Source organism: Oncorhynchus gorbuscha, unplaced genomic scaffold (assembly GCF_021184085.1).
Source record: "Oncorhynchus gorbuscha isolate QuinsamMale2020 ecotype Even-year unplaced genomic scaffold, OgorEven_v1.0 Un_scaffold_744, whole genome shotgun sequence".
Taxonomy (NCBI): domain Eukaryota; kingdom Metazoa; phylum Chordata; class Actinopteri; order Salmoniformes; family Salmonidae; genus Oncorhynchus; species Oncorhynchus gorbuscha.
Window position 1 is genome coordinate 84235 of NW_025745789.1, and position 72089 is coordinate 156323.

General features: G+C 44.0%; 3 protein-coding genes across 3 annotated transcripts in view; all 3 read left to right on the plus strand.

Annotated features, from left to right (window-relative positions):
• LOC124019994 (metalloproteinase inhibitor 2-like) overlaps nt 1-5419 on the plus strand; it is a 27932-nt gene extending 22513 nt beyond the window's left edge. The window contains exons 2-5 of the mRNA XM_046335408.1: nt 996-1096; nt 1203-1311; nt 2823-2947; nt 3128-5419. Of these exons, the coding sequence (XP_046191364.1) occupies nt 996-1096; nt 1203-1311; nt 2823-2947; nt 3128-3325 (533 nt within the window). The 3' untranslated portion in view covers nt 3326-5419. The remainder of the gene's footprint in view (nt 1-995; nt 1097-1202; nt 1312-2822; nt 2948-3127) is intronic.
• Nucleotides 5420-11011: 5592 nt separating this feature from the next.
• Nucleotides 11012-44538, plus strand: usp36 (ubiquitin specific peptidase 36). The gene is given in 21 exon segments (XM_046335407.1): nt 11012-11060; nt 15283-15563; nt 15853-16074; nt 17995-18105; nt 26195-26297; nt 26440-26507; nt 26726-26796; nt 27136-27218; nt 27329-27440; nt 27678-27818; nt 28028-28128; nt 28865-29048; nt 29759-30127; nt 30441-30623; nt 30625-30663; nt 35947-36074; nt 36387-37079; nt 38278-38471; nt 39152-39343; nt 39535-39650; nt 40004-44538. Coding segments are annotated over 20 exon segments (3510 nt in total). The 5' UTR covers nt 11012-11060; nt 15283-15295; the 3' UTR covers nt 40136-44538.
• A 19782-nt stretch (nt 44539-64320) lies between these two features.
• cyth1a (cytohesin 1a) overlaps nt 64321-72089 on the plus strand; it is a 110420-nt gene continuing 102651 nt past the window's right edge. The window contains 1 exon segment of the mRNA XM_046335410.1: nt 64321-64844. Within this exon segment, the coding sequence (XP_046191366.1) occupies nt 64766-64844 (79 nt within the window). The 5' untranslated portion in view covers nt 64321-64765.

Genomic DNA, 72089 nt, shown 5'->3' on the forward strand with positions numbered 1-72089 from the left:
ATTCCTCTCTCAGATTACAGCTGATGAAACGCTCATGTGCCTCAGTCTTCCTACCAGCACCTGGTTGGCACCTGAACCATCTGCAGACCAGACATGGCAGCATAGTTAAACCAGGTGTGTTGAATTAAAGACAGGGCAGCATAGTTAAACCAGGTGTGTTGAATTAAAGACAGGGCAGCATAGTTAAACCAGGCGTGTTGAATTAAAGACAGGGCAGCATAGTTAAACCAGGCGTGTTGAATTAAAGACAGGGCAGCATAGTTAAACCAGGTGTGTTGAATTAAAGACAGGGCAGCATAGTTAAACCAGGCGTGTTGAATTAAAGACAGGGCAGCATAGTTAAACCAGGCGTGTTGAATTAAAGACAGGGCAGCATAGTTAAACCAGGTGTGTTGAATTAAAGACAGGGCAGCATAGTTAAACCAGGTGTGTTGAATTAAAGACAGGGCAGCATAGTTAAACCAGGCGTGTTGAATTAAAGACAGGGCAGCATAGTTAAACCAGGTGTGTTGAATTAAAGACAGGGCAGCATAGTTAAACCAGGTGTGTTGAATTAAAGACAGGGCAGCATAGTTAAACCAGGTGTGTTGAATTAAAGACAGGGCAGCATAGTTAAACCAGGCGTGTTGAATTAAAGACAGGGCAGCATAGTTAAACCAGGCGTGTTGAATTAAAGGCAGGGCAGCATAGTTAAACCAGGTGTGTTGAATTAAAGGAGAAGCAAACGATCAGAGCGAGGAATCTAGGACCAGGTGGGGAAACAGACTTTCATCTGTTTGGGAGCAAAACCTCGCCAATATGTTACACCCAAACAGTCTAAACTTATGCACAGTCTGAACGGACGGTAAAGACGTGGGTCTATAAAGCATTTTACTGTTGTTCTCTTCCATCCCATAACACCCTTATTAAACCGTCAGTGTCTGACTGACCAGTAAAACGGAAATAGATGATTTCAGTAGAGTTAAAACATGTCTCCCTCTCTTCCGCTCTTCTAGTGATCAGGGCCAAGGTGGTTGGAAAGAAAGTGGTTGAGGCTGGTAATGACGTCTATGGCAACACCATCAAGAGGATCAAGTACGACATCAAACAGATCAAGGTATGAACAGACTTTTTATTAGCTGCTTTCTGCAGTCAGTGAAGTTCAGACCTGCATATGGACATGTTTGATAGGTCCTTCTCTTCCTCTCCTTGTGATTGGATAGATGTTCAAAGGTCCTGACCGGGATATCGACGCCATCTTCACTGCACCCTCCTCAGCCGTTTGTGGCGTTACTCTGGAAACCAACGGCAACAAGGAGTATCTCTTCACAGGTGCGGTTCTCACTATGTTACCAAGATCTATTGCCAGTACTGGTTCAACTACCAATAAATGCTTACAGCATTATGACCATCCCACTGACCATCCCACTGACCATCCTACTGACCATCCTACTGACCATCCTACTGACCATCCCACTGACCATCCTACTGACCATCCTACTGACTATCCCACTGACCATCCTACTGACCATCCTGACCATCCTACTGACCATCCTACTGACCATCCTACTGACCATCCCACTGACCATCCTACTGACCATCCTACTGACCATCCCACTGACCATCCTACTGACCATCCTACTGACCATCCTACTGACCATCCCACTGACCATCCTACTGACCATCCTACTGACCATCCTACTGACCATCCCACTGACCATCCTACTGACCATCCTACTGACCATCCCACTGACCATCCCACTGACCATCCTACTGACCATCCTACTGACTGCATCCTACTGACCATCCCACTGACCATCCCACTGACCATCCTACTGACCATCCTACTGACCATCCTACTGACCATCATACTGACCATCCTACTGACCATCATACTGACCATCCTACTGACCATTCCACTGACCATCCTACTGACCATCCCACTGACCATCCTACTGACCATCCTACTGACCATCCTACTGACCATCCCACTGACCATCCTACTGACCATCCTACTGACCATCCCACTGACCATCCTACTGACCATCCCACTGACCATCCTACTGACCATCCTACTAACCATCCTACTGACCATCATACTGACCATCCCACTGACCATCCTACTGACTACATCCTACTGACCATCCCACTGACCATCCTACTGACCATCCTACTGACCATCCTACTGACCATCCCACTGACCATCCTACTGACCATCCCACTGACCATTCCACTGACTGTATGCTGTATGAGAAAACAAGTGCTTTAGAACAATACATTTTGGTACAACTTCAGGTTTTAATTTATAATAACTTTTTTTTTAAATGAATGTTTGTTTTTAAATGAATGATGTATACCCATTGATTATTGATGAATATAGCTTGTATATTAGTAATGTCTTCAGTTCAACTGTTGTACCCCATCAGAACCCAAAATACAAGCTTGTTTTCATTTGAATCACATGCATGGTCAGTGTTTGCATCCATAGCTCTCTCTGTCTATGAATTTGAGGGTGGTTCCGTTTCTTCAGCCCTTCCCTCAGCTTGTTACCCAAACCGTGGCGGGGTGTCTGCTTTGTTATTGTTGGAACTGCACATTTCTACATGAATCATGACAAATGTTATACATGCTTATGAATGAACCATTTTATCATTCTTATAAATGTTTATAAATATTGAAATATGAATTGATTTGAAGTATTTATGTACACTAGTTATAAATAGTTTATGAATGCTTATTCAAGTTATTATAAAGTGTTACCCACTCAAAGAGTTCCAGTGTTCCTGTCTGTATCAGTATGTTTTCTCTATGGGACATAGACTCACTGTCTCCTCTGTCTGCAGGCAAGCTGGAGACGGATGGAACCATGCATGTAACACTGTGTGACTTTATTGAGTCTTGGGAGGCCATGAGTGCCACACAAAAGAAGAGTTTGACTCAACGCTATGAGAGTGGCTGCAAGTGCAAGGTGTGTGTGGGTGTGTTTGATGGGAATTATAGGAATATTACAGTACACCAGTTTTGTTCAATATTTACACAGCACATTTTCTTAAAAAGATTACTCTGGTCACATTGGCAAACGCTAGAGAATTGGGGTAATGATCAGTCGGTGATCTGGGTCTTTCTCTCTTTCTGCTCCGATCCACAGATCATCCGCTGCACTTCCATCCCCTGTACGATCAGCGCCCCAGAGGAGTGTCTGTGGACGGACTGGGTGATGGGAAAGAGCCACAGCGGTCCCCAGGCCCAACACTTTGCCTGTATCAATAGGAGCGATGGGTCCTGTGCCTGGTACAGGGGGATAGCACCACCCAAGAAGGAGTTCCTGGATATTGAAGACCCCTAAACTCTTCAGGCCATCCACTCCCTATTCAGAGTGACTAAAGATGTCTGCAATTAATACATGGAAAAAACTAAAGTACGCAAAGCTACGAATCCAAATAATTATGATTAAATGAATCAGTGAAGTAGTTAATAACAATGAATTACAAGACCCATATTGACTTGTCCAGTTGTCCAGTTGTGATGTCACATAGAGAGGTCAGGTGACAGGTTGCAGGAAATAGTCTGTATGCAAGAGAGCAACAATCTGGAGAAAACAGCACTTTCTGACCCCCTCGCCGCTCTAAAAGCGCTTACTGGTCACTTCTTGTACAAGTGCAATAAAAATAAACTACAAATCAAATATAGAGCTTCAAGTATTAATTGATCTTGTGCCGTTCATTTGTCGCTCGCTTTTAAACTGGAACCAAAGGTGTTATTGAAACCCAAAAGGGTGATATCAAAGTGTTGTTGGCCGATGTGGTCGTGTTTCTAAATAGAACATTATTCCTAAAGAATACCATCCTAAAGCCTGGGGCATGTTCAGCTGGGCACAATATTGTAGAACGTTCAGATCGTATGTTATATACATGAAGAACAAACATGTTTCTCTGACATAAAGGAGAGAATCATGTAAGCTCTATTCATGGCATTTCTATCTGCAACATTCGACCTTTGCCTACAACATTAAACACTAGCCTCCTGAATGTAGCCCTGAAGTAGTTTAGGTCGAAACCAGGGCTTCAGTTTTGTAATGTCATTGACCAAATTAAACATGACTCAGATGCAGTGGAGGCTAGTGGGAGGAGCTATAGGAGGATGGGCTCATTATAATAGCTGAAATTTAATAAATTGAACGAGTCAAACATCTGGTTTGATACCATTCCATGTATTCCATACCAGCCATGACAATGAGCCCATCCTCCTATAGCTCCTCCCACCAGCCTCCGCTGCTCAGATTCTTTCTTCCTTGCTTCATAAGTCTGATAATATTATTCTTGGTGTATATTCTTCGGTGGGATAAATATTCTGTTCATTTTAATGTACTAGACAGGAGTGGTCTAAAAAAAATAGGTGCTGTGTCGTATAACTAGAAGTGCTTCATCATTCCTATTATAATATTAACTGGCTTATCTAAGGTCTTACTATGGACCAAAACCCTTTGTTGATTTCTCTGCAACGGAGACTGTAAACCTGGCTGCTATGTTAATATACCTACACTGCACATGCCACACAGTACAGTCTGAAAACAAGGTCATTGAATCTTCCATTATTTTGTTATGTACGTATTTTATATTTGTTTAGTTCTGGTATCATTATAATATTTTGCTTTGGTTGTTTTGTCTCTTGGTGTAATGCCTCTGTGTAAGAACATATTTCAGTAGAGAAATTGGGAGACTCGTTATACCTTTTTGCAAATTACATGTGTTCTTTGTAAAAAAAACACAAACTTTTTTGTGTGTGAATATTCTCGAATTGTGATTGGGGTAAAGGGAATATGTTTGGCACAGTTTTCTGTTCACTTGACAGTACACGTAGTTACTTCACAAAACAGATCAGACCCATATTGTAGCATGCCATAATCTCCACTGAAGACTTGAATTAGCTCCCCAAGCTATTGCCAAGGTTTTAGCTTAGCGGGCTAACATAGTCTTGTGGTGCATTGGACACCTGGGTTTGAACCCAGCCTGTCAGAGTAGCTTGTTGGTTACCGGTGCTCTGCTTCACCATGACCCGTCCTCTACAAGAGGTTCATCTACAATTACAGTTGTATTACTTCAGTAAAAACTGAACACAATGTTGCACTGCTATAATAACTTATCAATCATTTGCCGACAGGACAGGGATACTGTATCATATAACTCCAAACTTGTATATCCACGTAAAAAAATATGAAATTCTCCTGTAATGTACATGGTATCAATTCTGTATTAGTAAGTGTCTCTTTATGTAATACTAGCAGAAAAGTAGAATGAAATTGAACGACTCGTGCTAGATCCACATGAGACTGTGGAGAAGCAACTGAATATTTTGCATGCATATGACTCCTTGTGTCATTGGGACTGTATGGTATCTTCAGACATTGGACAGACGATACAAATAAAAGTTTAGATATACATCTGATGTGTTTATTTACTTGTTCGGCAATTGTGCAGCAGAATTTATATGACACAATATTTCACCCATTATTATAATAATTATTATTATGCCCATATTTGAGTTGTTCGTCTCGCTGAATGTTTACGGTGGTGCAATGGCTCCTCCTGCTGGCAGATCTATGTGCCTGCCCGTGTTGACTGTATTTGATTACAGAGTGCCCTCCTCTGGAATACACTGGAAATGTACCATTAGTACCACATTCCACATGAACAAAGTGGTCAAAATCACGGGATGGAATAAACTTTAGTGTGGGGGTCCATTAATGTTTATGTGACAGTTCAAGGCTATTCAAAAGTGCACCTTCTTAATTCAGGGCATCTCTTATTTGAGATTGCATGTGCACAATAAGTGATTCATATTCTTATATAAAAACAAAACATTTAATTGGGGGGGGGGTATGATACATTTATTGAGAAATTAAAAACAAGAAATACATAATAACATGCCATAATTCATGTTGTTACATAACAGCCAAGCACTGTGTTTTCAATTATATCAATCAATGAAATCCTCTGGATTTCAGGAACGTTGCCACAGATAGAACAATGAGCCATATGTTTCACCGGATGTATGAATCTGAGTCATCCGTTTGGCGTTTCCACTCACCACCAAATATGATGATGAGAGGAAGCCCAGTGGCCGGCAGTGGGACAAGATGGAGCGAGATGGATTTTGGGCGGCTCTGAGCACTTGTTGGCTGCTTTTCCTTCACTTTGCAGTCCAACTCATCCCAAACCATCTCAATTTGGTTGAAGTCGGGTGATTGTTTAGGCCAGATCATCTGATGCAGCACTCCATCACTCTCCTCCTTGGTCAAATAGAGCTTACACAGCCTGGAGGTATGTTGGGTCATTGTTCTGTTGAAAAACAAATGATAGTCCCACTAAGCGCAAACCAGATGGGATGGCGTATCGCTGCAGAATGCTGTGGTAGCCATGCTGGTTAAGGGTGAATTCTAAATAAATCACAGACGGTGTCACCAGCAAAGCACCCCCACACCACCACACCTCCTCCTCCATGCTTCACGGTGGGAACCACACATGCAGAGATCATCATTTCACCTACGCTGCATCTCACAAATACACAGCGGTTGGAAACAAAAATCTCAAATTTGGACACATCAGACCAAAGGACAAATTTCCACCAGTCTAATGTCCATTGCTTGTGTTTCTTGGCCCAATTAAGTCTCTTATTATTGGTGTCCTTTAGTGGTGGTTTCTTTGCAGCAATTTGACCATGAAGGCCTGATTCACGCAGTCTACTCTGAACAGTTGATGTTGAGATGTGTCTGTTATTTGAACTCTGAAGCATTTATTTGGGCTGTAATTTCTGAGGCTGGTAACTCTAAAGAGCGTATCCTCTGCAGCAGAGGTAACTCTGGGTCTTCCTTCCCTGTGGCGGTCCTCAGTTTCATCATAGCTCTTGAAGGTTTTTGCAACTGCACTTGAAGTAACTTTCAAAGTTGTTGTAATTTTCCGGATGACTGATCTTCATGTCTGTTGTTTCTCTTTGCTTATTTGAGCTGTTCTTGCCATAATATAGATTTACCAAATATGGCTATCTTCTGTATACAATCCCTATCTACCATTCCAGTGTTTAATTGCTATATTGTAATTACTTCGCCACCATGGCCTATTTATTTCCTTAACTTACCTAATTTTCACTCACTGTATATAGACTTTTTGTTTTCTTTTGTTCTACTGTATTATTGACTGTATGTTTTGTTTATTCCATGTATAACTCTGTGTTGTTGTATGTGTCGAATTACTACGCTTTATCTTGGCCAGGTCACAGTTGCAAATGAGAACTTGTTCTCAACTAGCCTAGCTGGTTAAATAAAGGTGAAATAAATCAAATTCAAATTAAATCTTGTCACAACACAACTGATTGGCTTAAGAATGAAATCAATTCCACAAATGAACTTTTAAGAAGACATACCTATTAATTTAAATGCATTCCAGGTGACTACATCATGAAGCTGGTTGAGAGAATGCCAAGAGTGTTCAAAGCTGTCATCGAGGCAAAGGGTTGTTACTTTGAATAAAATATATTTTGATTTGTTTAACACTTTTTTGGTTACTACATGATTCCATGTGTGTTATTTCATAGTTTTGATGTCTTCATTATCATTCTACAATGTAGAAAATAGTAAAAATAAAGAAAAAACCTTAAATGAGTAGGTGTGTCCAAACTTTTGACTGGTACGTATATACTAGGTGGTGTCAAAGGAAGGCCCAAAAATGTGTCAAAGACCTCCAGTCACCCAAGTCATAGACTGTTCTCTTTACTACCGCTGCTGTTTATTATCTATGCATAGTCACTACCCCTACCTACATGTACAAATTAACTTGACTAACCTGTGTCCCCACATTGACTCGGTACCGGAACCCCCTGCATAGGGCCTCGTTGTTGTTATTTTATTGGGTTACTTTTTATTGAATGTTTCACTTGAGTTTTTTTAGTAAATATTTTCCTATCTATTTATTAAACTGCATTGTTGGTTATGGGCTTGTAAGTAAGCATTTCACGGTAAGGTCTACACAGGATGTATTCGGCGCATGTGACAAATACAATTTGATTTGATTTGCTAACCTGCATTTTCATTGGCTTCACAAATCTGTCAGTCATGCTTGCCCACGCCCTCTCAGAATGCAGCATGGGGGAGAGAATGTAACACAATTAAGGAACTGTAGCCAGACAGAGTGTCTTTATCGCCAAACAGTCGTCGTTTTCGGATGATTGAACTTAAGGTGAGTGTTACTAATGATATTTAAGAATGATCAGTCTATCGATCTGTTTGTATAAGGACTAAACCTCTGACGGATATTGTGAGGAGGTTGGGGGGTAGCGAGCTAACCACATTGCAGCATCGAGACGCCACGTTAGTCGTTAGCAAAGTTGCTAACCAGAAAGCTAGCAGTAAACAGTTAGCTTGCTGATGTTACGTGGTTATTTTTGTTAGCTAGCTAGCTACCCATTCAGTGTCAGTTTTCAGTTGTTACAAATAGATACATGCAACGAATAACGTTAACTATTATCCTTCGTCTAAAGCCTGTTTGTTTATCGGCCAGCGTAGTAACTAAAGTTACGTGTTTATAACTCGGATGCTAGCTAACGTTTGCCTCTCCGTGACCCACAGCACTCCGCGTGGAGACATTTTGACCAGGTCCGACTAGCGACGATAGACGAGCTAATTACATTGCCGTGGTCACGTTGGCTAGCTAAATAGCAAGTTAGATACACAGATAAGTACCTACTGAGCGAGGCCCCATAACAATTAAATAAAAAATGTCACAGAAATTGCTATGTATTTGGCTCGCTTTGCAGATTAGTTAACGTTTGATGGCTAAGCTAGCTAGAATGTCTATCTAACCTGGCTTTCTAGCTACTGACTTACTATGTAACGTTACTGCAGCCAACATGGCTGGCTAGTTAACTTACTCTGTCTGTAAAATATTTGCTTGCGACTTCGTCGCCGTGTCTTATTTAGCGAACTAACAATGTACAAACACATGTTAACTTTGCAGTAGATGGCCGGAAGCTAGTGAACTATGGTATTGTTGTACTTACGGGGCAGAGCGCGAGCTAGTAAACAGTATATTACTGGAATAGCTTAGGTTAACTTGCTAGCTACACTTCACAATCCCGTGCATACTTTTTTTTGTAAACACTGCTCAAGTCTCAGTCAGGGAAGTTGGCTAGTTTCCCGACATTAGTTCAGTGTTTGAAAATGTCCATGTCCAGCAATGGGACTCGCTGGGTTTATAGCCGATGTTAAGATTTCAGATTCAGCATATTCCATGCTGAACCTCCTAGTTGAAACATATGGACGATTTGGCCTTATCAGAAGCCGGTTTGTAATACAGTTAGCTATTTGTGGCAAGTAGCTAATGCCGGGCATACACGACTAATACAATCGTAACAACTTGGATGTGCTCACATTTACATGTCTCCTTGTCCCAAATCTTTAATTTCATCAATCTTCAACCCCAGGACTGTGGTGCTCACATTACACAATGGTTCCTTAGTTGATCCCCCTGCGTTTCTATTGTGGTAGGGAAAATGCCGAAACGCTAACGTTGAGCTGCTTTGTTAGTGTTGAGATAATGTGCACATTATTATGTGCAGAAACATCCCAAAAGACATGGGTGCACAGAATATGGATAATAATAAATTACTTTTTTGTCATGGTAGGACGCAATGTAATATTGGTGGAGTTTGTTTTGCATGGCCCGGTGCCCCGGGTGAGTGGAGATTTTAAGATCCTTGGAATCTTCTTAAATGGGCGAACTTGGCTAAGCTGGAACACCTGACCATGTAAAATGAACCTGTCCATTGAAAAGGCATCCACCAATCAGTTTTCCATCACCTTGGTCCACACGGTGCGGGTTGTTGTTGCGTTCCACTTCTCTTGGGGCGGCAGCGTAGCCTAGTGGTTAGAGCGTTGGACTAGTGACCGGAAGGTTGCGAGTTCAAACCCCTGAGCTGACAAGGTACAAATCTGTTGTTCTGCCCCTGAACAGGCAGTTAACCCACTGTTTAACCCACCAGGCCGTCATTGAAAATAAGAATGTGTTCTTAACTGACTTGCCTGGTTAAATAAAGGTGAATTAAATTAAATTCTCCATCATTGTTTTGGTCTCACATGCTGAGTGCTCATTGGGCATGGACTGCTGCCAATAGCATCTCATAGTACTGCTCATACTACAAGATGGCAAAATCGCGTGGTGTATGTTAGGCATAACCAGTCTCGTTGTTGTGGGTTATTGCCGTGCATACACTACACGATCTTTGACACGTTTTTTTTGCCGTCCCAGACACATTTTCATGTTGGAGATGAAATCCTATGAACTTGGGCTAGGAACAGGTCATTGGGACTTGTGTCGTTTGAGCTGGTCAAGGACACACTGATTTAGGCTGTTCCGTTCTCCAGACCCCCGGTGGGATGTCCTGATTTAATATTCGGGCACATTTTAGTTGTATCTTGTAGTATGAGGAGGGATACGATGCGATTGGGCAAGCATGTGAGACCCAATCGATGACGGCAAAGATGAAACCAACAGCTACCACAGCCACAAATTGAAAATTGTCCGTATTGTAAATAAAAATCTGAATAATAGAAGAATAGTAGGAGTAGGGTTTAATATCAGATTTTAAGATGAGAAATTGTGGAAATAGGCAGGATTTACCCATAATTATGACAGATTGGTAGAGCTGTGGAGAGAATGCAGCTGCTTAAATGTTACGTTTTCACCTCCAAATCCCAACCATTTGAGGGTCTGTATTTTGCCCCTCAGTCTCTTTTTCTGGTGTTTTTGCTAGTGTTGCAAAGGGTTGGAAACTTTTCGGTGAATTTGGGGAATTTTGTGTAAATTCGTCAGTTAGCTTATAACAGCAAACTTTTTTGTGGGATACATGTAAGGAAATTCTAGTCTAGTGACATATTTTGGTTAAACTATGCCAAATTCAATGGAATTGCAACCCTCTGCATTGCGTTCTTCCATCACATGTACAGCTGATTCTGAAGATCTTGCACACTAATGAGATTCAATTGAACCCACACTACTACACTGTCTGAGCCAAGGACTACATGCTTTCTGGTAAGTTTTGATTACAATACTGGGTCAGGTGAATATATTTTATGACATGCATCATTTTTTTAAACTAGTAAATTGTAGCCTAGAGCAAAGTGTTAAAATAATTTCTAACTTGTGAATAATTTCCTCTTGTTAGTTTTAACTTGCTTGAGTCTACTGAGTGTTAATTCACCAGTTTCAATACATGTTTCATTTTAAAACATTTATCTTACAAAGGAGTTTAATCTAAATGCTTAAATAGTTATCTGTACATGGAATTGTATTTGTTTTTTAAATTCCTTTTTCTAATCTTTACAAGAAAATGCCACGGGCACTATCTGATGTTTGGAGACATTTCACTGCAGCTAATGTAGGAGGAAAAGCTGTGCACATTTGCAAATACTGTGCCAAATCATATGTAAGGAATGCAACAGATGCAGAATCATCTGGCCAAGTGCATTAAGTTCCCTCAGTGCTCACAATAAGCAACCTCTGACAAAGGTCCCTCTACTTCTATTTGAGGTGAAAATGATGAATCCGACGCCTTATCAATAGCAACAGCTCATGGGCCTCCTGGAATCAGAAGTTTCTTTTGACTCATTGGAGGAACTTAGTCAGAGAAATGCTGATGAATGTCTTGCTCGAGCTGTGCATGCAACTCGTTCACCTCTGATGCTCACAGGCAATGTGTATTGGAAGAGATGTCTGAATGTTCTTCGCCCAGCATACACCCCTCCAACCAGACTACTTATCTACTCATTTGCTGGATGCAGAGTTCAAGTGTGGGTCAAGCAAATCGTAGAGAAAGCAGACTGGATTGCAATCATCTCTGATTGGTAGTCAAATGTTTGTGGGCAAGGAATAATTAACTACATCATCTCCACTCCTCAACCAGTATTCTACAAGAGCACAGACACACGGGACAACAGACACACCGGTCTCAACATTGCAGATAAGCTGAAGTCAGTCATCAATGACCTTGGACCACAGAAGGTATTTTCACTGACAGACAATGAAGGCTGCTTGGTCTAAAGTGGAGGACTCTTCCCCTCACATCACACCCTTTGGCTGTGCTGCTCATGAATTGAATCTGCTCCTCAAGGACATCATGGCACTGAAAACAATGGATACACTCTACAATAGAGCCAAGGAAGTGGTTAGGTATGTAAAGGGTCATCAAGTTATATCAGCAATCTACCTCACCAAGCAAAGTGAGAAGAATAAGAGCAGCACATTGAAGCTGCCCAGCAACACCCGTTGGTTGGGGTGGTGGTGTCATTATGTTTGACACTCTCTCCAAGAAATATCCATATCAGTCTGCCGATATGGACAGCCCCATCAAGAGGATCATCCGGGATGATGTATTTTGGGAGAGGGTGGTAAGCAGCCGGAAACCTGTAGCAGTATCCTTTGCCCGGATTGAGGGAGACAATGCCTGAGAGTTTGATGTTCAAGAGGTGGACATTGAGGAGGTCCAGGGAGAAGACATGGAAGCCTGAGAGGAAGACAACCAAAGCGTTAGTTTCTAGACTATCATTTTACAGATGTATGTTGAACATGTTTCTGGGAGATGCGATGGATCATTGGGGATCATTCAATATTCCCTTTTGTTTTTCAGTGAAATCCTTCTGTGTGAAGAGTCAACTCATTTAAAGTTCAATTCATAACTAAATTGTTTTAAAAAATTATATATACTGGGAGGATTTAATAATTTACAATGGTCTGTCTACATATAAGGTGTATGTTTGTCTCCATGTGATATGGTAAATATATCCAAAGGGGAAGTATCCAATTCAAAAAAACATACATATTTAAATTATATTAATATTAGTTTGCATATATTTCTGTTAATTCCCACAAAGTTTCCAACTCTGAATATTCCCCAAAATGTGCAACCCTATATTTTGCAAATAATAATGTGCACACTTATAAAGGCAGAAGCTTGCTGTTTGCATGTCGGCATTTTTTTGTTTGCAAACCATAATGGAATTTTATTTTTAATTTTTAATCCGATTGCCACCACAACTTTATTAATTCACTTGATCGATCTTACATCTCTCTGAAAGATGATCTATTGCCTCTGCAAACTGACTCTGTGTGAATATGGATCATGGGATGCTCGTGTATCCACCCTACCAACGGGAGTTGTTGACCCAAAGGCAGGTGACAAGCTTGGGACCAAAATATTCCCATAGAAATGCCTTGGGTGTATTTTGGCGAAAGTGAGACCTCTCACTTCACCTCTTCCTCTCTGATATGGCCTGGGGCTGCCATATCAGAGATATTGACTATTGTGATACTAATCCTGGTATCAGTATCTAAGTAAAAAGCCTAAAGTTCTTGATTGTGATGTCATTAAAACAGTATGTAGTGTCATGGGTCCACAGTATCTCTGACAGTGGCATAACGTTCTGTGTGATAGCCTCGCCTATATGGTCCAATGGTTGGGTAGAACAGCACCCCTATAGAAAGGGTTTGGTGAATAAACTGAAAATCCCTGTAGATGGTCCACCCATTACATCTCACTGTGGGCTGTGTGATTGTTAATTCTATCAGTAGCAGCACATGAAGGTTAGTCTGCCCTTGTGCGTGTGATGCTGCATGTGCAGCCCCCTTGCTCTCCCTCAGCTACGTCACTGCCAGGTCTAATGATGAGTCAGGCTCCCCTCCCTTTTCTCTGTCAAGTGTGGGTTTGAACAGAACACTGCTCTGTGACTGGTCCATCCTGTGTCCGTGTGCTGTTGACCAAGGGCTGTTCCCTCTCCCCGGTGCTTTTCAACCACTCAATGGCAGCATGCTAGTGCATCACTAACATATAGCACTATAGTTTGCTGGTCGTACATCAAGTTGACGCAAGGTTTGTGTAGCAGTTATTTGTTTACTCTAAGCGTGAACTATGCGTCAACTATGACACCATAATTTGCAAATAAATTCATAAAAAATCCTACAATGTTATTTTCTGGATTTGTTTTTCTAATTTTGTCTGTCATAGTTGACGTGTACCTATGATGAAATTACAGGCCTCATCTTTTTAAGTGGGAGAACTTGCACAATTGGTGGCTGACTGAACACTTTTTTGCCCCACTGTATGACAGTAGGTTTAGATATGAGAGATGGCATAGACTTCTTTTATCCAAAGCAACTTAGTCATCCGTGTGTAGATTCTACTCCTGGGAGTCAACCCCACTATCCTGGCGTTTTTAAGAGCCATGCATTACCAACTGAGCTACAGAGGACCAGTATCTAGCCTATTTCACTACTCATTCCCATATTAAGCACACAAGTGATGTGTAGCTTTTCTCTGTAGCTTCTCTTAGAGCATAATCAACCTGGCCTGTATTCAGAAACATCTCAGACTAAGAGTGCTGATCTAGGATCAGCTTCCCGCTGTCTTATGTATTCATATTCACTAGAATATCTGAAAGGCAAACTTATTTGAGATCAACACTCCTTCTCTAACACTTTATGAAATTGGGCCCTGAAGTAAAAAAAGAATCAACGGTTACAACTGAATGAATAAAATAATTATAACAGATTGCACTTGGAATAACTGAAGGCATTCTGAGGACATGTACAAACATCATGACTGTCACCACACCACTCTTTCCTTTGTTGTGACAGTGGGTGGTTGTTGGTTGGTATGGCAATGACTTGATTGATGTAGGAATAGACCAAACATGAGTATCTGACCTGGTAGACAGCAGTTGTGCTTGTGTCGAGTATCTCTCCCCGCTACACACACATGATGCCCGCCTCCACTATCTTGCATAACATTAGAGACTGCTGCCAAGTCCCAGGCTGACTCCTCAGACACTTAGTCCTCTTGCCATAATATGCCGCTCTCTCGCCGAAAAGCACCACTTCCATGCTTACAGCCCGGGTTGCCAGTTTACAATCCGGGTTTACAGTCTGGGTTTACAGCCCGGGTTGCCAGTTTAGGAATCACTGACAGGAAATAGACATTCACTGCTACAGTAGCCTCTCTCTCTGAGGGAACGATGACGTTGCAGTGCTGTACTGTGGAATATTCATTTTAGCCTCGATTTTAACTGACTAGTCTCAAACTGGCCTTACTGTGTGTAATTGTTCTGATTTTGTTTTATCTATACTGTAGGCTTGTGTGTATTATGTCTTCATAAGTTTTTCTGTGTTCTACTTGTCAGTGCCGTTTCACCAGGTCAAATTCCTTGGTACATGTAAGCAAAGGTGATTCTGATTCGTGAATCCCACCCTGTCTCATCCACAGTGATGCTCAAACGATGCCTATAGTCGACAAGCTCAAGGAGGCCCTGAAGCCCGGCCGGAAGGACTCCTCGGCGGGGGACGATGGCGACCTCAATAAGCTGCTGGCCTCCTCGGCCAAGAAGGTCCTGTTGCAGAAGATTGAGTTTGAGCCGGCCAGCAAAGGCTTCTCCTATCAGCTGGACAGTCTCAAGACAAAATATGTGATCCTCAACCCACGCGGCAGTGAGGGGGCCACGTCGGGTCAGAGGGCCAGCACAGAGCCCGCTCCGATCAAGAGGCAAGGTAAGGCCGTTGACTGAGAAATGTACCCTCTCTGAGCCATTCAAGAGGTTTGTTAAATCTAGTTTTCACTGCCACAGAATTAACACACGTCGATATTCTTAATCACCCCCACTGTCTTAACCTTTTTGGTGGAATTGAAGAACAGCTCAATTCACCATGAGTGTTTCTCTACTGGGTTTTTGGTGACGTGATCAAGTTTGGCTGAATTGTTGAGTTTGTCTGAACTATTCTCAATGGCTTTTCTGAATTATCCATGCAATTTCTGTAATCTCACCCCTCCATCCACCAGTTTCAGACAACCAGTGTGGGGGCCAGAGTGATGGGATCCCCGCCCCCCAGAAGATGCTCTTCCCTGGGAACAGACTCTCCATGCGTTGGGAGCGTGTCTACCGGGTGGGAGCCGGCCTCCACAACCTGGGCAACACCTGCTTCCTTAACTCCACTGTGCAGTGTCTCACCTACACACCGCCCCTGGCAAACTATCTCCTTTCCAAGGAGCACAGTCGTGCCTGTGAGTAGTTCAGTTGACCTCTGGTTACATACCTTTTTGAATGGCACAATATAGGCGTTGTAGTGCAAAAACATTAAATGGGTCAACACAAATCTTTTGCTTCTAGTTTTGAGACTAAACAGGTCCCCTAAATGGACAAACATATTGTCTAGAAATTACCTCAAAGGTTGGATGGAAAGGGGCACATGTCCAACAGCTCTACTCCCATGAGTAAAAGGGGATGCCTAGTCAGTTGTACAACTGAATGCATTCAACTGAAATGTTTCTGAAAGCATATTGTTTACTTAAAAACAATGGTTTTGTGTGCATTCACAATATAAGAAATTGATTCATATTATGTCATAAGCCAAACAGCCAACATCTGACACACACAATAAGCAACGAACATATGTTTAAGAAAACTGTTGTGCTGGAAGTCAAATGACTTCCTCAGTTTGTTGCTGTAATGACGGTAACTTGACTTGGCCAGTCTGTTGGGGTAATGACGGTGACTTGGCCAGTCTGTTGGGGGTAATGATGGTGACTTGGCCAGTCTGTTGGGGGTAATAACGGTGACTTGGCCAGTCTGTTGGGGATAATAACGGTGACTTGGCCAGTCTGTTGGGGTAATAACGGTGACTTGGCCAGTCTGTTGGGGGTAATGACGGTGACTTGGCCAGTCTGTTGGGGTAATGATGGTGACTTGGCCAGTCTGTTGGGGTAATGATGGTGACTTGGCCAGTCTGTTGGGGGTAATGATGGTGACTTGGCCAGTCTGTTGGGGGTAATGATGGTGACTTGGCCAGTCTGTTGGGGGTAATGACGGTGACTTGGCCAGTCTGTTGGGGTAATGATGGTGACTTGGCCAGTCTGTTGGGGATAATGATGGTGACTTGGCCAGTCTGTTGGGGATAATGGGTGACTAATGATGGTGACTTGGCCAGTCTGTTGGGTAATGATGGTGACTTGGCCAGTCTGGTGGGGGTAATGACGGTAAGTCTGGTGGGGGTAATGACGGTGACTTGGCCAGTCTGGTGGGGGTAATCTGGGTGGGGGTAATGAGTGACTGGCCAGTCTGGGGGGGTAATGACGGTGACTTGGCCAGTCTGGTGGGGGTAATGATGGTGACTTGGCCAGTCTGGTGGGGGTAATGATGGTGACTTGGCCAGTCTGGTGGGGGTAATGACGGTGACTTGGCCAGTCTGGTGGGGGTAATGACGGTGACTTGGCCAGTCTGGTGGGGGTAATGACGGTGACTTGGCCAGTCTGGTGGGGGTAATGATGGTGACTTGGCCAGTCTGGTGGGGGTAATGACGGTGACTTGGCCAGTCTGGTGGGGGTAATGACGGTGACTTGGCCAGTCTGGTGGGGGTAATCTGTTGGGGGTAACGGTGACTTGGCCAGTCTGTTGGGGGTAATGACGGTGACTTGGCCAGTCTGTTGGGGGTAATGACGGTGACTTGGCCAGTCTGTTGGGGGTAATGACGGTGACTTGGCCAGTCTGTTGGGGGTAATGAGTCTGGTGACTTGGCCAGTCTGTTGGGGGTAATGACGGTGACTTGGCCAGTCTGGTGGGGGTAATGACATTGACTTGGCCAGTCTGGTGGGGTAGTGACGGTGACTTGGCCAGTCTGTTGGGGGTAATGCCGGTGACTTGGCCAGTCTGGTGGGGTAATAACGGTGACTTGGCCAGTCTGGTGGGGGTAATGACGGTGACTTGGCCAGTCTGGTGGGGGTAATGACGGTGACTTGGCCAGTCTGGTGGGGGTAATGACGGTGACTTGGCCAGTCTGGTGGGGGTAATGACAGTGACTTGGCCAGTCTGGTGGGGTAGTGACGGTGACTTGGCCAGTCTGTTGGGGGTAATGACGGTGACTTGGCCAGTCTGGTGGGGGTAATGACATTGACTTCACCTCATTATTCTATTCCTGTGCATTTCAGGTCACCAGTCGGGTTTCTGTATGATTTGTATAATGCAGAACCACATCATCCAAGCCTTTGCCAACACAGGAAATGCCATCAAGCCTGTCTCCTTCATCCGAGACCTAAAAAGTAAGTAGTGTGCTTCTTGTTTAGCTGTTTTACATCTATTGAGTTGGCGTTGGTTTTTCAGAGTTGTAAGTGGAAGCTTGTTTCTAGCAGCATTGCAGTTTTTGTTCTCCTGCAAGGTACATGATATTGATTGGCTGTTATATTCTTGATTTCAGTTTAGTTTCATAAACACTAACCAGGTTTCCATCCGTCCTTTTTGAGATTAAAGTACGTTGGGGGGGAGAACAAATGTCCCAACGGGCCAGATGGAAACAGCAAATGTCACTAAACAAAATACGCTAGACACGGTTGGGATCGTTTTATGTCTAAGATGAATTATGTGAGTAATGGAAATGCTTTCATGTGCCAATATTGCTATAATAACATCATATTGGAGTCACATGATGACATGTTGTGTAGTCTTCCCACTACGACTCAGGAAACCGTAGTTTACTACAGATGAAATAAGTGATGAACTTCACAGGGTGGTGAAAGTACAAGGTGTTGAGCTTGATCCTCCTTTCCAACAAATATCCAGGGTCTTATTCTGGTCATGATCGATGCTTGACTGCCGTTAGACAAATAAAAATGATCTCTCTCTCTAGTCATAATAATCATCATGTAGGCTATACCCTCACTGTATCTATGACTGTGAGCTGTTGTCAGTGCTCATGTGCCAAGACCAGAGTGGGCTCACTCAGTATGTGTATATGTATCTTTAGTAACAACCGTCAGTAGAGTGAAATATGCGATGGAAACCCATTTAACTCTTATTTATTTGGTACAGTTGAAGTTGGAAGTTTACATACACTTAGGTTGGAGTCATTAACTCCTTTTTCAACCACTCCACAAATTTCTTGTTAACAAACTATAGTTTTAGCAAGTCTGTTAGGACATCTACTTTGCATGACACAAGTCATTTTTCCAACAATTGTTTACAGATAATTTAACTTGTAATTCAAAGTATCACAATTCCAGTGTGTTTAGAAGTTTACATACACTAAGTTGACTGTGCCTTTAAACAGCTTGGAGAATTCCAGAAAATGATGTCATGGCTTTAGAAGCTTCTGATAGGCTAATTGACGTCATTTGAGTCAATTGGAGGTGTACCTGTGGATGTCTTTCAAAGCCTACCTTCAAACGTAATGCCTCTTTGCTTGACAACATGGGAAAATCAAAACAAATCAGCCTAGACCTCAGAAAAAAATATTGATTCATCTTTGGGAGCAATTTACAAATGCCTGACGGTACCACATTCATCTGTACAAACAATAGTACGCAAGTATGAACACCATGGGACCACGCAGCTGTCATACCGCTCAGGAAGGAGAGGTGTTCTGTCTCCTAGTGATGAAAGGTGCGAATCAATCCCAGAACAACAGCAAAGGACCTTGTGTAGATGCTGGAGGAAACGGGTACAAAAATATATATCCACAGTAAATCGAGTCCTATATCAACATAACATGAAAGGCCGCTCAGCAAGGACGAAGCCACTGCTCCAAAACCGCCATTAAAAAAGCCAGACTACGGTTTGAAACTGCACATGGGGACAAAGATCATACTTTTTGGAGAAATGTCCTCTGGTCTGATTACACAAGAATAGAACTGTTTGGCCATAATGACCATCGTTAAGCTTGGAGGAAGAAGGGGGATGCTTGCAAGCTGAACACCATCCCAACCGTGAAACATGGGGGTGGCAGCATCATGCTCTGGGGGTGCTTTGATGCAGGAGGGACTGGTGCACTTCACAAAATAAATGGCATCATGAGGAAGGAAAATGTTGGATAAAATAAAGCAACATCTCAAGACATCAGTCAGGAAGTTAAAGCTTGACCGCAAATGGGTCTTCCAACTGGACAATGACCCCAATAATACACAGTTGTGGCAAAATGGCTTAAGGACAACAAAGTCAAGGTATTGGAGTGGCCATCACAAAGCCCTGACCTCAATCCTATAGAACATTTGTGGGCAGAACTGAAAAAGCATGTGCGAGCAAGGAGGCCAACAAACCTGACTCAGTTACTGTCAGGAGGAATGGCCAAAATTCAACTAACTTATTGTGGGAAGGCTAGCTTGTGGAAGGCTACCCATAACGTTTGACCCAAGTTAAACAATTCAAAGGCAATGCTACCAAATACTAATTGATTGTAATGTAAACTTCTGACCCACTGGGAATGTGATGAAAGAAATTAAGGCTGAAATATATCATTCTCTAATAAATTTTTTTGAACATTTCACATTCTTAAAATAAAGTGGTGATCCTAACTGACTGAAGACATTTAATCCTAGTAAAAATTCCCTGTCAGGGATTATGAAAAACTGAGTTTAAATGTATTTGGCTGTATGTAAACTTCTCCTTTAACTGTCCGTGGAAATGTTGCACTACGTCGCCACGCACAGCCTTTTATCCACAACAAGTACATTTGATGGAAACCTCTTTGGTGAGAATGCGCATTTTGTTTATATGCAGATTTTTATTTTTGCGTAAGAATCTCACTGGTTGGATGGAAACCTAGCTAATGAAATGAGAACCAAAGAAATCTGATTTAGTATTATGTACTGCATGTTTTTCACTTGTTATTTACCCATACATCGATTATAATACATAATGGTTCCGTAGATGGTGCATTGTGCCAGAGAACACCCTGGAGACTCAGTAGCAGTATGCATAAGGTATAACGCTGGTTGGAAGAGTCACTGTGACTGCGGTGCCTTAGTTAGGCTGTGACTGTTATATAGAGGGGAGGGATGGTACAACCACCATACTGTTATATAGAGAGGAGGGGAGGGATGGTACAACCACCACACTGTTATATAGAGAGGAGGAGGGATGGTACAACCACCACACTGTTATATAGAGAGGGGAGGGATAGTACAACCACCACACTGTTATATAGAGAGGGGAGGGATGGTACAACCACCACACTGTTATATAGAGAGAGGGAAGGGATGGTACAACCACCACACTGTTATATAGAGAGAGGGGAGGGATGGTACAACCACCACACTGTTATATAGAGAGAGGGGAGGGATTGTACAACCACCATACTGTTATATAGAGAGAGGGGAGGGATGGTACAACCACCACACTGTTATATAGAGAGAGGGGAGGGATGGTACAACCACCACACTGTTATATAGAGAGAGGGGAGGGATGGTACAACCACCACACTGTTATATAGAGAGAGGGGAGGGATGGTACAACCACCACACTGTTATATAGAGAGAGGGGAGGGATGGTACAACCACCACACTGTTATATAGAGAGAGGGAGGGATGGTACAACCACCACACTGTTATATAGAGAGAGGGGAGGGATGGTACAACCACCACACTGTTATATAGAGAGGGGAGGGATGGTACAACCACCACACTGTTATATAGAGAGAGGGGAGGGATGGTACAACCACCACACTGTTATATAGAGAGGGGAGGGATGGTACAACCACCACACTGTTATATAGAGAGGGAGGGATGGTACAACCACCACACTGTTATATAGAGAGAGGGGAGGGATGGTACAACCACCACACTGTTATATAGAGAGGGGAGGGATGGTACAACCACCATACTGTTATATAGAGAGAGGGGAGGGATGGTACAACCACCACACTGTTATATAGAGGGGGGAGGGATGGTACAACCACCATACTGTTATATAGAGGGGGGAGGGATGGTACAACCACCACACTGTTATATAGAGAGAGGGGAGGGATGGTACAACCACCACACTGTTATATAGAGAGGGGAGGGATGGTACAACCACCACACTGTTATATAGAGAGAGGGGAGGGATGGTACAACCACCACACTGTTATATAGAGAGAGGGGAGGGATGGTACAACCACCATACTGTTATATAGAGAGGGGGGAGGGATGGTACAACCACCACACTGTTATATAGAGAGGGGGGGATGGTACAACCACCACACTGTTATATAGAGGGGATGGTACAACCACCACACTGTTATATAGAGGGGGGATGGTACAACCACCACACTGTTATATAGAGGGATGGTACAACCACCACACTGTTATATAGAGGGATGGTACAACCACCACACTGTTATATAGAGGGATGTTATATAGAGGGATGGTACAACCACCACACTGTTATATAGAGATGGGTTAGAGGATGGTACAACCACCACACTGTTATATAGAGAGAGGGGAGGGATGGTACAACCACCACACTGTTATATAGAGAGAGGGGAGGGATGGTACAACCACCATACTGTTATATAGAGAGGTACAACCACCACACTGTTATATAGAGGGATGGTACAACCACCACACTGTTATATAGAGGGGGAGGGATGGTACAACCACCACACTGTTATATAGAGGGGGGAGGGATGGTACAACCACCACACTGTTATATAGAGAGAGGGGTTATATAGGATGGTACAACCACCACACTGTTTTATATATAGAGGGGAGGGATGGTACAACCACCACACTGTTATATAGAGAGAGGGGAGGGATGGGTTATATAGAGAGGGAGGGATGGTACAACCACCACACTGTTATATAGAGAGAGGAGGGATGGTACAACCACCACACTGTTATATAGAGAGGGGAGGGATGGTACAACCACCACACTGTTATATAGAGAGAGGGGAGGGATGGTACAACCACCATACTGTTATATAGAGAGAGGGGAGGGATGGTACAACCACCACAGAGAGAGGGGAGGGATGGTACAACCACCACACTGTTATATAGAGAGGGGGGAGGGATGGTACAACCACCATACTGTTATATAGAGAGGGGAGGGATGGTACAACCACCACACTGTTATATAGAGAGGGGAGGGATGGTACAACCACCACACTGTTATATAGAGAGAGGGGAGGGATGGTACAACCACCACACTGTTATATAGAGAGGGGAGGGATGGTACAACCACCACACTGTTATATAGAGAGGGGAGGGATGGTACAACCACCACACTGTTATATAGAGGGATGGATGGTACAACCACCACACTGTTATATAGAGGGATGGTACAACCACCACACTGTTATATAGAGGGATGGTACAACCACCACACTGTTATATAGAGGGATGGTACAACCACCACACTGTTATATAGAGGGATGGTACAACCACCACACTGTTATATAGAGGGATGGTACAACCACCACACTGTTATATAGAGGGATGGTACAACCACCACACTGTTATATAGAGGGATGGTACAACCACCACACTGTTATATAGAGGGATGGTACAACCACCACACTGTTATATAGAGGGATGGTACAACCACCACACTGTTATATAGAGGGATGGTACAACCACCATACTGTTATATAGAGGGATGGTACAACCACCATACTGTTATATAGAGGGATGGTACAACCACCATACTGTTATATAGAGGGATGGTACAACCACCATACTGTTATATAGAGGGATGGTACAACCACCATACTGTTATATAGAGGGATGGTACAACCACCACACTGTTATATAGAGAGAGGGGAGGGATGGTACAACCACCATACTGTTATATAGAGGGATGGTACAACCACCACACTGTTATATAGAGGGATGGTACAACCACCACACTGTTATATGGTACAACCACCACACTGTTATATAGAGGGGGAGGGATGGTACAACCACCACACTGTTGTATAGAGAGGGGAGGGATGGTACAACCACCACACTGTTATATAGAGAGGGGAGGGATGGTACAACCACCACACTGTTATATAGAGGGATGGTACAACCACCACACTGTTATATAGAGAGAGGGGAGGGATGGTACAACCACCACACTGTTATATAGAGAGAGGAGGGATGGTACAACCACCACACTGTTATATAGAGAGGGGAGGGATGGTACAACCACCACGCTGTTATGTAGAGGGGGAGGGATCGTGAGTTCAGCCTGATCTGAAGCCACAAATGCTCGGATCACTGCTAATGTCAGTAATATAATCTAAGCTTGGCACAGTAAATGACTGATCTTTTTTATTGGTTTAAGTTTGCGGAGACTTGGAGTGTGTTCTCCCGGCACCTTACTGTGGATACCTTATGGTGTGTGCAGTAGTAGAGTCCTCTAGTGAAGGGCTATTCCGCTCCTGGAAGGCAAAAACGCCTCCGGTTTTTGTTCCTACCTGGTGTACCATTTCTGAATTCCTCCCATATGAGGAGAGGATGAAAACTAGAAGTGTTTTGGCCCTCTTGGAGCGACACTGAACAGCCCTGCGATGGGCCTGTGTCAGAGAGGCGTTGTCCCCAGGGATCTCCTTCTCTTGGTACTGTCCACCTCTTCTTACGTCCTGAATTTTACCTTCCCAATTGCTGCAATATCCTCTCCCCCCATCTGGTGCTCTCTCTCTACGATGTCCTCTCTGTCTCCTTGTGACTGCGGGCTAGGAGTAGCAGGGTAGCAGCATTAGCACAAACTCACAGAAGTGCTTACAATTGATCAACCGTCTGCTCTGCTGAGATGGTTGATTTTCCTTTAGCTTCCTCTGTCTCCTGGCTATAAGATTTTCGGACTTTCTCTCCCTCGCCTCTTTCGCTCCCTCTCGCCAGCCAGCCTCTTGCTCTCCTCACACCCACCATTTCCTCCTTTTTACTCTTGTTTGTGGTGTCTCCTTCCCCCTCTATCTGTTAAGAGGAGACTGTAGACTGGTTCTCCCTCCTGTCAAAGGAAAAAAACACTCATTCCTTTAATATACTGTGTTAAATAACACTGAGAACAATTATTTGTGGTCCTTCTGTAGCTCAGTTGGTAGAGCATGGCGCTTGTAACGCCAGGGTAGTGGGTTCGATCCCCGGGACCACCCATACGTAGAATGTATGCACACATGACTGTAAGTCGCTTTGGATAAAAGCGTCTGCTAAATGGCATATATTATATATATTATTATTTGAACAAATGTTTCATTTTGTCGTTATAAGAAGGTTGGTAGCAACATGGAAAGTCCTTTTGGATATCTATTGCAGTTGAATACAAAATCCGCAATTCTCTCTATAGGCTGGCTAGCTAGCTAACAAACGTAGCTACACACAATAATACCAACGACAATATCAGCATGTCACGTAGCTAGTTAGCTGTAAAATCGCCTTAAACTCCATTTATCTATTTAGGCGTCGACAATCTCACCATGTTCAACATGCACATCAATGTGCCTCAGAGTGGAGTCTGACATTCGCAACGACATATATACTTTTAAGGAGATGGGAAATGTTGCTGAAGCATGTCAATGGGCCGCAAGGTGCATTCTGGGCTATTCTGGGACAAGCTGCGCTCTCCAAGGAGTGAAGGGGAGTCTATAGGGTGCAACCCAACATTAGCACAAATTTGTCAACAAGAACTACATTACAATTATTTTCCTAGACGTAAGATTAACTTGCTATTTGTAATATTGTATAGCTTTTGAATCATGGCGTTATGTAGTTTGGAGGGAAAAAAGGCACGTTCCTCGACATTTACACGACTTTGAGAAGGGATTGCGTGACGATTAGCATAGCAACCACGTGACGCAGCATGACATCAGTATTGACAGCCAGTATTGAAATCTGACATGTTTGATAGACTGTTTCATCATCTAAAAGTCCTATTCCTTTTAACGTCCAGTCTAGTGAGAGCTACTTCATCACAGTGCTACATTATACAGGCTGGATTTCTGCCTGCTTAAATCCCAATAATGCAGATACACATGAAGTGACCAGGGGAATTGATAGAACATCACTCAGAGATGCATGAAAACAATAGAACATTTAAAATGGATGAACCTTTCCTTTAAGAGGAAACTAGCAGGTTGTGGAGTGTTTGAGTCTCTGTTTCTCTCTCCATTTAAAAAGATGATACCCATTTGAATGGCTTAATGCCTCAGAGTGGTCTCATGCTGTAGGCCCGCTGATAATGGACAGGTCATTTCCCCCACTGAGGACAGTAATGTATTTTCACAGCACAAGCCCATTAGTTACAAACGACATCAAACCAACATCGGAGACAAAAACACAAGAAGAAGGTTGGGTTGGGCATGCTGGTATTGTGTGCTCTAGATTTCCCATGAAGCCATAAGGGATGGAGTTGAGGCTTTTGGTATTAATCTAACAAGGGGTTTCTTTTTTGCTCTTGCAGAAATTGCCAGGCACTTTCGGTTCGGTAGCCAGGAAGACGCCCATGAATTCTTACGCTACACCATCGATGCCATGCAGAAAGCCTGTCTGAACAGCTACCCCAAGTAAGTTTGTCAAGTCATCGAGTGAAGGACATTAATTATACCTCACTGAAATGTGGATTGAATTGAATGTGTTTTCAGAAAGCCTCAATCTGTCATTTTTGGATGATTCTTTTTAAAATATATTTCTCTCTCTGGGTCGTAGGTTAGACCGGACGACACAGGCCACCACATTGGTCCACCAGATATTTGGCGGTTACCTCAGGTCGCGAGGTACAGCTTTCAATCTACTGTATTGCACAGTTGGTCAATTCCATTTCAATTGAGGAACTACACTGAAATTCCAATTTTCTTGGAACTGTAATTTGTACTTTCTGATCTGACTGGAATTCAAAATGAATTGATCCCAACCCTGCTACATCGATAAACTACTTTTTAAGGCATATTGACAAATTGCCTTAGTGGATTAATTCTATATTTTTCTCTTTCAGTTAAGTGTTCCATTTGCAAAAGTGTGTCAGACACGTACGACCCTTACTTGGACATCGCTGTGGAGATTCGAGTAAGTCTCTTGCTTACTTTAAAAGTATCTTCCTCCTGTCCTTGAATACTTCACAAGCACAGATCTAATCAATCAATCACATTTATCCAGATACCCAGCCTAAAACCCCAAAGAACAAGCAATGCAGATGTAGAAGCACATTGGCTAGGAAAAACTCCCTAGGCAGAAACCTAGGAAGAATGGTACTTATAAATTCTTGTCAGATCGGTGGTCCTATTGATTTATCCCTCGTACAGAATAAAGAGTTAATTGATGTGTGTTTGCTATCCCAAAGTCATCAGCTGAATTCCTATTTGGTTTCATGCCTGTGTTGAGTGGTCTTCCGTCTGTCCTTTTCAGCAAGCAGCAAATATCGTCCGAGCCCTGGAGCTCTTTGTCAAGCCTGACGTGTTGAGTGGAGAGAACGCCTACATGTGTGCCAAGTAAGTTCTGAGTAATGATGTAACTTCTAACACACTGATATTGTAGACGTACACAAGGCCCACATTAGTGTTATAGACGTTTTATAAACAACACACTTACACTTTATCAGGTGTAAGAAGAAAGTTCCGGCAACAAAGCGATTCACAGTCCACCGAACGTCCAATGTTCTGACCCTGTCTCTCAAGAGGTTTGCCAACTTCAGTGGAGGAAAAATCACCAAGGTAAAAACCTCTCGCAAAAATAGTCATTACTCTGTTTAAAAATGCTGTTTCAGTGCAACAGTTCTCACCCTAACTGGGTCGTAGTCCGTAGGGCACCATTGCAAAACACTTTGTAACAATGAAACTCGTTTTTTTTTTTTTTTTTTGACAAATTCAGGAAGTTCCTCCCCATTTTTAAAAACATTTGCTCCCTACTGAACATGCCCCTGATGCTTATCTCGCCTGTGTTTTTGTTAGGACGTTGGCTACCCAGAGTTCCTGAACATCCGCCCCTACATGTCTCAGAGCACAGGGGACCCGGTCATGTATGGCCTCTATGCTGTCCTGGTGCATTCTGGGTACAGCTGTCATGCTGGCCACTACTACTGCTATGTCAAGGTAAGGACATTGATGGTAGGCCTGAGACTGAACATTTGAGAAGGATTTTGTTTGGAAGTCTGAAGGATAATTTATGTTTATATTTTCACTGTCACTGTTCTAACAGAACGGTATGTTTGTTATCCTGTTAATCTGTGTTTAGTCTCTACTGTGGCATGTCCCTTCACTTTATTTAGAAAAGCCCATTCATATTTCTGTTGTTTTCCCAGGCCAGCAACGGGCAATGGTACCAGATGAATGACTCGATGGTCCATTCCAGTAACATCAAAGTAGTCTTGAATCAGCAAGCCTACGTTCTATTCTACCTGAGGTAAGACGTTAACAATATAGTTACCAGACCCGGGTCCAATACAGATGTCTGACAAGTTCAAATGCCTTTTACATTGAGACTTTATATAGTTACCAGACCCGGGTCCAATACAGATGTCTGACAAGTTCAAATGCCTTTTACATTGAGACTTTATATAGTTACCAGACCCGGGTCCAATACAGATGTCTGACAAGTTCAAATGCCTTTTACATTGAGACTTTATATAGTTACCAGACCCGGGTCCAATACAGATGTCTGACAAGTTCAAATGCCTTTTACATTGAGACTTTATATAGTTACCAGACCCGGGTCCAATACAGATGTCTGACAAGTTCAAATGCCTTTTAAATTGAGACTTTATATAGTTACCAGACCCGGGTCCAATACAGATGTCTGACAAGTTCAAATGCCTTTTCCATTGAGGCCTTTTTCAAGTGAGCCCTGGAAGTGTTTATCTTAAGAGTTTACTCTGTTACGTTTTACATGACATTTGAGTCATTTAGCAGACGCTCTTATCTAGAGCAACTTACAGTAGCTGGTCCCCCGTGGGAATCGAACCAACAACCCTGGTGTTGCAAGCGCCATGATCTACCAACTGTTAGAACTATTCCATTGGTTCCGTTCTACACGACAAGCTAGATCAAGTATCTATTGCTGGTCTGATGGTTACTAGCGACTGATTGCAGTAGTAGCTAGGAACCATACACATTGACCACATCTGCTCTTTGCCCATTAGGATCCCAGAGACCAAGAAGAACGTGGATGGCCAGATCACCAAGCAGGGAATGGGGAAGAACGTAGCGACGTCAGAGCAGTTCAGGAAGACCAACCTCAACAGACCCCTGTCCTCTCCGCAGGTCACCAAGGTATGGGACAGGCTGGCAGAACGGTCCGTCATCAGAATGTTTGAAAGCAATACGGTATGAATAGACTTGCTGCCTTCGATGTGATACTTTTATTGTCCATTTGCATGGAAATCAATACAATACAGAACGGTTCAAATAAGGACACATGAACTATACTGTCCTTACACAATGTAATATACCACTGTTCAGTAGCCTGATGGCTGATAAGATGTAATATACGTTATACCACTGTTCAGTAGCCTGATAAGATGTAATATACATTATACCACTGTTCAGTAGCCTGATGGCTGATAAGATGTAATATATATTATACCACTGTTCAGTAGCCTGATGGCTGATAAGATGTAATATATATTATACCACTGTTCAGTAGCCTGATGGCTGATAAGATGTAATATACATTATACCACTGTTCAGTAGCTTGATGGCTGATAAGATGTAATATACATTATACCACTGTTCAGTAGCCTGATGGCTAAGATGTAATATACATTATACCACTGTTCAGTAGCCTGATAAGATGTAATATATATTATACCACTGTTCAGTAGCTTGATGTAAGCATGGTAAATCAGCATTTCACTAAGGTCTATACCTGTTTTGTTTGGTGTATGTGACAAATAAAATGTGATTTGATGGCTGATGAGATGAAGATGGCTCTACCTCTTTGTTCTGAACCTGGGGACTTTGTATCGCCTCCTGAATGTCTTGTATGGAGTGTTGTCCCAAGGCTTGGTCACTGAAACATGTCTCTTTCACTGCAGAAACTGGACCCTTTCCAGCTGCGTAAGATTCAGTCCGTAGAGGGCGGCCTGGGCATACCCGTGTCTAGGAACGGCGCCAACATCTCCCAGCAGCCCAACAAGATGTCCAACGGGACGTCCTCCCACGCACCCACCAGGATACCCAGTGGACCCATGCTGATCGAGGAGCCCTTCAAGAAGCTGAAGAAGCCCTGTCCTCCTCAGCAGCCCCAGGCGCGCAGCAGCACCCCCGCCCCCTCCAACGGTGTGGGCGGCAGGTCGGACGGCGGAGACCGGAGGCACGGGAACCAAGGGGCCAGGGGCCTGGCCGCATCTACCTCACTCAAGTCCCTGTCAGACTCCTCCTCTGCAGACACCTCCGACTCAAAGGTACAGCACTAGTTATAATATATTATGAATTTTATTGGACGGGCAGTCTGTCTACTATAACTGCACAAAATGTACCCTTATATAATTGCGGTCACATACAGGATGAAAATGTGCATATCTCAAACATGCACGTTGTCTTATTTACATGCGCTTCCCTCACTCAGAATGTAATATATCCCTTTATTCTTTAGCCCAGTCATGTTAATGTTATACTGGATTTACCATACAGATATAAGATGGTCAGTTTGTCTGTGTGTCATTGGGTTCTGGTCACGTTATTCATCAGAACCAAATGCTTGCTATTGTCGTCCAGGATTCCATGGGTACCAAAAGTGCGCCGGTTGGTGGGACGTCCACCCCCCCTAGGAATGTCTCGAACGGCATGGCCTCCCCTGCCAAGAGTGTGGAGCGCGTGGGCACGGAGGAGCAGAAGACGGTCAAGCTAAAACCCCTGGCCCTCAACAACATCACATCTTCACCCACCTGCACCACGTCTCCCCCCACCCGCCAAGAAATTGGCCCTGTCGGCCAAGAAGGTGAGACTAGAGGCACCGTGAATGGCTCAGTAGCCGCTTACTGGCTGACCAGACTGCACGCGCGCAAGTTGATTTTATACACCGACACCTGATGCGATCAGGGCACAGGGTTGAAATAGCACTTTGAGATATCAGCTGATGTACGAAGGGTTATATAAATAAATTTGATTTGATTTGAAATAGCTAAACATTTACATTTACATTTAAGTCATTTAGCAGACGCTCTTATACAGAGCGACTTACAAACTCTGAACCAATTATATTAATTTGGGGACTGTTTGAAAAGCATTCAACATTTATGGCAATTTAGCCATCTTGCTATTGCTAGCTAATTTGTCCTGGGATATGAATATTGGGTTGTTATTTTACCTGAAATGCACACGGTCCTCTACTCCGACAATAATCCACTGATAAAACGGTAGACCAAATTAATTTCTAGTCATCTTTCCTTCCTTCAGGCTTCTTTTTATTCTTTGGACTTTATATTGCGGTTGGTAACCAACTTTAAGCTGCATTACCACAACCAACTGGAGTGAGGACCTCAGTTCATCTTTCAGTCACCCATGTGGGTATATGCTCCTAAAAACCAATGAGTAGATGGTAGAGGCAGGACTTGAAGCGCGTTGAGGGTCACAATTAGACCCAATTTCTATTTTAGCGCCTGGCTATGCAGACGCTCGCGAGCAGTGTGGGTGCAATGATTGAATGCATGTGTACATTTATGCAACGCTCACACGTGAGACACGTCCAGTCTGGTCAGCATGTTAGCCACTACAGCGCTGTCTGGGCAAGCCGGTACTGACTACTGCGAGAGAGGTTTGTGTCCGATTTTAAAACGAAGACACTGTCTCTGATTGTAAACGTCTTGTGGATAAATTTGCCAGTCTCAGATTGATTGTGGGTCTTTGTCGCAGGTGTAACAGTATGTTGCGTCTGTTTTTTAAAGCTCTGGTGCAAGTAAGCACTGGCTCACACAGATGGCGCGACACTGGATAATATGCTAGGCCTAATCATAGTTTAGTAGTCTTTATAGTTAGGGCCCTGTCTTTTGGTTAATCATGTCACGTAGTTCAACCTTTAAAGGTTTCATCAAACTGTATCAGTTTGTTTTTATGTCACATGGTCCAGCACCATCCTCAGACAATTGTCTACATTTTGTCTAATTCTAAGTTCTGGAAAATGCCTAAAATAAAGGTCAAAATCCAGGTCATGTGACATGGTCAACCAAAACACATGGCTCTATTTATAGTCTTATCAGCAATACAGCTACTTTCCCTGGGCTTTGCCTTGGAAGCATGTAGTGTCTTTGTTGCCTGCTACCTTCCTTCTCTTCACCTCTCTCCGTAACTCTTAAAAATAAGGTGTTTTCGTTATCCCATCAAATTGATTTTATGACAATTGTATCTATTGTAGTCTACTGTAAAGCTAGTACACGGTGTTCCTATTCTCCTATCAAACCAAACAACTAGTCTACTGTCAGACGAGGGCTGGGCGATATGAATAAAATATCATATTTTACAGTATTTTATGAATAATCGTTTTAAAATAATAGATCTAAATATGCTTTGAGTAGTTCATGACCCTAGGGTAGCAACACAAATTATAAGTCATCTCAATTTCTCCAGTTATACCATTCAATCCAACTCCACACTGTGCCACGCAGCATGATATGGGCAAATAATATAGACCTAGTTAATTGGTGAACTGTTGGAATTAAAGTAGTTGGAATATAGTGGGGAGCACCTTGAATACGTTGTTTTGACACGGCAATGAATGAACCAGGGAGGAATTATTTACAGGGTAGGAACCAGTGTTGGTCAGTGTTTCCAGGTGACCCTAATTAGATGTTACATTACATGTTTCTTACTTCATGTAGCCAGCTAGCTAACATATTCATGCTTTGCCTATTCCTCTCTGATAAGCATGTTTGTGCAATGGTATCTTATCTAGGCATTCACCAGCACTGGCACTAGTCAGTATTAGCTAGCTTCATTTGCTAAATGTACTAACTAGCGATTTAGCATTAGCGGCTAACAAATTATTTTAGCAACACCTTGCTAAGAAAAGACAAACTAGCAGATAGTAAGATACACAAATGAATAGTGTATAGAACGCTTGTGGACAGCAGTATGTCACCAACATTATATCCATCTAACCATGCAGAATGAACAGCAAGGAAGTTCTTGTGCCTCTGGTCGAGCAACTGCTGTCCTTGAGTGATGAGACAGGGCTTGGTGTGGTTGGCTGCATGCATCAGTCTGAGCATCAAGGGGGGGGTCAAATCATATATTGTCACATGCGCTGAATAGTACAGGGAAATGTTTATTTACAAGCCCTTAACCAACAATGCAGTTAAGATTGTTTTAAATATCTACTAAATAAACTGAAGTAATCAATAAATATAAACATGAAAAAAAGAAAGTAGAAAAAACAAATAATTAAAGAGTAACAATAAAATCAAAGTTATGAGGCTATATACAGGGGGTAACGTACAATGTCAATTTGGGGGGGGGGGGGGGGGTTAGTTGAGGTAATATGTAGGTAGAGGTAAAGTGACTTCCCAGGGTCCTTAGCTTAGTGGTGAGCTTTGAGGGCACCATGGTGTTGTCAATGAATAGCATTCTCACGTAGGTGTTCCTTTTGTCCAGGTGCGAAAGTGTGGAATGCAATAGATTGTGTAATCTCTGGCTCTGTTGGGGCGGTATGCAAATTGTAGTGGGTCTAGGATTTCTGGGATAATGGTGTTGATGTGAGCCGTTACCAGCCTTTCAAATCACTTCATGGCTACAGATGTGAGTGCTACGGATCTGTTGTCATTTAGGCAAGTTACCTTGGTTTCTTGGGCACAGGGACTATGGTGGTCTGCTTGAAACATGCAGGTGTTGCAGACTCTGTCATGGACAGGTTGAACATGTCAGTGAAGCTACTTGCCTGTTGGTTAGCACATACTCGGAGTACACGTCCTAGTAATCAGTCTGGCCTTGTGAATGTTGACCTGCTTAAAGGTCTTACTCACATCGACTGCGGCGAGCGTGATCATACAGTCGTCCGGAACAGCTGGTGCTCTCATGCATGCGTCAGTGTTGCTTGTCTCGAGGTGTTCGTAGAAGTAATTTAGCTTGTTTGGTAGGCTTGTGTCACTGGGCAGCTCGTAGCTGTGCTTCCCTTTGCAGTAGTTTGCAAGCCCTGCCACACCCGATGAGTCTCGTAGTTGGAGTCAATCTTAGTCTGATATTGATGCCTTTGTTGCCTGTTTGATGGTTCGTCCGAGGGCATAGCAGTATTTCTTATAAGATTCCGGTTTAGAGTCCCGCTTCTTGAAAGCAGCATCTCTACCCTTTAGCTCAGTGCGGTGTTGCCTGTAATCCATGGCTTCTGGTTGGGGTATTTATGTACAGTCACTGTGGGGACGACATCATCTATGCACATGTTGGTGATGCAGGTGACTGATGAGGTGTACTTCAATGCCATGGAAAGAATCCCGGAACATATTCCAGTCTGCTAGCAAAAAAGTCCTGTTGCTTAGCATCTGTGTCATCTGACAACTTCCGTATTGAGCGAGTCGCAGGTACTTCCTGCTTTAGTTTTTGCTTGTAAGCAGGAATCGGGAGGATAGAGTTTGTCAGATTTGCCAAATGGAGGGACGTGGAAGAGCTTTGTATGTGTCTCTGTGTGTGGAGTAAAGGTGGTCTGTAAGTCTATATAGTTTTTCTCTGGTTGCACATATAACATGATGGTAGAAAATGCGGTAAATCGGATTTAAGTTTCCCTACATTAAAGTCCCCGGGCCACTAGGAGTACCGCCTCAATGAGGATTTTCTTGTTTGCTTATGGCCTTATACAGTTTGTTTAGTGCGGTCTTAGTGCCAGCATCTGTTTGTGGTGGTAAATAGACAGCAATGAAAAATATAGGTGAACTCTCTTGGTAGATAAACTGTAGACCACACTATCATGAGATACTCCACCTCAGTCGAGCAAAACATTGAGTCTTCATCAATATTAGATTCCGTGCACCAGCTGTTATTGCCAAATAGACACAGACGTCCACCACTTGTCTTAACGGAGGCAGCTGTTCTATCTTGCCGATGCACGGAAAACCCAGCCAGCTCTATGTAAGGTTGTATTCGGCGCATGTGACTAAAATTTGATTTGTTACCATTTCGTTGTTCATCACCAACTCGGTGAAACATAAGAGATTACAGTTTAATCTCCCGTTGGTAGGATAGTCTTGATCGGAATTAATCCAGTTTATTATCCAATGAGTGCACGTTGGAAAATAGGACTGATGGTAGAGGCGGGTTACTCACTTGTTGGATTCAAGGTACCCCGACCTATGACCCCTATATCTCAGTCTCTTCTTGATACGAATGACGTGGATTTGGGCCTTGTTGGGTGTCTGAAGTAAATCCTTCGCATCCGCCTAGTTAAAGAAAAAAAGCTTTGTCCAGTACGAGGTGACTAATCACTGTTCTGTTATCCAGAAGCTCATTTCGGCCATAGGAGACGGTGTACAAAATAATTATGTACAAAATAAGTTTAAAAAATAACGCAAATTGGTTTGGAGCCTGTAAAATGGCAGCCATCTCTTCCAGCAACATTTTTAGCATTAAGCTCAAGTAGCAAAAGGAGTAAACTATAAAAACTGACATTTTACGTGCTGGAGTTGAGTATCACATTTTTAACAAACCAAACATGGACATGGTTACAGAAGATATAGTAAAATCTCAAACTGCTCCGTGCATCAATACCGGTGTGTATATGGTATACCGCCCAGCCCTATGCAAGACTAGTACACCATCTGTGTTCTTATTCTCTTGTCTAACCAACCACATACTCCAGTACAGGTCTCTCCAACCTTGTTCTTGGAGAGATACTGTCCTGTAGGTTTTCACTCAACCCTAATCTAGCACACCTGATTCTAATAATGAGCTTGTTGATAAGCTGAATCAGGTTATTAACAACTGGGGTTGAATTGAACACCTGGAGTGAGAAGGTACAGGACAGTATCTCTCCAGGAAGGGTTAGACAGCCCTGTATTAGTAGTCGCCTCTTTTTACAATGTTTTGTCTTTTTGTTTCAGTTCCAATTATTTTCTTGTAACCATTTCTAACTCTTCTCTGCCATACCATCCTCTCCTGTTTTTCTCTCTCCCTTGTTCATTTGTTCTTCCATCCGTCTTTACAATGATTCCTTCCTCCTTATTTGATCATCCCTCCTTTTTTGTCACGTTCATGGCAATTTTCTTTTAGACCACCAAGTTTTTATTTTTGTCGATAACTGCAGGCCAGTCGCAGCCGGAGTCCGAGCAGCACTGAGGCTCAACACCCCCACCTGCCACGCCATCCGTCCAGCGACCGCACGCATCCTGCTCAACTTAACCTCACCTTCACCTCACCCACTCACAGTCACAGGTACGAACCGCACCACGCCCTCCCCCTCCACAGACCGTTCACAGCATTGTGTCCAGTTAGGCACAAAACAGGAGAACTATTTGAACCAGAGTAAAACGGGGTGGTACTATCTGAATTTGTCCAATTTAGAAACACTGCATTCTGTTTCCCTTTCAAAGCAGTTTGTTACGGTATGCGCTACTGAACATCACCGTCTCATTGGTCAACTTTTGAAGCAACACATAAGACTATACGTTGTGTTCAGTATTTTTCTGGATGGTTTGAATTTCTCCTATTTTGTTCTTGAACATTTTCTTCTCGTTCCCCTCTCAGGGTTGGTCCATTCCATTCACCCAAACTGCAATCTCCACCTGCAGCCCACCATGTCCACTCAGGCATCCCATCTAAGCATCAGAGTCCCCAGAAATCAAACTCCACCCTCTCTCCAAAAACCAATGGGCTTCAGACCCACCTACCAAAGAGCCCTAAACCTACCGAGACCCCCAGTCTGTCAGAGCCTGGCCCAAGCAGTTCCGCCACCTCCTTAAAGAAGAAAAAGAAGAAACGGCGTCACTCTGAGATGGAAGGCGGAGAGCGAGAGCCAGCACTGGCCTACGTCATCCCAGACATCCCCGCTGAGCCCGAACTGATCGAACCGGCCAGTGAGAGGAAGAGGAGGAAAAGGAGAAAGAAGAGGAAGAGGGAGGAAGAGGATGGAGATGCAGCCGTGAACCACAGGGAAAGGGTTCAGTCTCATCTGGAGGCTTCACTGCCGGCACAAGAGGAGGACTGGTGTCAGGGGGGATCATGGAGACTCAGCCCCCCTGACCAAAGAGCCCTGGAAGAACCAAAGCTGCCCCATCCCCAGCCTAAGAGTAAGCTCCAGGTGGTTCTCCAGTGTGGTGCGAATCAAGGAGAGCAGAGTATGGACACTGTGACGATGATGAAGAGGAGGAGGAGGAGGAAGAAAAGGAGATTGGAGGAGGGACCGGAGGAAGCAACATTAACACGTTCTGTTTCAGAAAGGTCACTTTGAAATGTTATTGTGATATTCTAGCTAGAAAACGTAGATGCATTAGAGTACTATTACTTGTCTGTCTGGTCATGTAGCTTTAGACCTACAGCAGTAAACATGTCAGTTAAAAGGTCCAACGCATCAAAAAGTAAATAAAACATACAGTACCAGTCAAAAGTGTGGACACACCTACTCATTCCAAGGGTTTTTCTTTACATTGTAGAATAATAGTGAAGACATCAAAACTATAAAATAACACATATGGAAGCATGTAGTAACCCAATGTTTTTTTAACAAATCTAAATATATTTGTGGTTCTTCAAATTAGCCATCCATTACTGTGTTTCTTGGCTTAAGCAAGTCTCTTCTTATTATTAGTGCCTCTGAACAGATGTTGAGATGTGTCTGTTACTTGAACTCTGAAGCATTTATTTTGGCTGCAATTTCTGAGGCTGGTAACGCTAATGCACTTATCTTCTGCAGCAGAGGTAACTCTGGGTCTTCCTTTCCTGTGGCGCTCCTCATGAGAGCCAGTTTCATCATAGTGGTTTTTACGACTGCACTTTAAGAAACTAAATGTTCTTGACATGTTCTAGATTGACTGACCTTCATGTCTTAAAGTAATGATGGACTGTTCTCTTTGCTTATTTGACCTGTTCTTGCCATAATATGGACATGGTCTTTTACCAAACAGGGCTGTCTTCTGTATGCCACCCCTATCATGTCACAACACAACTGATTGGCTCAAACACATTAAGAAGGAAAGAAATTCCACAAATTAACTTTTAACAAGGCACACCTGTTAATTGAAATACATTCCAGGGGACTACCTCATAAAGCTGGTTGAGAGAATGCCAAGAGTATGCAACGCTGTAATCAAGGCGACGGGTGGCTACTTTGAAGAATGTCAAATCCCCGCCCAAAAAATATTTAACACTTTTTTGGGGGGGAGGGTTACTACATGATTCCATCCAAACTTTTGACTGGTACTGTGTGTGTGTGTGTGTATATGTGTGTACACAAGGCTGTGATGCCAAGATATTAGCTAAATGTATTGGAAGCAACATACATACTATATCACTGGGTCAAACCTACCCTGACTAACATGGAATCTTACATGGGAGATATAGGAGAAAATACAACCGAATGTCCAGTTTCTTTGCACATTGACACGTTAAAAATAGAAATCTATATATTTTTTTTGTGCAGCAGTTCTGGGACGAAGGACACGGTTGTTGAAAACGGTGCTGGGGGTTCTACTGCCCCAAAGAAGTTAAAGAAGCGCAGGCTAAAAGAAGAGGTGAAACTGTGGGAGGAAAGCAGACGTTGTTGCTCCGGCGACCAGAGGAGCGACACTGACGCAGCGGAGGCCCTTCCCAAGAAGGGCACCGTGGAGAGCACCGGTAGACCCACACACCACACACTGCTGCACTGACTGAAGCCAACAGTCCAGTCTTACCCATTTTTACCATAACCTATTTGGCAAAACTTTTCTAAACTCCTTCTCGAATATGATTTCAGGACTTGAACTCCTGTGGGCAATGTCTCTTGATTAGGCTCTGTCCTAGTTTTGCATTATGTAAATGATGTATACATGTTTATATTTCCCAGGGCTCAAATTTTTGTTTTATTTTGGCTCTTTTTGTTGCATCTGCAAATGTTACGTTTTTTTTCTGGATTAAAAAGGGTCAGGTAGCGTGTCAATGAGCGCGGTCGGCCCCGCCCTCCTGGCTTTGTAGCTGGGAAAAAAACGTTCCGCCGGTTTCCTGCAATTCTACATATTCTTCCATAGAGCTGAGAAATTGTTTTCGTTTTAAAGAAGTTTCCCGTGATTCCATGCATTTTGTCATGGTTACTGCTGTTCTTTTGCTCAAACATAATACACAATGCTGCTAAATTAATTGTTTTGGGAATTTTAATTTCTTCCTGACTGTCACTGTTTATTTTGGTGCTTGTTAGTTCTCAAAGATTATATTATATAAAACTACAGGTCCATTATCTTTACTAGCTACTTTATTTCTGGTTTTAGTTGTCCCTGGTTGTGAATGTTTCACCTCACTCACACTTCCCCCCCCCACCATAGCTGGAGTGATCGTGTGGGACAGCCAGGTTAAGGATGGCTACAAGCGCTCCAAGGCTCCCGCTGCAGAAGCAGTAGAGGGTGGTCCTGGGGATGTCCCCCACCCAGCCCCCATGGTCTGGGATGGCAAGAGGAGTGGTGGAGTGGTTGAGGAGCTCCTGAAGAACTCTTTGGACAAAGCCTATGGAACCCAAGGTGAGATCTAGAACATAAGACATTCTCAAGGTTGCACTTTACCTCCAGTGGAGTCAAGAAATTGTAATAAAAAGTTGTCTTAAAGTTATTTATGTAGCTGGCTAAGTCTCTCTGGGAGCCTAATGTCAGTAGTGGCTCATACCGCTGTTGTGCGTAGCGCTGAAATGACTGATTGGGGTGGGTGTGTCCAGTCCTCAGCTGGGAGGGAGAGGCATCTGCCATCAGTAGGGATGCCATTGACGACACCCGCGATGCCAGAACCGACATGGTGATTGACGAGTGGGATGAGGACTTTGACAGTGGAAAGGTGAGAGGGCACCCACAGACACACAAGCCCGTGGAAAGCTGTTTTCACATAATGTCTTCTGTTGTAACAATCACTATGTTAAAGGGATACTTTAGTTGTATCTTGTTTTTGACTTACCTAGGGTTCTGTTTAAATTTTTATCCCGGATATTTAGCAACATCCTGAATCTCCTGGCCTTCCACTAGAGTCCTAGTGGAAACTGAATGCACCAGTTAGCTCTGCATCTAAAGCATTTGTGAAGGGCTCCTTCTGGCTGAACTATTCATAGAACCTTGCCTGCGCCGCTAACTGGTTCCGGCACGCTTTACCTCTGTTACCTCTGGTCTGAATATTTCTTATGTGTGTATGAACAGGTGAAGAAAATGAAAAAGTACAAGCGAGAGAAGAGGAGGAGCGGCAATATCTTCCAGAAGATCCAAGACCGGCGGAGCATGTGGTCGGTCACACCCGGCGCCAAGAAGACCGGCTTTGGATACCGTCACTGAGAGCCAACCAGAATGGATGTTTGGATACAGTCACTGAGACCCAACCAGAATGGATGTTTGGATACAGTCACTGAGAGCCAACCAGAATGGATGTTTGGATACAGTCACTGAGAGCCAACCAGAATGGATGTTTGGATACAGTCACTGAGAGCCAACCAGAATGGATGTTTGGATACGGTCACTGAGAGCCAACCAGAATGGATGTTTGGATACAGTCACTGAGAGCCAACCAGAATGGATGTTTGGATACAGTCACTGAGAGCCAACCAGAATGGATGTTTGGATACAGTCACTGAGAGCCAACCAGAATGGATGTTTGGATACGGTCACTGAGAGCCAACCAGAATGGATGTTTGGCCACATACAGTACAACCGAACTGGAGTGACGACACGTGACACCACTGTAACAATGTGAATCTTTTTTTAATTGCTTGGCGGTTCATACCCTGATTGCAAGACCATGGCCAGTTGACAGAACAACACATCTTTGATCTGTGCTGGTCTCTTCACTATAGAACTTACCGCAAGTCTTCCTTTGATGACCGACTCTGGTGAGCTGACCAACATGGGCTGTGATGTTACCACCCGTCAGCCAGGGTTCAGCAACAGGATTCAGCAACAATGAGTTGACCATTGCTTCTACGCCGTTGTCTCAGATGGATATGAAAATATTGTTCAGTCAATGGTGCTCAAGCTGCTCATGAACATGATGGATTTACCGTACTGTGATGAGCTTCCATCTGTGGTAATAACATGACACTATGTTATGTTAGGAATTCAGAACAAGTCATGTCAGGAGTTCTCATATTTGTACATTTGACATGGTGGGGCTACTCTAGGAGACGGTTCTGGGGTTTTCTAGCCGGTATCAAAGGATGTGGCATGCACCATATAGCATTTATCTGTGTGAAAGGCTGAGGTGAGATCTTGTATCATGTATACTAGATAACCCTTACCCATCAGCTAAATGTATTGAAACCTATGAGGGAGACACTTGTGTGTTGTGTTCAGGTGGGCGAAACGTGCAGAACTTTGAATTATAGTAATGTATAGAGCTGAAATGATTTCCTATAGAAAATCATTGTGTTCTACTCAATCTATTTCTCTGAACATTCTAAAATGTTGCAACCAGTGATTTAGTGTAAAAAAATAATAATTTGGTTGGTAAACGTTGATCGCCGCTCTTGCTGAGTAAAGCAACACTCCCTATACGTTCAATTCATTTTCCCACAAATGGTGGGTAAACGCTCGGGCAAAATACAAAAACATGCGTAATTGACATTTCCGTGTGTTTACCCTCTACTACACCACTGGTTACAACCGCTGTGCTGACTGGGTGATCTGCAGGACAACGGGCCAATAGAGGTGAACACTGTTCTCCTGACTCGTATGGCCTATTCTGTATGTGAAGACATGTGGTGACCATCTCACGCTGATCACCATCAGCACAATCACCAAGTCACCTTTAAAAGATCCCAAACATGAACAGGACTGTAGAGGGTGAATCATAACTGATATGCTTTATTCCCATCCTCTCTTTTAGTTTGGGAATGATTGATACTTTTATGCTTTTATGGTTTCTTATTCTGTGTGATTTCTTTGCCACAATGCCTTCTTGGTATGTTCTACATGACCTGATAAAACTGACCCACTGTGGCTGCTGCTGACACATTTACATATTCTGATTCTACTCTTATTTTACAAGCATGAATTTGGAGGGGGAAACAGTCACACGCCTGTCCCACGCAGACAAACGGCCTCCATCTTTAGTTGAATCTGATTGATTATTGTATGCGTGATGGTGGTATTTGAAGTTTCCTATATCAGAATATTCAGTTCTGCGTCCCTAACAGATTGTTTTTGTTTCCTTTCCTGGGTGAATTTGATGGTTCTGAAGATGATGTAATTTGGTAGATGTGTCAGAATAGAAAATTTCATGGTCGATTAACACCAAGTGATGCTGGAATATGAATTGCCCCGACATCAGCTAATTGCAAAGTTCATAGGCGGATGTCTCTACCCCCAGGTCAAGTTGGGGACTGTAGCGATAACGTCAAGGCTTTGCCTGTTTGTAACACCACATAATCCACCTTTAATGGATTAGGTATATCATTGTTTCATCTGCTTTCTAATCCATTTGCTCTCCTTTCTGGTAAATGGTCCCATTCTGTTTTGCAAAAGAGGGTATGAGTGTGATTCTGGGGTGGGTGGGTTGAATTGGGAACTTTTTTCAACCCTAGACATCTACAGTAGGTCATGAGTGGAGCTAATTGCTCATCTCTTCTGCGTGTTATTCCCAATGTCTCTAACTACAAGTTGTGTTGGTGACCATTGTTTAGTAATGCTCCATCTCCAGGACCCTGGTCTCTAACTGTGTTGGTGACCATCATTTAGTAATGCTCCATCACCAGGACCCTGGTCTCTAACTAAAAGTTGTGTTGGTGACCATTGTTTAGTAATGCTCCATCACCAGGTCCCTGGTCTCTAACTAAAAGTTGTGTTGGTGACCATTGTTTAGTAATGCTCCATCACCAGGTCCCTGGTCTCTAACTAAAAGTTGTGTTGGTGACCATTGTTTAGTAATGCTCCATCACCAGTTCCCTGGTCTCTAACTAAAAGTTGTGTTGGTGACCATTGTTTAGTAATGCTCCATCACCAGGTCCCTGGTCTCTAACTAAAAGTTGTGTTGGTGACCATTGTTTAGTAATGCTCCATCACCAGTTCCCTGGTCTCTAACTAAAAGTTGTTGGTGACCATTGTTTAGTAATGCTCCATCACCAGGTCCCTGGTCTCTAACTAAAAGTTGTGTTGGTGACCATTGTTTAGTAATGCTCCATCACCAGGTCCCTGGTCTCTAACTAAAAGTTGTTGGTGACCATTGTTTAGTAATGCTCCATCACCAGGTCCCTGGTCTCTAACTAAAAGTTGTGTTGGTGACCATTGTTTAGTAATGCTCCATCACCAGGTCCCTGGTCTCTAACTAAAAGTTGTGTTGGTGACCATCATTTAGTAATGCTCCATCACCAGGACCCTGGTCTCTAACTAAAAGTTGTGTTGGTGACCATCATTTAGTAATGCTCCATCACCAGGACCCTGGTCTTTAACTGTGTTGGTGACCATCATTTAGTAATGCTCCATCACCAGGACCCTGGTCTCTAACTAAAAGTTGTGTTGGTGACCATTGTTTAGTAATGCTCCATCTCCAGTGAATTTCAGCTTGGTTGTGCATCATGTGTTTTCTGAATGAATTTTGGGCCTCAATATGAACCAAACAGTTCTTTCTTTGTGTGTTCTATCCCAGATAAATAGTTGCATGTAGGCTGGTCCCAGGTCTGTTTGTGTGGTTTGGCCAACACCTATGGCCATTGTAAATGTTGGAAATGCAGCACAGACCTCTGGGGCCAGGCTAGATTACGTACGTTGCCCCAGGCATTGTTAGTTTGAAGTTGATGTATATGCTATTAATACATGATCATTGTACCAATCTGTACTCTCTCTATGCAAATCACCCACAGACAGTCCAATTAACTGGTCATCTGGAACCTGATGTACCCAGCCATCCCCCAACCTTACAACCCTCATGTTCAACCAACCTTCTAGCCAAGTCTACATTTTATTACACACCACCACCATTTTATCCTGTTTTCTACCAGTATATTTGGGGGTGAAAACATGGGATCTTCCACTTTATCTGGGCACTGATTTTGATAAATAGATGATAAATGCTAGTCATTAAACAAAGCGCTTGGCCAGTGTAGAATGTACAGTCCGCCTGGTGTTTCCCAAGCTTTCCCCGTCATCCCTGCATAGACTTAGCCTTTACAAACCATCCTGGTCTGATCGGCTACACGGAAACAGAATGCAAGCTTGTGAGATCAGGATGATTCGTACGAGGCTAGTGTAGTTCTAGCCACCCATTGACTTTCATTCTAGAGATGTCAGCTTAAACAGTATAGTTAATTGATAATGTTAAATCATTTAAAGAAACTTTTCACAAATCTTTTATGTGTTATAAAAAATACAGATAAAATCTGTATTTGGATTGGTGGGGGATTGTGAGACTTTAAATAATTTCTTGCAGATGGATGTTCATATGTGCGTGTTTCATACGATGACACCTTGTTACTGTAGTGTCATACAGTATGAGAGCGGTGTCATCACCAGTTCCATTGAATGTGTTTTAATGTTGACTGTGAAATGAGCTTTAGGACATGTTCGATTCTCAAGGAAACTGACACGAGGACATTACTGGTGTGACTGATCCACGTCATATTTGCATTGATGGTTCTATATTTTGCACAGCCTTTTCAGACCAAGGAGAGACCTTTCATAATGAAAAGTGACTCTTACCAAAATGGATCATGTAATTAGCTATACAGGTGCAATAAAGTTGTGACTTTGAATAGGGGTCTGGTCTTGCTTCTTTGTTAGTAGAACATATGAATATATTCTACAAACCATCAAAAGCCTGAAAGGAATATCGGACTGCATTTGAATTGTTATATGGCCTCCTACAGTGCATTTGAATTGTTATATGGCCTCCTACAGTGCATTTGAATTGTTATATGGCCTCCTACAGTGCATTTGAATTGTTATATGGCCTCCTACAGTGCATTTGAATTGTTATATGGCCTCCTACAGTGCATTTGGAAAGTATTCAGACCCCTTCACTTTTTCCACATTTTGTTACGTTACGGAGTACAGAGAGATCATTGATGAAATCCTCTAGAGCACTCAGGACCTCAGAGACTGGGGCAAAGGTTCATCTTCCAACAGGACAACTATAAGCACACAGCCAAGACAACGCAGGAGTGGCTTCAGGACAAGTCTCAATGTCCTTGAGTGGCCCACCAGAGCCCGGATTTGAACCTGATTGAACATCTCTGGAAAGACCTGAAAATAGCTGTGCAGCAATGCTCCCCATCTAGCCTGACCCAGCTTGAGAGGATATTCAGAGAAGAATGGGAGAAACTCCCCAAATACAGGTGTGCCAAGCTTGTAGCGTCATACCCAAGAAGAATCGAGGCTGTAATCGCTGCATATCTACAGAGTACAGGGTCTGAACACTTACTGAAATGTGATATTTCCTTTTTTTCCTCCCCTATTTATAAGTTAGCGAAAATGTTGAAATTCTTGTTTTTGCCTTGTCATTGTGGGGTATTGTGTGTAGATTAGGGGGGGGGGCATTTAATCCATTTTAGAACAAGGCTGTAACAACAAAATGTGGAAAAAGTCAAGTGGTCTGAATACTTCCGAATGGACTGTCATTTTACAGTGTCATAAAAGTCTGAATATTAACATCGGATCTCATGTATTTCACTAAATAATGCATGGCACCGGCATCATGCAGGTGCAACGAAACATTGATTTCTAAGCCAATTGTGCTAGTTCTTCACAATAGTAAACATGGAAATGAGTAAAAGGCATAGTATCTGACATTAAGTTCTAGCGCGTGACATCATCTCGGAAAGGAGGGGTCATGATCGTGCGGTTTCTCTCTGGATGGATTGATGTTCTCAAAGCTCTGCCTGCATACCTAGCTACTCTACAGAACTTACAACCGATTCACTTTCAGCAGGAATAGAAGAAATATGAAAACACGCGTTCTCATCAGTTGGGGACTTTAGGGAGGGATACATCCAGGCAGACTGACAACCGGACACGCGTGGGCGGTCGTATTGGAGATATCGGCTGCAGCAGAGGGAGCGCTAGAAACTGAAGCCTACAGCAGCATCAGTATGGATGGGGAGAATTATGGTAGGTTGTTTTATCTTTCCGTCACTTCATATAGATAACGCATACTCACGCGTGTAAACACCCGTCTACAGTAAACATGACCGTTAATTCAGTGGTTTAAAGCGTTCGCTTCTAGGCTAACCAAAAGCCATGATCTGCGCGTGATGATGAACACACAAGTCGAATAGATTCATGTCACGCTACATACAGTTCCGATGTGTCAAGTTCAAGATTGGCGGAAGTTGTTTAGGTTTCGGCTACCTGATGAACAGCACAGGTAGTCTGGTCGGAATTCATGGGCTATAAAAAGACATGCTGAATTATTGAACATCATGGTGGTGAAGCTTTGCGCCAGGGATGAAGATGGGAAATGTTCCATAGGGAACCATATACATTTGTATCTAAATCGGTACATAAAGCAGGGCTCATTTGATTTCAATGCGACTCCCAGGGACTCCATTTTTTATATATATGAAAGCATTGTTTTTATAGAAAAACTGAATGAATACGAATAAATATGCTAAAGGTTTGTCAGATTCTTCGTTAAATGGCATCAATACATAGATGCATTCAGAAAGTATTCAGACCCCTTCACCTTTTCCACATGTTACGTTACAGCCTTATTCTAAAATGTGTTAAGTAAAAATAGTCTTCATTAACCTACACACAATACCCCATAATCACAAAGCGAAAGTTTTTTTTGAAATTGTGGCAAATGTATAAAAAATACAAAACATAAATGCCTTATTTACATAAGTATTCAAGTCTCATAGCAAAGGGTCTGAAATTGAGCTCAGGTGCGCCCTGTTTCCATTGATAATCCTTGAGATGTTTCTACAACTTGATTGTAGTCCACTTGAGGTATATTCAATTGATTGGACACCTGTCTATATAAGGTCCCACAGTTGACAGTACATGTCAGAGCACGAAACAAGCCATGAGGTTGAAGGAATTGTCCGAAGAGCTCCTAGACAGGATTGTGTCGGCAGAGATCTGGGGGAAGGGTACCAAAAAATGTCTGCAGCATTGAAGGTCCCCAAGAACACAGTGGCCTCCATCATTCTTAAATGGAAGGAGTTTGGAACCACCAAGACTTCCTAGAACTGGCTGCCCGGCCAAACTGAGCAATAAGGGGAGAAGGGCCTTGGTCAGGGAGGTGACCAAGAACCAGATGGTCACTCTAATAGAGTTCCTGTGTGGAGATGGGAGAATCTTCCAGAAGAACAGCTATTTCTGTTGCACTGCACCCAACAGGCCTTTATGGTAGGGTGGCCAGACGGAAGCCACTCCTCAGTAAAGGAATATTCCAAAAGGAACCTAAAGGACTTTCAGACCATGAGAAACCAGACGATCTGCTCTGATGAAACCAAGATTGAACTCTTTGGCCTGAATGCCAAGTGTCACGTCTGGAGGAAACCAGGCACCGCTAATCACCTGGCCAATGTCATCCCTACGGTGAAGCACGGTGGTGGCAGCATCATACTGTGGGGATGTTTTTCAGCGGCAGGGACTAGGAGACTAGTCAGGTGGAGGGAAAAGTGAACGGAGCAAAGTACAGAGAGATCCTTGATGAAAACCTGGTCCAGAGCACTCAGGACCTAAGCACACAGCCACGACAACACGAGTGGATTTCCGACAAGACTCAATGTCCTTGAGTGGCCCAGCAATGCTCCCCATCCAACCTGACAGAGCTTGAGAGGATCTCTGGATCTGCAGAGAAGAATGGGAGAAACTCTCCAAATACAGGTGTGACAAGGTAGTAGTTCATAACCAAGAAGAGTCAAGGCTGTAATTGCTGCTAAAGGTGCTTGAACAAAGTACTGAGTAAAGGTGTCTGAACAAAGTACTGAGTAAAAAGGGGTCTGAACAAAGTACTGAGTAAAGGGTCTGAACAAAGTACTGAGTAAAGGGTCTGAACAAAGTACTGAGTAAAGGGTCTGTCTGAAAAGGTGTCAAAAAGTACTGAGTAAAGGTGTCTGAACAAAGTACTGAGTAAAGGTGTCTGAACAAAGTACTGAGTAAAGGTGTCTGAACAAAGTACTGAGTAAAGGTGTCTGAACAAAGTACTGAGTAAAGGGTCTGAACAAAGTACTGAGTAAAGGTGTCTGAACAAAGTACTGAGTAAAGGGTCTGAACAAAGTACTGAGTAAAGGTGTCTGAACAAAGTACTGAGTAAAGGGTCTGAACAAAGTACTGAGTAAAGGTGTCTGAACAAAGTACTGAGTAAAGGTGTCTGAACAAAGTACTGAGTAAAGGTGTCTGAACAAAGTACTGAGTAAAGGTGTCTGAACAAAGTACTGAGTAAAGGTGTCTGAACAAAGTACTGAGTAAAGGTGTCTGAACAAAGTACTGAGTAAAGGTGTCTGAACAAAGTACTGAGTAACAAAGTGTCTCTGAACAAAGTACTGAGTAAAGAACAAAGTACTCTGAACAAAGTACTGAGTAAAGGTGTCTGAACAAAGTACTGAGTAAAGGTGTCTGAACAAAGTACTGAGTAAAGGTGTCTGAACAAAGTACTGAGTAAAGGGTCTGAACAAAGTACTGAGTAAAGGGTCTGAACAAAGTACTGAGTAAAGGGTCTGAACAAAGTACTGAGTAAAGGGTCTGAACAAAGTACTGAGTAAAGGGTCTGAACAAAGTACTGAGTAAAGGGTCTGAACAAAGTACTGAGTAAAGGTGTCTGAACAAAGTACTGAGTAAAGGTGTCTGAACAAAGTACTGAGTAAAGGTGTCTGAACAAAGTACTGAGTAAAGGTGTCTGAACAAAGTACTGAGTAAAGGGGTCTGAACAAAGTACTGAGTAAAGGGTCTGAACAAAGTACTGAGTAAAGGGTCTGAACAAAGTACTGAGTAAAGGGTCTGAACAAAGTACTGAGTAAAGGTGTCTGAACAAAGTACTGAGTAAAGGTGCTTGAACAAAGTACTGAGTAAAGGGTCTGAACTTGTGTATATGTCCTATTTTATTTTTAATACGTTTGCAAACATTTTTTGCTTTGTCATTATGCGGTATTGTGTGTAGATTCATGAGATAAAAACGACCTATTTAAACAATTTTAGAATAAGGCAGTAAAGTAACAAAATGTTGAGAAAGTCAAGAGGTCTGAATGCACTGTATATAGGCTGTGGGTTGCTTCAGTCCAGCCATATACTAGTCAGGTGATGCATGCACCAGATAAACAAGCCCCAGTGTCAACTGATCTCTTTTACAGGAAGTTAAATGCTATGCATGAGATCTGACACTTCAGGAGAGTCATCCTTGATGATGTCATTCCTTCACTCCATGGGGTCGTCATCATGCTCCTGATTATGGAGACTTGATTATGTCAATGATTTATTAGTTAGCTTGCTGATTCCCTAATGCATCTGAAAATAGAAGCTGGTGGCTGCAATGGCCTCATTGCAAGATATCATTTGCTGTTTTTGTCTCAGTGGGAGTGGTGTGTTGGCTGTTACTGTCTCAGTGGGAGTGGTGTGTTGGCTGTAGAGGACTGTTACTGTCTCAGTGGGAGTGGTGTGTTGGCTGTTACTGTCTCAGTGGGAGTGGTGTGTTGGCTGTTACTGTCTCAGTGGGAGTGGTGTGTTGGCTGTAGAGGACTGTTACTGTCTCCGTGGGAGTGGTGTGTTGGCTGTTACTGTCTCCGTGGGAGTGGTGTGTTGGCTGTTACTGTCTCAGTGGGAGTGGTGTGTTGGCTGTTACTGTCTCAGTGGGAGTGGTGTGTTGGCTGTAGAGGACTGTTACTGTCTCAGTGGGAGTGGTGTGTTGGCTGTTACTGTCTCCGTGGGAGTGGTGTGTTGGCTGTTACTGTCTCAGTGGGAGTGGTGTGTTGGCTGTTACTGTCTCCGTGGGAGTGGTGTGTTGGCTGTAGAGGACTGTTACTGTCTCAGTGGGAGTGGTGTGTTGGCTGTTACTGTCTCCGTGGGAGTGGTGTGTTGGCTGTTACTGTCTCCGTGGGAGTGGTGTGTTGGCTGTTACTGTCTCAGTGGGAGTGGTGTGTTGGCTGTTACTGTCTCAGTGGGAGTGGTGGTTGGCTGTTACTGGAGTGGTGTGTTGGCTGTTACTGTCTCCGTGGGAGTGGTGTGTTGGCTGTAGAGGACTGTTACTGTCTCAGTGGGAGTGGTGTGTTGGCTGTTACTGTCTCCGTGGGAGTGGTGTGTTGGCTGTTACTGTCTCAGTGGGAGTGGTGTGTTGGCTGTTACTGTCTCCGTGGGAGTGGTGTGTTGGCTGTTACTGTCTCAGTGGGAGTGGTGTGTTGGCTGTTACTGTCTCCGTGGGAGTGGTGTGTTGGCTGTAGAGGACTGTTACTGTCTCAGTGGGAGTGGTGTGTTGGCTGTTACTGTCTCCGTGGGAGTGGTGTGTTGGCTGTAGAGGACTGTTACTGTCTCAGTGGGAGTGGTGTGTTGGCTGTTACTGTCTCCGTGGGAGTGGTGTGTTGGCTGTTACTGTCTCCGTGGGAGTGGTGTGTTGGCTGTTACTGTCTCCGTGGGAGTGGTGTGTTGGCTGTTACTGTCTCCGTGGGAGTGGTGTGTTGGCTGTAGAGGACTGTTACTGTCTCAGTGGGATTGGTGTGTTGGCTGTAGAGGACTGTTACTGTCTAAGTGGGAGTGGGGTGTCGGCTGTTACTGTCTCAGTGGGAGTGGTGTGTTGGCTGTAGAGGACTGTTACTGTCTCAGTGGGAGTGGTGTGTTGGCTGTAGAGGACTGTTACTGTCTCAGTGGGAGTGGTGTGTTGGCTGTAGAGGACTGTTACTGTCTCAGTGGGAGTGGTGTGTTGGCTGTAGAGGACTGTTACTGTCTCAGTGGGAGTGGTGTGTTGGCTGTAGAGGACTATTACTGTCTCAGTGGTGTTGGTTGTAGAGGACTGTTACTGTCTCAGTGGGAGTGGTGTGTTGGCTGTAGAGGACTGTTACTGTCTCAGTGGTGTTGGTTGTAGAGGACTGTTACTGTCTCAGTGGGAGTGGTGTGTTGGCTATAGAGGACTGTTACTGTCTCAGTGGGAGTGGTGTGTTGGCTTTAGAGGACTGTTACTGTCTCAGTGGGAGTGTTGTGTTGGCTGTTATTGTCTCAGTGGGAGTGGTGTGTTGGCTGTAGAGGACTGTTACTGTCTCAGTGGTGTTGGTTGTAGAGGACTGTTACTGTCTCCGTGGGAGTGGTGTGTTGGCTGTAGAGGACTGTTACTGTCTCAGTGGCGTTGGTTGTAGAGGACTGTTACTGTCTCAGTGGGAGTGGTGTGTTGGCTGTAGAGGACTGTTACTGTCTCAGTGGGAGTGTTGTGTTGGCTGTTATTGTCTCAGTGGGAGTGGTGTGTTGGCTGTTTCTGTCCACGTATTAGTTTAATAGACCTGAGAGACAGGGGAGGTTCAGGGTCCTCCCACTACGCTACCATCTGTCACTTATCTGACAGTTTGTGCTGCACGTTTTGTTGCTTTACGGGTTATACTTTTACTTGAGTCCCCCGTCATGAGGCATATAAACACATAACATGACATACAGCAGCTTAAGTCATGAGCAGTCGTAACAGTTGAAGTTGAGAAATTACAACGGACTTTATAGTGACACAACAATGTAGGTTAGGTCAGCAAACTGGTTCAGCTAATTCATGGCTTGTGTCATGACAGTGTAAAATAAGTCTAGTCTTAAGTTGACACCAACAGTCATGATTGGTAACTGTTATGTCATTGTTATGCCAGTCTAATGTAGGCCTTATGACAGGGGGTTCAATTAAAACATGACTTTACTTATGTAATAATGAGCTGTGATGTGACGAATAAGAGAGACAGGATGTAGGAATGTAGTCAGCACGTTTAGACTCACTCAGTGTCCCTGACACTCCTCAGCTACGTCCCAAATGGGACCCTAATCCCTACATAGTGCACGCTATAGGGAATAGGGTGCCATTTGGGACACAACCCTCCTGTCAAAACCACTGGTAAGAATGTCATATCATCATCCTCTTTCTGGAATGCATTTGGATTATTCAGCATAACTATAGGCTCCCGAGAGAGGATAAAAGTTATCCTGGCTTTCGCTCAAGAATAGTGTGTGTGTTTAATCTAGTCAGACAAAGAAATATTGTTTAGCCTAGTTGTATATTTTGTGTTGCATCTTCAGAGAATATGTTCTCAGTCTGTTGCCATCCTTTCCTGGGTCTCCTTATGTAACTGATGTGAAACGCTAGCTTAGTTAGCGGTGGTGCGCGCTAAATAGTGTTTCAATCGGCTTTTGTGGAGCGTTGGGTAACGATGCTTCGTGGGTGACTGTTGTTGCTGTGTGCAGAGGGTCCCTGGTTCGCGCCCGGTTATGGGCGAGGGGACGGTCTAAAGTTATACTGTTACACTTACTTACTCTGCAGAGGGGGATGTTGCTAGGTACCCACCGTCCACCCTATCTAGCCCTCTCAGGACACCAGACTGAGACCTTTTTATACACTTACTAACTCTGCAGAGGGGGATGTTGCTAGGTACCCACCGTCCACCCTATCTAGCCCTCTCAGGACACCAGACTGAGACCTTTTTATGCACTTACTAACTCTGCAGAGGGGGATGTTGCTAGGTACCCACCGTCCACCCTATCTAGCCCTCTCAGGACACCAGACTGAGACCTTTTTATGCACTTACTAACGCTGCAGAGGGGGATGTTGCTAGGTACCCACCGTCCACCCTATCTAGCCCTCTCAGGACACCAGACTGAGACCTTTTTATGCACTTACTAACTCTGCAGAGGGGGATGTTGCTAGGTACCCACCGTCAACCCTATCTAGCCCTCTCAGGACACCAGACTTTTTATGCATGGCTGTGCTGCTTCATTTAGCATTAGCTTCCACACCATCTTGTGTTACTTTCATGACATATGACCTTCGTGACTTTGACTATGTTCCGTAGCCTAGTGGAAAGGAGCGTTGGGCCAGTAACCGAAAGGTTGCTCGTTCGAATCCCAAGCCAGCAAAAAATAAAATATTGCCCTTGAGCAAGGCGCTTAACCCTAATTGCTCCAGGGTTGCCGTTGATAATGGCTGACCCTGGCTGTGACCCCACTCTCTGAGGGTGTCGGGATATGGGGAAAAAACACATTTACAATTCACACTTCTAGTATGTGAAATAGTCAAATAGAACAAATATAAGCGAGTGCTTGTATTTGTCCTACTTCACACATTACATGTGTGAATTGGACATTTGTTTTTGCACTTTACCACATTGTGATGTCAGAGAAACGTTATAGTGCATTGTTTCTTTCGCCATATCAACAAGGTTTCATTCCGTTGCTACTTTATCATTTCAGTATTACTTTATAGATGCAGTAAAGAGGTCAATGGAATGCAGACCGTGGGGGATAGAAGATGGATGCCGGATTGGCGCACATTCAACAAATCTGATCTAGCAATGTGGATATTCATCAAATCAGTCATGACTGATGTATTGTAACAGGCCCACAATGTGGTTACTAAAGTCCCTTTTTGATATATCTGTCTGTTTTCACTGCATAACATTTAGAAGTAGTCCCTTTTCAGGTTTAGAAGTAGTGACTGCTAAATGCTAACACCCGTTCGTATAAGCTGGTAGGATAGCTAGCATACAGAAATCAGTGTTGGTAGTCAGTCATATTTAACTGTAATGCAGTTGATTGGTGAGGATGACATGAATATGTATTGGAGTTGACATCCATATAAGCATTATACTCTGATTTGTACCTCAACACAGTGTGAAATATAGACTATAGACTCAATTTTGGCACTTTTTGCTAGTGGCAATGAGGAGATTTAGATTCTTCCCATGTATTTCCATGGGATTTCCATAGTTTTAGTCAAGTTCCATTGACCTCTTTACCACATCTATGATATCAGCGAAAATGATATATTCCATTATTACTTTGATGTCAGAGGAAAAGGTTATATTCCATTGTTATTTTGATGTCAGAGGAAAAGGTTATATTCCATTGATTTGTGATGTCAGAGGAAAAGGTTATATTCCATTGTTACTTTGATGTCAGAGGAAAAGGTTATATTCCATTGTTACAGAGGAAAAGGTTATATTCCATTGTTATTTTGATGTCAGAGGAAATTGTTAGGTTATATTCCATTGTTACTTTGATGTCAGAGGAAAAGGTTATATTCCATTGTTACTTTGTGATGTCAGAGGAAAAGGTTATATTCCATTGTTACTTTGTGATGTCAGAGGAAAAGGTTATATTCCATTGTTACTTTGTGATGTCAGAGGAAAAGGTTATATTCCATTGTTACTTTGTGATGTCAGAGGAAAAGGTTATATTCCATTATTACTGTGATGTCAGAGGAAAAGGTTATATTCCATTGTTGTGATGTCAGAGGAAAAGGTTATATTCCATTGTTACTTTGTGATGTCAGAGGAAAAGGTTATATTCCATTGTTACTTTGTGATGTCAGAGGAAAAGGTTATATTCCATTGTTACTTTGTGATGTCAGAGGAAAAGGTTATATTCCATTGTTACTTTGTGATGTCAGAGGAAAAGGTTATATTCCATTGTTACTTTGTGATGTCAGAGGAAAAGGTTATATTCCATTGTTACTTTGTGATGTCAGAGGAAAAGGTTATATTCCATTGTTACTTTGATGTCAGAGGAAAAGTAAAGGTCATGTCTGCTTGTTTAATGCTACCGTCTCAGATAGCATTTTAGATACTGTTCAATATCTAGTTCTTTGTACATGATGAAGTGCACCCACAGAGGAAGTACAGTCGGTGGCTCGGGTTGCTGTTGTGATTTCAGGTGTGTGTGTGTGGTTGCCATGGTTACAGCTGCTAGACGGCAGGCCCTGCCTATTCCTGTTGGTGTTCCTGTGGCCCTTCTCTCATGCTGTCAATCTGACTGATGGTCCCGCCTCCTAGACAGAATGACTGACATGTAGTTGGCCAAGCACATCGTTCTGACAGATGGCACCGCCTTCTAGACAGAATGACTGACGTGTTTGGCTGGGCCTGTTGTTTACTTTAGTCATCTCAGCTCAGGTGGAGTTTAGCTGTTTGGACTTATTTCTGGAGACCTGAGATTAGAAGGGCTCTTACAGACAGCACATTTTAAGCACTGCTTCCCTCTCATATGCAAAACACTCTGTCAGAAATCAGCCGCCCAAAACTCCCTGTAGCGAGAATAGCCACCCGCTGTGGTTAGAAAGACAGTCTGTAAGAAGGACCTGAAAGATGAAGGGGGAAAACATCTGAAAATGAGAGAAAAAAGTAACTGTCACATTGAAGCAGATGTGAATCAGTTAGTTGATCTTTCCTCTCACTTCCTCTCTGAAATACACACCTCTGCCTCTATCTGTCTGTCTGCCCGTCTATCTCTGTCTGCCTCTGTCTGCCTGTTTATCTCTCTGCCTCGGTCTGCCTCTGTTTGCCGGTCTGCCTCTGTTTGCCTGTCTGCCTCTGTTTGCCTGTCTGCCTCTGTTTGCCTGTCTGCCTCTGTTTGCCTGTCTGCCTCTGTTTGTCTGTCTGCCTCTGTTTGCCTGTCTATATATCTGTCTGCCTGTTTATCTCTTTCTCCCTGTTTATCTCTGTCTGCCTGTTTCTCTGTCTGCCTCGATCTGCCTGTCTATCTCTGTCTGTGTTCTTCTGCCTGTTTCTCTGTCTGTCTGTTTCTCTGTCTGCATGTCTATGTCTGTCTGTGTCTATCTGCCTGTCTGTGTCTGTCTGCCTTTCTGCCTCTGTCTGCCTGTTTTATCCCTGTTTATCTCTGTTTGCATGCGCTGTCTACCTCTGTCTGAGCCACAAGGGACAAATCAAATTTTATTGGTCACATACACATGTTTAGCAGATGTTATTGCGGGTGTAGCGAAATGCTTGTGTTCCCAGCTCCAACAGTGCAATAATATCTAACAATTCACAACAATACACACAGATCTAAAGGTAAGAGTGGAATTAAGAAATCTAGAAATAATAGGATGAGCAATGTCTGGAGTCCAGAGTATAAATATATATACAGTACCAACTAGTCAAAGGTTTGGACACGCCTACTTACTCCAGGGTTTTTCTTTATTTTTCTATGTTCTACATTGTAGAATAATAGTGAAGACATCAAAACTATAAAATAGCACATATGGAATCATGTAGTAACCAAAAAGTGTTAAACAAATCAAATATATTTTATTTGAGATATGGACTTGGTCTTTTACCAAATGGGGCTATCTAATGTGTACCCCCCTAGAAGGAAAGAAATTCCACAAATGCACTTTTAACAAGGCACACCTGATAATTGACATGCATTCCAGGCGACTACCTCATGAAGCTGGTTGAGAGAATACCAAGAGTGTGCAAAGCAGTCATCAAGGCAAAGGGTGGCTACTTGAAGAATCTCAAACATAAAATGTATTTTGATATGTTTAACACTTTTGGTGACTACATGTGTGCTATTTCATAGTTTTGATGTCTTCACTATTATTCTACAATGTAGAAAAGAACAAAAATAAAGCAAAACCCTGGAATGAGTATGTGTGATTGGATGTATAGACATTATGGACAGCATATTGATAGAATATATAGTGTGCCTGCAGAATACATAGGATAGAATAGTGTATGCACAGGGACGAGAGAACTAACATGTTAATGTCACGCCCTGACCTGAGTATTCTTTGTTTTCTTTATGTATTTTGGTTAGGTCAGGGTGTGACGAGGGTGGTATGTGTGTTTTTGTCTCATCTAGGGTGTTTTGTACTGTCTAGTTTTTTTTGTAGATTTATGGGGTTGTTTCCATCTAGGTGTTTATGTAGGTCTATGGTTGCCTAGATTGGTTCTCAATTAGAGGCAGGTGTTTATCGTTGTCTCTGATTGGGAACCATATTTAGGCAGCCATCTTCTGTGGGTATTTGGTGGGTTATTGTCTATGTTATACGTTAGCACATTGTTTATATAGCGTCACGTCGTCTTATTCGTTTTGTTGTTTTTGTTTAAGTGTTCTTCGTGTTCTTCATTAATAAAGAAGAATATATTCTAACTACGCTGCGCTTTGGTCTACTCCATACGACGATCGTGACAGTTAAACGTGTTACCCCGATGAAGGTAAGGTACCCTGACCAAACCATAGGTTCTATGTGAAAATTCAACTTAAATGGAAGTTAGCATTTGTCCCGAAGACGTTTGTGGAGCATTCACGATAACCCTAGTGCTGGAGTTTCTTCCTCTGCTGGCTAGCTGTACCCTGACACTGTGTTCCGTAGTTATTCTAAGCTATCCTACTTGTGTAAGCAGCCTCTTGTGATGCTTAGAACACCAGTGGATCAGTAGGGCTGCTGTTGCTTTCTCCCAGCTGCTGTTCTGAGTCACCGGGGGGATGTTAGCTAGACTGGTGTGTGGAGTTAATAACCCACCTCCACACCACGGTACTCAGCAGGGTTGGTGTCAATTCCATTTCAATTCCAGTCCATTCAGAAACTACACCAAATTCCAATGACACATTTTCCTCACTGAAAGCATTGAAGAGATTTGGAATTAGAATTTCAGTGTACTGTAATTCACCCAAACCTACACAGTACAGTACTCAGTAAATAATCTACCTACACAGTACATTACTCAGTAAATACTCTACCTACACAGTACAGTACCCAGTAATTACTCAGTAAATAATCCACCTACACAGTACAGTACCCAGTAAGTACTCAGTAAATAATCCACCGACACAGAACAGTACTCAGTAAATAATCCACCTACACAGTACAGCACCTAGTAAGTACTCAGTAAATAATCCACCTACACAGTACAGCACTCAGTAAATAATCCACCGACACAGAACAGTACTCAGTAAATAATCCACCTACACAGTACACTACCCAGCAATTACTCAGTAAATAAGCCCCCGACACAGTACACTACACAGTACAGCACTCAGTAAATAATCCACCTACACAGTAAATACTCAGTGAATAATCCACCTACACAGTACAGTACCCAGTACATTACTCAGTAAATAATCCACCTATACAGTACAGTACCCAGTACATTACTCAGTAAATAATCCACCTACACAGTACAGTACTCAGTAAATAATCTACCTGTACAGTACCCAGTGCATTACTCAGTAAATAACCACCTACACAGTACAGTACTTAGTAAATAATCTACCTACACAGTACAGTACCCAGTGCATTACTCAGTAAATCATCCACCTACACAGAACAGTACTCAGTAAATCATCCACCTACACAGTACAGTACCCAGTGCATTACTCAGTAAATCATCCACCTACACAGAACAGTACTCAGTAAATAATCCACCTGCACAGTACAGTACTCAGTAAATATGATCACTTTTCATTCAGCGTTTGTGTGTTTTTTAGTCTGCTCTGACTGGTTGCCACCCCTGGCGGCCAGTATCCCCTATACTCTCCATACTCTGTATCTCCTTGTGGTCCTGTATGGTTGTTGGTAGAGCATGGCGCAGGTAACACCAGGATTGTGGGTTCGATTCCTGGATCCACCCATATGTAAAATGTATGGGCGCATGACTGTAAATTGTCATTCTATTTCTCTGCAGTGGACATGTTGCTAGATACTGTCACCCTAGCACTGTCACTCTAGCACTGTCACCCTAGCACTGTCACCCTAGCACTGTCACCCTAGATACTGTCACCCTATAGCACACTAACCGTCTGAGGGCACCAGGCTCTCTTATGCACTGTCACCCTATAGCACACTAACCGTCTGAGGGCACCAGGCTCTCTTATGCACTGCCATTGCTTGGTTCTGTATGGCTGGTTCTGTATGGCTGGTTCTGTATGGCTGGTTCTGTATGGCTGGTTCTGTATGGCTGTTTCTGTATGGCTGGTTCTGTATGGCTGGTTCTGTATGGCTGGTTCTGTATGGCTGGTTCTGTATGGCTGGTTCTGTATGGCTGGTTCTGTATGGCTGGTTCTGTATGGCTGTTTCTGTATGGCTGGTTCTGTATGGCTGGTTCTGTATGGCTGGTTCTGTATGGCTGGTTCTGTATGGCTGGTTCTACATGGCAGTTTGGTAGAATTCTGCTGCGCAACATAAGATGATGTTCTCTTTTGTAGGAGTACGAGCCATGTCTGCCTGAACAAATGAGGGATGTGGAGGTTGTGATGGATCAATTTGACCGAAATCAGCATGACCCGGGTCATGTTCATTAGGCACATAACAGGGGAAACTGCCTGAAAGGGAGTGAAAACACAGTGAAATGTTTTGCTACAGTGTGCGCTAATGAACACGACCCAGGATACTAGTGGATGCTAGTGGATGCTAGTGGATGCTAGTGGATGCTAGTGGATGCTAGTGGATGCTAGTGGATGCTAGTGGATGCTAGTGGATGCTAGTGGATGCTAGTGGATGCTAGTGGATGCTAGTGGATGCTAGTGGATGCTAGTGGATGCTAGTGGATGCTAGTGGATGCTAGTGGATGCTAGTGGATAATGGCGATGCTGCCATTAAACCAAGATGAACTTCCTATTGCTTGAAATGCCCACTTGGTGGCAGTAGCTCATCAAATTACAGTTCAACACTGATATAAACAGAGAAAATACAATACCAATATTGTAAGGACAGTATTGTAAACACTGTATTGTCTTTACAAGTCAGCTAATTTAAAAATATAGGTCTCAATTCTGAATCGTGAATTTTAACATGGTTTATTTCATAAAGGCATAAATGACAAGGCTATTAACTTGTGAATTTTGCCTATGTTTGATGAACAATCTTGACAATTGGATTAACAGTTTTCATTATAGTTTTGGTTTATAGAAGCAGTTGCATCCAGCTCGAGTCACTTCCTTGTTTGAAACTCCCTGAGAGGTGCACAAATAATGATTTGGGAGCATCATGTGAAAAAATGCTGTGATGTCTAGCCGTTTCCCCTGAGGGGAGAACTCTGCTCCACCTAACCTCAAGAGTTCAGTGCCTTTCTCAAACGTCATGTTTCTGCGTGTGTGTCTGTGTCTGTCGGAGTCACTGGGTGTGTCTGTGTGTGTGCGTGTTTTGTGGTCATGAATGTGTGTGTCTATATATTTATGTGCATAGCCTGCATAGTCTGTGCATAAAGATGTGTGTGGCTAAAGGCAGCTGTAAGAACTGTGTGGAGACTGTTGTCGTATAGTAATACCAGAGGTGTTAGAATTAGAACAATGACGCCCAGCTCCCTGTGCTCTGACCCCTCTGTCCATCTCTATAACACATGGGGATGGATGGCTTCTGTCTGGACCCACAGAGCCCAGAGAGTCGGTCTGTGAAAGGCCAAATAATGACACTCAACCACAATTGGGGGACAATAAAAGTTCAATAATGGGGCTCTGTTTATTACACACACACATTTCTTCATCCCTGACTACTATACCAGGTCCCACAGTCCCTTGCAGTACAATGGAGATGCATAGCCTACATATTAAAACAGAAGCAGGGTTTGTGCTGACCTCACAGAGCAGGGTATTGACCCTCCCTCTCGTGACGGGCCTGTTACACTGGAACGATGACATGCAGCTGCAGCACTTTGGGTACTTCCTCCTGACTCTGCAGCTTCAGACTGTGTGCCAAATTGCACCCTATTCCCAATATCCATCCTTCAAACTCAACTCTGGCCTGGAAGCCAGTTCCACTGTGTGTTTTTCATTGCGCCCCTCTAATCAGGGACTGATTTCGACCTGGGACAACAGGTGTGTGAAATTAATTATCAGGTAGAACAGACGACCAGCAGGCTCCTCACCTCGTAGAGTAAGAGTTGAATACTGCCCTGTATAGTGCACTACTTTTGACCGTGGTCCATTTGGGATGTCGACCCTGGTCTGGGGTCAGTGTTGGAGTCTTCCTCCTGTGGTACAGTCAGGCAGGGCTCAGGTGAAGGATGCCAGTCATGTCTTCATTACCACCCCACAGGATCACCTCCTCCCCCCACCCCATGGCCCTCAGTCAGTATGTAGGGCTGCTCCCGCTGCTCGCGACACAGCCTGATTGGCAGAGAAGGAGGGGATGAGGCACCTGATTGGCAGAGGAGGGGCTGAGGCACCTGATTGGCAGAGAAGGAGAGGCTGAGACACCTGATTGGCAGAGAAGGAGGGGATGAGGCACCTGATTGTCAGAGAAGGAGAGGCTGAGGCACCTGATTGGCAGAGAAGGAGGGGCTGAGGCACCTGATTGGCAGAGAAGGAGGGGCTGAGGCACCTGATTGGCAGAGAAGGAGGGGCTGAGGCACCTGATTGGCAGAGAAGGAGGGGCTGAGGCACCTGATTGGCAGAGAAGGAGGGGATGAGGCACCTGGGCAGAGAAGGGGGGGATGAGGCACTGATTGGCAGAGAAGGGGGGATGAGGCACCTGATTGGCAGAGAAGGAGGGGATGAGGCACCTGATTGGCAGAGAAGGAGGGGATGAGGCACCTGATTGGCAGAGAAGGAGGGGATGAGGCACCTGATTGGCAGAGAAGGAGGGGATGAGGCACCTGATTGGCAGAGGAGGGGATGAGGCACCTGATTGGCAGAGAAGGAGGGGATGAGGCACCTGATTGGCAGAGAATGAGACACCTGATTGGCAGAGAAGAGGGGATGAGACACCTGATTGGCAGAGAAGGAGGGGATGAGGCACCTGATTGGCAGAGAAGGAGGGGATGAGGCACCTGATTGGCAGAGAAGGAGGGGATGAGGCACCTGATTGGCAGAGAAGGAGGGGATGAGGCACCTGATTGGCAGAGAAGGAGGGGATGAGGCACCTGATTGGCAGAGAAGGAGGGGATGAGGCACCTGATTGGCAGAGAAGGAGGGGATGAGGCACCTGATTGATGCAGAGAAGGAGGGGATGAGGCACCTGATTGGCAGAGGATTGGCAGGGGATGAGGCACCTGATTGGCAGAGAAGGAGGGGATGAGGCACCTGATTGGCAGAGAAGGAGGGGATGAGGCACCTGATTGGCAGAGAGGGAGGGGTGAGGCACCTGATTGGCAGAGGAGGGGATGAGACACCTGATTGGCAGAGAAGGAGGGGATGAGGCACCTGATTGGCAGAGAAGGAGGGGATGAGGCACCTGATTGGCAGAGAAGGAGGGGATGAGGCACCTGATTGTCAGAGAGGGGATGAGGCACCTGATTGGCAGAGAAGGAGGGGATGAGGCACCTGATTGGCAGAGAAGGAGGGGATGAGGCACCTGATTGGCAGAGAAGGAGGGGATGAGGCACCTGATTGGCAGAGAAGGGGGGATGAGGCACCTGATTGACAGAGAAGGAGGGGATGAGCACCTGATTGACAGAGAAGGAGGGGATGAGGCACCTGATTGGCAGAGAAGGGAGAAGGATTGGGAGAAGGAGAGGCTGAGACACCTGATTGTCAGAGAGGGCAGGATGGGGATTGAGAGAAGGAGGGGATGAGGCACCTGATTGGCAGAGAAGGAGGGGATGAGGCACCTGATTGACAGAGAGGGCGGGATGAGCACCTGATTGACAGAGAAGGAGGGGATGAGGCACCTGATTGGCAGAGAAGGAGGGGATGAGACACCTGATTGTCAGAGAAGGAGGGGATGAGGCACCTGATTGGCAGAGAAGGAGGCATGAGGCACCTGATTGGCAGAGAAGGAGGGGCTGAGGCAGAGTGATGGACACAGCGATGGCTATTTGTGTTTAAGAATTAAAGAGTGTTTGACACTAGGTGAGTGAATGACACCAGGTGAGTGATTGACAGATGGTAGAACTCACAGTGACAGTTAATTATTGCTAGCCTGTCTGTTGTGGAAGGTAAACTGGGCTGCACTCCCCGAAGAGAAATAGAAAGCGAAATATGAATGCAGGAACCAAATCTCATTTGAATCAAAGGAGTCAAATCCCGTTCGCACTGTGAATCTGGATTTATGTGTGTGTTTATTACTGTGAAGAAAAGGCCCCTTGTGTATGTCCCAAGTGTGATTTTGTTTTTGTGAGTAACTGCAATAGAAGAGAAGAAGAAGATCATAATCACAACAAATGAATCACAGATTCTTGTCCAGGAACAAATCATTTATTTTACACCTGTTGCCAAGCAACAATGAGTTCTGGATTTGTACATAAAGGCTGTGTTCCAATGGGACCCTATTACCTACATAGAACACTACTTTTGACTCAGGTCAAAAGTAGTGCACCGTGTAGGGGATAGGGTTCCATTTGGGAGGCATGCAAAGGCTTCATAAACCAATCCTGAGGAAGGATAAAACCAAAACAGAGGAATTAATCTGATGCACTGCTTTAGATACAGTAACCACAATATCTGTACATCTTATCCAGAACTACTTACAGGAGCAATTACAGCTGAGTGCCTTGCTCAAGGGCACATCGACAGGTTTTTCACCTAGTCGGCTCAGGGATTCGAACCAGCGACCTTTCGGTTACTGGACCAACACTCTGAACCTCTAGGCTACCTGCTGCCTGTAGTCGATTAGCCCGGTCCCAGATCTGTTTGGCCTGTATAGTGGTCCTTCTGTAGCTCAGTTGGTAGAGCATGGCGCTTGTAACGCCAGGGTAGTGGGTTCGATTCCCGGGACCACCCATACGTAGAATGTATGCACACATGACTGTAAGTCGCTTTGGATAAAAGCGTCTGCTAAATGGCATTTATTATTATTATATTATTATAGCCAACTGCTATGGTCCAATGTCATGTTTTGGAATGACAATGACCATAGGACAGCACAAACAGATGTAGGAACCAGGCTAAGACGTGTGTGTGTGTGTGTGTGTGTGTGTGTGTGTGTGTGTGTGTGTGTGTGTGTGTGTGTGTGTGTGTGTGTGTGTGTGTGTGTGTGTGTGTGTGTGTGTGTGTGTGTGTGTGTGTGTGTGTGTGTTACGTCTTGCTTTAAATGTCTATACACACAGACAATTGTGAACGTTTCACGTTTTTCAGATAGGCATGTTGAAGTATATATCTTGGTCAATGTCGTGCAGCTTTTGACAGGTTATTTCAGTATACCACTTTCATAGTGTGGGATGGTTTAAAGAATCCAAGGTCCAATAAGACTTTATTTGCTGGACATACGGTGCTTCCCAATGATCTCTCCTCCTTCCTGAGGTGTGCCCTTGTTCCCTTCTCTCCACACATTTAAAAGCACTGGATTGGTGTAGTTATTGGTTACATGGAGTTCTCATATACCAGTCATTTCAAGGGATGTGACCCAAGAGTCTAGATAAAAGTCTATTAAAAAAACACCCCTTAGTATTCTGACAGATGACTAAATGTTCCTATAAACAGGATCCTTTGAACTGCTTCAGGTCTTGGTGCTGCAGAAAATACTGATGTTATCACGGGTGGTGTTTTTCAATGCATCTGTTTGTGTTGAGAGAGAGAGAGAATTTGCCCATAAGGTGAGTTAATATGTGCTCCTACACACAGCCTGAGAATGTGTTTGTGTGTGCAATCTGTTTAGTCTAAGAATATCTTGCAGAGTTACTGTGCAAAGTAAGAAGGGAGCGCAAGAGACACACGGCGAGAGAAAAGAGGCTCAGAGAGAGGGAGCAGAATAGAGGAAGAGAGAGGGAGCAGAATAGAGGAAGAGAGAGGGAGCAGAATAGAGGAAGAGAGAGAAAGCAGCAAATAGTTCAGCTGCGGCTACTGAAGAGAAACGATAGAAAGACTGAAATCCAGAAAGAGAGAGAGAAATAAAGGAGGAAAAGTGCTTTGACTGCTTGAAGTCCCAGTGGCACACACCAGGACCTGAGGAGGAACGTGTCCCATGGACGGCAGCCGTCGGCTGAGGAGGCAGACGAGAAGGAGTGAAGAAGGGGGTGAGGAGAGCTCTCTCTCTTTCTCTCTCTGGAAAGAAGGGAGACTGGCCTTCACGACAACTGATCCTTTCTCCACCTCCGTCTGCTGAACTGAATCACAGGGAACGAAAGAGAAAGCCCCTCAGACACTCTCACACCCACACTAGTACACTAAGAATCCTTCTCCCCCATCCACACACACAGTTTTGACTGAGCCGTCATGGGGACAGTGAGCGAACTTTGTGCATCCAGTTTCCAAGCGTTCCTGCATCCTGCGGTGAAGGATCCGCCTCCTCCAGGTAGGATGGACTGCCTTGGGAACCAACTGTGTGGACTAGACAGCCTATTGGTCAACAGATGATTGATGGTTGTCTTGTTGTCTGCCTCTGTTAATGTATTCATGGTGTCGCCACAGTCAGCAGGATATGGGGAAATGTCATGTTCCACTTTGGTTGAATTTCACTATTGGGTGCCTTGGGTTTATTTTCATATTGTAGATAATGTACCTATGTAAATGAGAGTTGCTCTCCCTCTCTCTGAAATACTTGATCGATGTGATCATGTTACTATTTGATCAATGTTTTGTTCATGTGTCTCTTGGAGATGTGCAGTGTGATACTCTATGTTGCTTTCTGTGTTGTTCAGAAGGCTCAGTTAGTTTGCCTTTCAGTGTTGTTCAGAAGGATATGTTAGTTTGTCTTTCAGTGTTGTTCAGAAGGATATGTTAGCTTGTCTTTCAGTGTTGTTCAGAAGGATATGTTAGCTTGTCTTTCAGTGTTGTTCAGAAGGATATGTTAGTTTGTCTTTCAGTGTTGTTCAGAAGGATATGTTAGTCTGTCTTTCAGTGTTGTTCAGAAGGATATGTTAGTCTGTCTTTCAGTGTTGTTCAGAAGGATATGTTAGTTTGTCTTTCAGTGTTGTTCAGAAGGATATGTTAGTTTGTCTTTCAGTGTTGTTCAGAAGGATATGTTAGTCTGTCTTTCAGTGTTGTTCAGAAGGCTCAGTTAGTTTGCCTTTCAGTGTTGTTAAGAAGGATATGTTAGTTTGTCTTTCAGTGTTGTTAAGAAGGATATGTTAGTTTGTCTTTCAGTGTTGTTCAGAAGGATATGTTAGTCTGTCTTTCAGTGTTGTTCAGAAGGCTCAGTTAGTTTGCCTTTCAGTGTTGTTAAGAAGGATATGTTAGTTTGCCTTTCAGTGTTGTTAAGAAGGATATGTTAGTCTGTCTTTCAGTGTTGTTCAGAAGGATATGTTAGTTTGTCTTTCAGTGTTGTTCAGAAGGATATGTTAGTCTGTCTTTCAGTGTTGTTCAGAAGGATATGTTAGTCTGTCTTTCAGTGTTGTTCAGAAGGCTCAGTTAGTTTGTCTTTCAGTGTTGTTCAGAAGGATATGTTAGTTTGTCTTTCAGTGTTGTTCAGAAGGATATGTTAGTTTGCCTTTCAGTGTTGTTCAGAAGGATATGTTAGTCTGTCTTTCAGTGTTGTTCAGAAGGCTCAGTTAGTTTGCCTTTCAGTGTTGTTAAGAAGGATATGTTAGTTTGCCTTTCAGTGTTGTTAAGAAGGATATGTTAGTTTGTCTTTCAGTGTTGTTAAGAAGGATAAGTTAGTTTGTCTTTCAGTGTTGTTCAGAAGGATATGTTAGTTTGTCTTTCAGTGTTAAGAAGGATATGTTAGTTTGTCTTTCAGTGTTGTTCAGAAGGATATGTTAGTCTGTCTTTCAGTGTTGTTCAGAAGGATATGTTATTTTTTGTCTTTCAGTGTCCTTGACAAAATGTGTGTGTGTGTGTGTGTGTGTGTGTGTGTGTGTGTGTGTGTGTGTGTGTGTGTGTGTGTGTGTGTGTGTGTGTGTGTGTGTGTGTGTGTGTGTGTGTGTGTGTGTGTGTGTGTGTGTGTGTGTGTGTGTGTGTGTGTGTGTGAAGCATGAACACGTGGTTTCCCCAGAGGTAATAACAAACCACTGGGACAGAGATATCTGTAGCTAATGAGCTGGTTTCATTAGTGTTCAGTTTAAGACCTTTCTCCCTCTAAACAGAGCAGTAGTGGAGTGAGCCCAGCTAATGCCATTAGTGAGAGCACATGTAATCCCTGCAGCACCTACCCACACACACTGCCAGAGGAAATAGGCATACCTTCTGACAGTAAGCATCTCTGTAACTAGCTCACTAAATCTAGATCTCACACCATCAATACATGGACCCGTAAACAAATGCCTGTACAATCACAGAAACCTCCACTGGCTTCCATCCCAGCAGACACAATGACGTACAGTTTTAACACACCTCTGGCCTCTCTTCTTTTACTGGTCCTATATTCAGACAATAATAGGTTACTGTACCTTTAATTACTTTGGGCTTCTGTCTCTTTGTGGGCGTGGTTTCAAATCCCACTGCTGCCACCAAATGTTTAGAGTGTACAAAACAGGTTCTTGACCTTATTTCACTGGAAAATTGCTGTGTCCTCATAGACAAAGGGCAGTGCTGTAGTGTTAATTTAGGATCATCTCCTAAACCCAGATTACCAGGGTCCGTTGCTCCTCTATAATCTATCATCACAAACTAGTAGTTTGTAGCCTCTCCAGTGAATCAGTAATGGGTGACGGGGTTTGTTTATGCACGCCATCTGTCTCTCCAAACTTCAGATTTCATTCTCTTACTGTAAGCCTCAACAACACAGACGTATTAGAATGTGATGGTGCCAGAGTGATATTGTGAAAGGACAGTAGGGGTGGAGGGGCAGTAGGGGTGGAGGGGCAGTAGGGGTGGAGGGGCAGTAGGGGTGGAGGGGCAGTAGGGGCGGAGGGGCAGTAGGGGCGGAGGGGCAGTAGGGGCGGAGGGGCAGTAGGGGCGGAGGGGCAGTAGGGGCGGAGGGGCAGTAGGGGCAGTAGGGGTGGAGGGGCAGTAGGGGTGGAGGGGCAGTAGGGGTGGAGGGGCAGTAGGGGTGGAGGGGCAGTAGGGGCGTAGGGGCAGTAGGGGCGGAGGGGCAGTAGGGGCGTAGGGGCAGTAGGGGTGGAGGGGCAGTAGGGGCAGTAGGGGCAGTAGGGGTGGAGGGGCAGTAGGGGTGGAGGGGCAGTAGGGGCAGTAGGGGCAGTAGGGGTGGAGGGGCAGTAGGGGTGGAGGGGCAGTAGGGGCAGTAGGGGTGGAGGGGCAGTAGGGGTGGAGGGGCAGTAGGGGTGGAGGGGCAGTAGGGGCGGAGGGGCAGTAGGGGTGGAGGGGCAGTAGGGGCAGTAGGGGTGGAGGGGCAGTAGGGGTGGAGGGGCAGTAGGGGTGGAGGGGCAGTAGGGGTGGAGGGGCAGTAGGGGCAGTAGGGGCAGTAGGGGTGGAGGGGCAGTAGGGGGAGGGGCAGTAGGGGTGGAGGGGCAGTAGGGGTGGAGGGGCAGTAGGGGTGTAGGGGCAGTAGGGGTGGAGGGGCAGTAGGGGTGGAGGGGCAGTAGGGGTGGAGGGGCAGTAGGGGCAGTAGGGGCAGTAGGGGTGGAGGGGCAGTAGGGGCAGTAGGGGCAGTAGGGGTGGAGGGGCAGTAGGGGCAGTAGGGGTGGAGGGGCAGTAGGGGCAGTAGGGGTGGAGGGGCAGTAGGGGCAGTAGGGGTGGAGGGGCAGTAGGGGCAGTAGGGGTGGAGGGGCAGTAGGGGTGGAGGGGCAGTAGGGGCAGTAGGGGTGGAGGGGCAGTAGGGGTGGAGGGGCAGTAGGGGCGGAGGGGCAGTAGGGGCGGAGGGGCAGTAGGGGCGGAGGGGCAGTAGGGGCAGTAGGGGCGGAGGGGCAGTAGGGGTGGAGGGGCAGTAGGGGTGGAGGGACAAGTCATGTGTTGTTATTCCATCACCTTGAGAGCAAGTGCCTCAGGGGAATTAGTTGTCCTGGGGATAATCATTTGGGACTGTTTGCTAGCTTTTTGACATTTTAGTCGTTAACAGACACTCTTATCCAGGGAGATTTATTTACAGGTGCAATTAGGGTTAAGAGCCTTGCTCAAGGGCACGTCAACAGATTTTTCACCTAGTCGGCTTGGGGATTCGAACCAGCAACCATTCGGTTACTGGCCTGACACTCTTAACCTCTAGGCTACCCGTGGCTGTGTGGGAGAGTGTTGTGTTGACATCACTCAAGGCAAGGGCTTTGTTCTTCAATGTGCCCCTTCGCAGCTGATAGCGTGCAGCAGACCAGGGTGGTTACAGTGGGGAAGTGATGCTGATTGTGATGTTGAAATACCTTGAGTCAGCGCTGGTGGCTATGTGTGCAGAGAGAGAAGAGACTCTTTAGGACAGGGGACAGTGGGGACGTCTGAACTAGATTTTCCTGGAACTAAGACAGCTGTGACCACGGTAACAATCGTAGTTGTCACGACAACATGTGCAGCGGGCAAAAATAGTTGAATTGATTTCACATTCATGTCCTAATAACATCATAATAATGTTATTTCAACCAGTTTAACTGTGATGATGTTATTTCAACCAGTTTTGCCCAGGTGGCCTGAGGACCTGGTTGTACCATGGGGCAGAATGGGCAATGTTAGGATATTAGGTCTGTTGTTAGGTTTCAGTCAGTTACATCATGGCAGCAAGCTGATCTCTTATCCCACATTTCTTCAAACTGGGCTGAATCATCATTGCTCATTGGGTTGGACTTGTGCTCTGCACAGGTCATCACCAGCCTGATTCAGCTTATCAACCAGCTAGGGTTGGAGCAAAAACCTATACAGGAGGGTATCTCTCCAGGAACAGGGTTGGAGAGCCCTGATTTCACCCATGCGATGATTCATAGTCACAACCATTTCCATGTTAGTGCACCAGATAGTCCGTACATTTCACTGTTCATTTGTCAGACAGCGCATGGTTCAGGTCTCTGGTGTTTTTCCCTTCTACTTGAGACAGTGAATTTCAAAGGCATGTATGATATCATATGACTGATCCTTCATTAGTGGAAGGATCATCAGGACGATGAGGGACTGATTCTTAATTAGAGGAAGGATCATCAGGACGATGAGGGACTGATTGTTAATTAGAGGAAGGATCATCAGGACGATGAAAGACTGATTGTTAATTAGAGGAAGGATCATCAGGACGATGAAAGACTGATTCTTAATTAGAGGAAGGATCATCAGGACGATGAGGGACTGATTGTTAATTAGAGGAAGGATCAACAGGACGATGAAAGACTGATTGTTAATTAGAGGAAGGGTCATCAGGACGATGAAAGACTGATTGTTAATTAGAGGAAGGATCATCAGGACGATGAAAGACTGATTCTTAATTAGAGGAAGGATCATCAGGACGATGAAAGACTGATTGTTAATTAGAGGAAGGATCATCAGGACGATGAAAGACTGATTCTTAATTAGAGGAAGGATCATCAGGACGATGAAAGACTGATTGTTAATTAGAGGAAGGATCATCAGGACGATGAAAGACTGATTCTTAATTAGAGGAAGGATCATCAGGACGATGAAAGACTGATTGTTAATTAGAGGAAGGATCATCAGGACGATGAAAGACTGATTGTTAATTAGAGGAAGGATCATCAGGACGATGAAAGACTGATTGTTAATTAGAGGAAGGATCATCAGGACGATGAAAGACTGATTGTTAATTAGAGGAAGGATCATCAGGACGATGAGGGACTGATTCTTAATTAGAGGAAGGATCATCAGGACGATGAAAGACTGATTCTTAATTAGAGGAAGGATCATCAGGACGATGAGGGACTGATTGTTAATTAGAGGAAGGATCATCAGGACGATGAAAGACTGATTGTTAATTAGAGGAAGGATCAACAGGACGATGAAAGACTGATTGTTAATTAGTGGAAGGATCATCAGGACGATGAAAGACTGATTCTTAATTAGAGGAAGGATCATCAGGACGATGAAAGACTGATTGTTAATTAGAGGAAGGATCATCAGGACGATGAAAGACTGATTGTTAATTAGAGGAAGGATCATCAGGACGATGAAAGACTGATTGTTAATTAGAGGAAGGATCATCAGGACGATGAAAGACTGATTCTTAATTAGAGGAAGGATCATCAGGACGATGAGGGACTGATTCTTAATTAGAGGAAGGATCATCAGGACGATGAGGGACTGATTCTTAATTAGAGGAAGGATCATCAGGACGATGAAAGACTGATTGTTAATTAGAGGAAGGGTCATCAGGACGATGAAAGACTGATTGTTAATTAGAGGAAGGATCATCAGGACGATGAAAGACTGATTGTTAATTAGAGGAAGGATCATCAGGACGATGATAGACTGATTCTTAATTAGAGAAAGGATCATCAGGACGATGAAAGACTGATTGTTAATTAGAGGAAGGATCATCAGGACGATGAAAGACTGATTGTTAATTAGAGGAAGGATCATCAGGACGATGATAGACTGATTCTTAATTAGAGAAAGGATCATCAGGACGATGAAAGACTGATTGTTAATTAGAGGAAGGATCATCAGGACGATGAAAGACTGATTGTTAATTAGAGGAAGGATCATCAGGACGATGAAAGACTGATTGTTAATTAGAGGAAGGATCATCAGGACGATGAGGACTGATTCTTAATTAGAGGAAGGATCATCAGGACGATGAAAGACTGATTGTTAATTAGAGGAAGGATCATCAGGATGACGAGGGACCCATCCTAGAATTGTGGGGGGCTTGGGGATAATTAGGAGATTCATCTCGGGGCAATTAAAAGTCTCTGTCTACATTCCAAATGCACCTTATTCTCTATGTAGTGCACTACCCATAGCACGCTGGTCAAAGTATTGCACTATGTAGGGAATAGGGTGCCATTTGGGCCTCTGTGGCTGTCTTGTCTGAGGCTCAGAGGCAGGTGTTTGACTCTAATAGCTCCTCTGTGGCTGTCTTGTCTGAGGCTCAGAGGCAGGTGTTTGACTCTAATAGCTCCTCTGTGGCTGTCTTGTCTGAGGCTCAGAGGCAGGTGTTTGACTCTAATAGCTCCTCTGTGGCTGTCTTGTCTGAGGCTCAGAGGCAGGTGTTTGACTCTAATAGCTCCTCTGTGGCTGTCTTGTCTGAGGCTCAGAGGCAGGTGTTTGACTCTGATTAATAGCTCCTCTGTGGCTGTCTTGTCTGAGGCTCAGAGGCAGGTGTTTGACTCTAATAGCTCCTCTGTGGCTGTCTTGTCTGAGGCTCAGAGGCAGGTGTTTGACTCTAATAGCTCCTCTGTGGCTGTCTTGTCTGAGGCTCAGAGGCAGGTGTTTGACTCTAATAGCTCCTCTGGGCTGTCTTGTCTGAGGCTCATTGTCTTGTCTGAGGCTCAGAGGCAGGTGTTTGACTCTAATAGCTCCTCTGTGGCTGTCTTGTCTGAGGCTCAGAGGCAGGTGTTTGACTCTAATAGCTCCTCTTCCGCTAGACGTTTGACATGGAAGTTGGTCCTCTGGGATCAAAGCCAAGCCGGGGGCAGCTGTGGAGAAGGAGATGTGGTTGCTGCTCTGGGTGCACAGAAACGTGTATGTCAGCAGTATGCATTGTGTTAAACTAGACTAGGAAATGTGCTTTAATCAGCCAGACAGTGGGCAACAACATCTCCAGCAGAAAGGCCCAGTA